The following is a 71,798-nucleotide window of genomic DNA, read 5'->3' on the forward strand; positions in this document are numbered from 1 at the left end:
GAGTCTTGGAGAAATACACAAATCCAATCCCAGAAGAGGAGTCCGGGGCGAGTGTGTAAGGTCTTCCCTTGAACATCTCCAGCACCCCAGCTACGGCCCAGGAATTCCGTGTGAAAATGCTGTATCTGTCCACCTCTCTGCATTTATACAGATATCTCTACCTTTCTATATATCTACATCAATATAGATACTAATCTAGATAGATAGGCAGGCAGGTAGACATGCAGAATTCTTTTAAATCTTGTGCCCCATGTCCTCTAATTATATAATTTCTCATGAGGAAAAAGGAGCTAATATCTAATTGTAGTCACTAGTTTTGATACTCTGTATACATCTTTAGAAATATCACATACAAGATACCCAATATCACTGACATCTACTACACACAATTTTCATCATGGTTGTTTCCTTATATTTTGGAGCCAAGTGAAGTTTCAAATGCTTAATTTCATGGGGGGGTTTCAATGCCTAACATGATTGTCCACTCAACATGTCTTTTTTGAATGGATACAGATCCCAGAAAATGCCACATCTGTTTTTTGTATTCACTCCTCAGAATTCGAGAACACCCCAGAGGATTCTCCTGAGCCCGAGGCACGTGTGGTGGTCCCGGGCCGCAGTGAGACCCCAGGACAGCTTCCTGCTGCTGCTGAGGATGGTGAGGGAGCTCAGGTCACAGAGGCTGGGCAGGATGAACAGCGGAGCTGCTCAGCCCAATCCCTACTTATCTCACTTTCCCTTCAAAAACAGGAAAGGGCTTCCGGGCAGGGGAACTAAGACTGAAGCCTCTGCAGAGGGAACAACTGGGGGTGTGCTTTCAAGGATAGGACAGTTCCCCACATGAACACGGGGACAGCTGGGAGATAGTGGGCTGTGCTGATAACAGTGTGGGAACTCAAGTACAACCTCTTCCCTCAGATCAGCACACACTCACACACACCCTATATTCCTTCATATACACGTGCCTTCATTCCAGATGCGCCCTTCCCATTCTCTACGAGCGTCACACGGATACACACTTCCCCCTTCCCTCCTCAGGCAATCACTCTCAGACTCAGCTGTCTACACACTAATCCACGAATAATGTACACCCTTTCACACAGGTAGCTTGTTTTACCTCCCCCGTCAGAGCCAGCCTAAGCACTCAAAAACGCATGTGCCCTGAAATGAATGCACTTTCATGTACAGTCTTTCTATTCCACATTCCACGTCACCCGCAAAACCTTCAGCCGAAAGCCTTCAGCACTTCAGGGAGCTGCGCTTCTGGGAGACTCAAGCACACTTCCTCCACCATGCTCCCTCCGTCTTTAACTGTTTCACAGTAAGAGCATGTACCACCGTTGCTCACGTGTACTGTCACACCACACATACATGTACACTGTCATTCACCATCCCCTTACCAATGTCAGGAACTCTCAACGGGTATGTCCCAGAACATACACAGACCTCCACACCCTCAATCCCACAGCATCACACCACACACATACCTCAGATAAAATGCTCTTCTCACGGCATTCTGTGATTTCACATACGTATGTACTTCCAGGCCATCTGCCCACATAGGAATAGTCATATGACCATATCAACTCCTACAGACTTCACACACTTATTCTACTTTGCTCATGTCTGAAATTTCCGTTCCCAGGAATCCCTTAGTTGCCTCCAGATACTGTTAGCAGTGGGCCTCGTGAGATACTCCACCCCAGGTCTTGGGGGAATGGGAAGCTTCCTCCCTCTCTGCCCAAGACTCCTTTCCACCACACCTGGGAACGGCACGCGTCGGCAATCGTGTCCAGGTGAAAAGAGGTGTGGCTGTCTCGTGGGATAGGGCCGATGTCTTGGAGCCCGCCTCCAAGAAGACCAGAGCGGAGGACGTTGCTTTGCCTGAAGGGGCCCCAAGAACATCCAGCCCCTTGTGCGCACAGGAACACCTGCCTGACATCGAGTCCAGCCGGGAGAGCAAACCCCGCAGGAGATGGAGGCGTATGTGCAGGAGGAGCCTTATGCAGAGGAGGAGGAGGCACCGTCGGAGGAGGAGGATGTGGAGGCCCATGTGCAGGAGGTGGGGCCATATGTGCAGGAGGAGGAGTCGTCCTCGAAAGACTCGGATGTGGAGGAGGAGCGGTATGCGCAGATGTATGTGCAGGAGGAGGACCCGCATGTGGAGGAGGAGGAGGTGCACATGGAGGAGGTGGGGCCGTATGTGGAGGAGGATCTGGAGGAGTAGGAGTCAGGCGATGAGGGAGAGGAGGCCGAGAATGGGGCAGAGGTAGAGGAGGATCAAGAAGACACCCTCCTGCGAGCACGCAGACTTTTTCAGGCCCTCTGGAGGACAGTTCAACCGGGCAGAACATAAGAAAGGAGACAGAGCACTAAGCAACACATTAGAACAGATGGACCTAACAGACATTTTACAGAACTTTACACCCAAAAGCAGCAGAATACACATTCTTCTCAAGTGCACATGGAACATTTTCAAGAACAGATCATATACTAGCCACAAAAAGAGCCTCGATAATTCAAAATAGATTGAAATTGTACCAACCAGTTTCTCAGATCACAAAGGTATGAAACTAGAAATAAATTACGCAAAGAAAATGAAAAATCCAACGAACACATGGAGGCTTCACAACACGCTCCTTAAAAACCAATAGACCAATGACCAAATAAAAACAGAGATCAAGCAATATATGGAGAAAAATGACAACAATAATTCAACACTGCAACATCTGTGGGACGCAGCCAAGGCCGTGCTAAGAGGAAAGTACACTGCAACACAGGCGTACCTCAGGAAAGAACAACAATCCCACATGAGCAGTCTAAACTCACAATTATGAAACTAGAAAAAGAAGAACAAATGCGGCCCAAAGTCAGGAGAAGGAGGGACATAATAAAGATTAGAGCAGAAATAAATGAAATCGAGAAGAATAAAACAATAGAAAGTGTCAATGAAAGCAGGAGTTGGTTCTTCGAGAAAATAAACAAAATAGATAAACCCCTAGCCAGACTTATCAAGAAAAAAAGAGAGTTTACTCACATAAACAGAAACAGAAATGAGGAAAGAAAAATCACTACGGACACCACAGAAATACAAAGAAGTATTAAGAGGATATGCTAACAAGCTGCATAACCTAGAAGAAATGGACAACTTTCTAGAAAAATACAACCTTCCAAGGCAGACGCAGAAAGAAACAGAAAATCTGAACAGACCAATTACCAGCAACAAAATTGAACTGGTAATCAAAAACCTACCCAAGAACAAAACCCCTGCACCAGATGGCTTCACTGCTGAATTTTATCAAACATTTAGTGAAGACCTAATACCCATCCTCCTAAAAGTTTTCCAAACAGTAGAAGAAGACAGAATACTTCCAAACTCATTCTATGAGGTCAGCGTCACTCTAATACCAAAACCAGGCAAAGACATCACAAAAAAAGAAACTTACAGACCGATATCCCTGATGAACATAGATGCAAAAATACTCAACAAAATATTAGAAAACTAAATTCAAAAATACATCAAAAAGATCATCCATCATGATCAAGTAGGATTTATTCCAGGGATGGAAGGATGGTACAATATTTGAAAATCCACCATCGTCATCCACCACATCAACAAAAGAAGGACAAAAACCACGTGATCATCTCCATAGATGCTGAAAAAGCATTTGACACAATTCAACATCCATTCATGATAAACACTCTCAACAAAATGGGTACAGAGTGCAAGTAGTTCAACATAATAAAGGCCATATATGATAAACCCACAGCCAACATCATACTTAACAGCGAGAAGCTGAAAGCCTTTCCTTTAAGATCAGGAACAAGACAAGGATGCCCACTCTCCCCACTTCTGTCCAACACGGTACTGGAGGTCCTCGCCACAGCCATCAGACAGAACCACAAAATAAAAGGCATCCAGACTTGCAAGGAAGAAGTTAAACTGTCCCTGTTTGCAGATGACATGATATTGTACATAAAAAAACCCCAAAGAATCCACTCCAAAACTACTAGATTGAATATCTGAATTCAGCCAAGTTGCAGGATATAAAATTAATATGTAGAAATCTACAGCATGCCTGTACACTAACAAAGAACTAGTAGAGAGAGAAATCGGGAAAACAATTCCATTCACAGTTGCATCAAAAAGGATAAAATACCTAGGAATAAACCTAACCAAGGAACTGAAAGACCTACACTCTGAAAACTACAAGACACTCATGAGAGAAACTAAAGAAAACACCAATAAATGGAAACACATCCGTGCTCACGGATAGGAAGAATTAATATTGTTCAAGTGACCATCCTGCCTAAAGCAATCTACAGATTCAATGCAATCCTATCAAACTAGCAACAGCAGTCTTCAACGAACTAGAGAAAATTGTTCTAAAATACATATGGAACCACAAAAGACCCTGAATAGCCAAAGCAATCTGGAGAAGGAAGAATAAAGCTGGGGAGATTATGCTCCCCAACTTCAAGCTCTACTGAAAAGCCACAGTAATCCAGACACTTTGGTACTGGCACGAGAACAGACCCACAGACCAGTGGAGAAGGCAAATAGCGAATCTGTGGCATCTCACTACACTGCTGGACAGTGGCCGCACTGGGGTACGGGGGGGACTTGACAATATGGGTAAAGTAGTAAGCACATTGTTTTTACCTTAATAAAAAATTTAAAAAACAGCAACATAGTGGTAAATGAGCCAAGGAAAAAAATGAAAGCAAACAGTCTTCCTCGTATTCTTTTTATTCTGGTTTCTACATTCGAACTTAGTGCAATTTTCAAATAATATTACAAAAAGTGTTGAGGTCACAGCAACCCATCTAAACCACCCCAACCACCACCGCGAATTCACAGAATATACACACTACTAGTTTCATGAAATCCAGGAACCTACAGGCCATGCATTCCAGCTTTCTATGCGGCAACAACACAAAACCTCCCCATAAAGGCCTTAGAACCCTACGGACTCTATGGCCGAGCCTGACTTCTTACTGCTGATGACATTCAAGGAAAAGAAAAAACAACTTCCGCACACAGATCAAATAGGGTTTCCTTCTTTAATTAAATTAAAGCAACTACTGAGAGTTACAGAAGGAAAGAATTCTGAAGACTAATCAGTCTTCTGCTCCCAAACTCCTCACACACTGCACACAGCCTTATTATACATAATGCATCCTTCCATGATAAAATAAAATCAGCAACTGCATAGTAGTGCAAAGCCTCTGGATAACTTAGGACTATGATGATAAACTACCCAGAAGAATTAGATGGAAAAATCTAGGTAAAGGAATGTAATTTAGTGAGGCCTCGGCTAAGAGAAAGTGTAAGAGGGAAAAGGATGAATCGTGATTCCCGTCTCAGTGTCGTCTTCACAACAAAGGTCTGTGAAGACTTTATTTCGATAGGAATTTCATAGGGAAAAAGACAGTATACGAAAAAGCCTAAATAATGTGTAACCAAATTGACGCAAATGATAATTAGAACTCAAATATAGGGTATTGTTACTGAGTAACTGGATAAGAAGGGGGTTGGAGCTTTGAGAATGATGCATCAAATGGATCCCATGAACTGAGCAGTACTGTGAAAATAAAACAAATGAAAATACCTCACAAAAAACATACCTCACACCAAAGAAAAACCATGTCCTATAACTTCCACTCAGATTAACTGTGGTAATTTTGTCCTATAAAACAATCACCTCTTCAAAAGGAAAACATGGTGAGAAGTTTGATAATCTAACTCAATTAAAATATTATTGGAGAATTATCTTGCTTTCTTATATTTCTCAAAACTTAGAATACCAAAATGTAACAGTCAAATATACATGCAAAATGACCCTACAATTAAGATAACTGTTGGTACCAAATGTTGTTTTTAAGTTCTGCAATAAAACAGTCTCCCAGACATTTAATAGTATGTCACTTGGTAAGTGAAAGTGTCCACAAAGTAACAGCAGTGAGAAGACCTAAAAATTATGCTAGTGAAGAGTCTGGCTGAAAGAAACAAAAATATGGATCATTTTGATCCAACACTAATTTTATTACAAGTTCCTACAGAGCTGAATAAAATGATGACACCACCACACAAAAATTCATTGAGTTGGCAATAGGCAAAGCACGATGTCAGCCTCCAATACCACCATCCACATTACCACACAGCATGAACGTTCAATGCTTGAACTTCTTAGACTTTATGGCTAACATTATAGTAAAAACAAAAACCTTAGGCATGAGGCATCATTAGACATAGATGAGTTTAGTTTGGCATGGTTTGGCTCACATTATTTAGTCTAGTACTTTTACAAATTCCAGAAAAAAACATGAAAAAATGCAAGCTTAAACATTACAATTTCCTAAATGTGCTACATTCTGCACCAAACAGACCCATATAAATAAGTCTTAGTCAACTCCAACTAATATTCAAGTAAGTAACACCACTTACCCCTACACCCTGCACACCCACAAAGTGCGGGCTGACAGGAGACACGGACACACACACACGCACACACCCATGTGGTAAGTCCTTACCTTCATGGCATACGGGCTGACGGGAGACATGGACACACACACACACACACACCCATGTGGTAAGTCCTTACCTTCATGGCATACGGGCTGACGGGAGACATGGACACACACACACGCACACACCCATGTGGTAAGTCCTTACCTTCATGGCATACGGGCTGACAGGAGACACGGACACACACACACACGCACACACCCATGTGGTAAGTCCTTACCTTCATGGCAGGGGTTTCTTCAAGCAATCGTCGAGCTCGTCTCTGGCTTTTTAACAGCGCGTCTCCGGTGCCCCTGCAGAGAATACAGTGTGTAGCCAAGAAAAGCATTTCTCTTAGACTCAGATGAAACGAAAAATTTCTTCATTTCTTTGAAAAAGGTACAATAAACCTCTAAATAACACTCTGTCATCCTGTACTGTCCTCAACAAACTCAATTCCATCAACAAACTCAAGTTTTTGGCAAAAAGAAGCATTCTCCCAGCATTATATTAATGACTATTAACATTAACAATTTGCCTTCTATTCCGTAATAGGATGGCCAAATGACATTTTTTAATTAACAGATTAATAACACTTTGTTTTAACACTGTACAAATTTCATAAGCTATAATTAAAGGTGGAATTAAATTTTATTAAATGAAAACTTGTTCTCTGGAATTACTGGAATTTCTAAGTTAAAAATCTGATTATACTGGAGAGGAAGGCTGTCTCCTGAAATATTTATTAAGAAGGAACAAGAAGTTAATCAGGAATAAAACACATCTTAAAGCATAAAAACTATAAATAGCATATTTTTCCTCTAATACCAGTGAAACTAAAATTACAAAGTACATTTTCAAAAAAATTAGGTTGAACACGTTTCATAAGCACTTCCACAAGACACTGAGAATTTTAAATTAGTCACCAGTTCAAGGAATAAAGTGATATAAAATCTTTGTAACTGATCCAAAGTATTAGTACATTTGTTAAACTATAGCAACATCTTAAAGTAACTTCCAATAACATAAAACACATAAACAACCCCAAAGGGCTTTCATTCCAAAATGGCAGAAAGGAGAGTTTGGGAAAAAATCAGAAGAATTCATCACATATTTTAAAGTAAATAAGGTCCAAACCATAGAATGGCATGCTGACACAGCACATTTTATCTCACTCACATCCTTTCCACATATAAAACAAAGTGCTGCCTGAGTTAAGATATTTAATTTTTCCTCTAGGTCCCACCCTTCACTTTTGTAAATACTGAATCAAAACAACTTCCCACATTTTATTACTCCCAGGACCATTAGTTTAAGTGACTTACTTTTTGGACTCCTGTCTGCTCACACTCCTGACAAATTTTCAGATAAAAACTCGAATTCTCTTCACTTCTTTTCTCATCTTCACGACCTGTGAGGAATAAAGCCAAAATTAGGGAGGCTCTTAATTCAAGAGGAAACATACTTTGTTTTGAGTCTTATTATAGATCACCAATTGAACCAAATTTTTGTTTAACTACATTCAGTTTGATGAAATCAAACCTCTTCCATAATCAGCAAAGGAATAAATCAACATTCTAAAAACATGTCTGAGGATTTAAGAGAAATAAGTTGTGATTTTTAAAAAGGTCATAGCATTCCCTGTGGTTAGTATATGACATCACCAGCACATCCTATTCCCGGATCATCATAAACGATGAGTTCCCTGAGGTCAGAGACCATCATGTTCATCTTCGTGTCCTTGTGCTTTAAAACAGAACTTCACCCATAATGGGGGACATTTAATTTCCTGAAGGAGTGTTTGTAACAACAATAACAAATATGTCAAAGATTGCATTGTATTTATTTATAGAGCACCTCCGCATTTATTTTTGGTAATATATTATCTCAAGCATAACTTTAAAAGAAACACCAAAAACACAAGGACACACACACACCAGATACATGCTTTCAATCATCCCATTAGAGAACAATGTTGAACTCTCGAACAAAAAACAGAACTATTGCCAAAGAGATGGAGACATTATAATGATAAAGAACTCCGTATTACGGCAGTGCTTACTACGAGAAGGGATGCTATCACTTTGAGTTTATGTTCCTCTGTCATTGTTAGGAGCCATACATCTTATAATTCTTCCTGTGATGTCCTTCTCCTTCTCCACTTGAGGAACTACATAAACTTCAGTTCAGATATAATCTCTCCTGTGAAACCTTCAATGATTTCTTCAGCTAAAACATAACCTGTTCTTCCTTGAGGTTCCCACCATACTTCAAAGGTAGGATCTCACTGGACTGTCACTAACTGCACATGTAAGGCCGCTTCTTCTATAGTCTGACCTCAGAGGACAGGGCCTTGCAGTATTTATACAGTGTTTTCTGTGCCTTGCAAGAGAGCCTGGCACACACAAGCCCTCCAATTCTTCTCACCAAAATAGTATTATCAACCTCATCCTGTTTCTTCAAGGCTCTTGGATTTAGCCTTAACAGCTCCTCTTACCTCCCATTAGTATCATTCATCCCTTATCCACTGAAGACATTGGCAACCAATTTACAATTTCTCTCCCTCCTACGTTTTGCCATCACTGTGGGTGAGGTGGATGTCCACTTGAATAACCCATCTGATATTACATCCTCACTTCTTTCTTCCTCTTTTCTAATGACCTAATCTTTTCCATCTTAGCCACCCACAAGTCCAAGGTCACACTGTAGCCCTTGTCATCACTAATAATGACTCAATTTCTAAAATCATGAATTCAAATACTCCACAATGAGATGACAACTTCCATCAGCTTGCTTATTCAACTTCATCCACCACAACCGTCTGTCACTTCACTGAAACCGCCAGTTCACTGACCCCTTTCACCTTCTTGCAAATAGTTAGGCCTTTTCATTTTCCTTTTATCCAGTTTGTGTACATGATCAACACTTGCCAATACCTTAAACTCCCTCTGGTTAATCCTGGATGAAAGCAACATTCTGAGTCTTTTCTCACAGCACTCCAGTAGGCAGGAAATACTTGACATTCTACAATAAATCCCCCAGGGCTAACCTTGACTGGCCTCTCTACACTTCCTAGCAACTCTACTATACTTTCTTGGTCAATACACTCTACAACGACTATTTTAAACCTTCGTGTGCTTTCCTAAAACGTCTGAACTTCGTCCTCTTTTTTTCAATTTCATGGAGAAAATAAATATCAGATAGGAACCATCATTTTTTATTACCACAAATACAAATTTGCTTGCATCCTCATCCTCTATTAATAAATAAAGTTATAAGAAATACCCCTACACATATGTCAGGTTAGTCTCCTAATTGTGTTTTGGGAGCCCATCCTTTTCTGCCTGCCTAGAACCCTTTCTATAGATTACTCCTTTCCTCTAGCATTGTCAATCTCCTTAAATGGTTGTTTCACGGTGATTTTTAATCATGCCAGGATCATTTTCACTAAAGATACAACAAAACATCCATACTACAAAGTTGACTGGGTGCACCCTCTCTCTTCAACTGCCTCAGAGCTAAGCTTTTCAAGAGTTCAAACTATTTCATGCATTCCACATAATTCCAGTTTCCCTTCCCAATGGTCCACTTAAAGCTATCACAAAATTCGACGGGAATTTTTCAGACTTCATTTACTTGACATGTGGGCAGCACTGGACACTGCTGCCTGCCTCCTCCTCCTTGAAACGCTCGGTCCTCGGTTTCCAGGACAGATCACTCCCCTTGTTTTCCTCCTTCCTCTCTACATGCTCTGTCTTGGTTTTCTAAGGCTCACAGACCTCTAATCAGTCGTGAGTTCAAGGCCAACTCTTCTTTTCACAATATACTTTTGAACCCTAAAGATGTACATGTATATATTGTTTTAATTTGCCACCTAACCAAAGATGACTCAAAAATTTCTACCTTTGTCTGAGATCTTTCTTTTAGTCCAGATGTAACTATACAACTGCCTACCTGGTATTTCCTCCTGAGTGTGTTTAAAATTATTTCCAACTCACACTTGTCCCTCCCCAGTTATCCACAATTCGGTCATAATACATTATTTAACATGCAGATTCGATGTCACACTTTTACTTAACTCTCCCCAGTGGTTTCCACTTGCCCTTAGGATGGTCACACGGGCCTTTTTTATTCCTTCATACTCGCCAGGATCACATCTACCTCCAAGTCTTTACACTTGCAATATTCTCTGGTATGAATGCTCTTTCTCACTAAGTTAGCTTGTAAACATCTTATCCCTCTGATGTTGGCTCAACTGTCATTTCTCAGGGAAATATTGTCTGGCCTCCTGGAGAAGGTAAAACATTCCATTTATGAACACTTACAGTGCTGCTAGAACTTATCATGACTGTTAGTTTTAGTTTAATTTAGTTTAATTTTACTTTTAATCTAATTGTTTAATGTGTCTTCCTTCCAGTAGGTTATAAATTCCATGAAGGTCAAGTATCCATCTGGTTTTACTCAACACTGAATCTTACCACCTAACACAGTGGATGACATAGCAACTGTTCAATAAATATTTGTTAAATCAACAACCAGAAAGTTTGCAGTACTCACGTGTTCACTCACTGTTTCAAGTGCAGAGTATATACTAACAGAATGCGGAGTAATCAGGTTTCTATCCAACTAGGTATGTTAACCTCTTTAGAATTTGTTTCAAAGTTAGATCCACTTAGAAAAAATCACACTCTAAAGAGTCTCTTCAGTAAATGTTGTTGGGAAAATTGGATAGCTACATGCAAAAGAATGAAACCGGACCACTGTCTTACACCACATCCAAAAATAAACTCAAAATGGATTAAACACCTAAATATAAAACCTGAAGCTATAAAACATAGCTTTTATAGAACCAGAAGAAAACATAGGCAGAAAGCTCTTGAACATTCACATTAGTAATTTTTGGGGGGATGTGTCTCCCAGGCAAGGGAACCAAAAGCAAAAATAAACAAGTGGGACTATTTCAAACTAAAAAGCTTCTGCACAGCAAAGGAAACCACCAACAAAATGCAAAGGCAGCCTACTGTATGGGAGAATATATCTGCAAATTATATATCCAATACGGGGCTAATAAACAAAATATATAAAAAAAACTCATACAACTCAACTCCAGAAAAATAATAAGTAATCCAATTAAAAAGTGTGCACTGTACCCAGACATTTTTCCTAAGAAGGCATATAGATGGCCAACAGACTTGAAAAGACACTCAACATCACTAAACGTCAAGAAAATGCATATCAAAATCACAATGAGATACTTCACACCAGTCTATCACTGTTAGAAACGTGAAAAAGTATGATTTTGACGGGGGGGAAGGAAGGAAAGAGAAATAAAGTGAGCGGGAGAAAACTGTGGTATAATAATGGAAATCCGATGTGCTGACAGAGAAGAAATAAAATGAAAGAGAAACGACAGGAAAAAATATGAAGACAGAACTGAAGGACAAATTTGTAGGTCATCACTAAGACCGACAAGCCCAAGCTGAGCCCTCCAACCAGCAAAAGAACGCACTTAATATAACCTATGAGGGCAGCAGGAGGAGTGAGGACTTGCGCACAGGAGCGCCCAGCACAGCTGCCCGAAGGGAGGCGTCACCGAGACCCCAGTCGTGCGGATGCCCGCAGGTAGCCTGGGAATGTCACCTGCATCACCTCTTCGGTGGACAATGACACAAAAAGGGAACCACAAAGAGCAAAAGCTGGCAGTGTCCAACTCAAGGAGATTCCACGAAGAGTTCCCCTGCTCAGACTTCAGAAATCCAATTTGTAGGAATAACTCAATAATGGGGACAGATGTGTCATAACTAAACACTGAATCATGCAACTAAAACAAAACCCTTTCTGTGGTTCTACCTGCCACAGCAGCTAATGTAGGTCAAAGGAAAGGAAAATAATGTGTTTTACAAGGTGAACGCTCCTATCTACAGTACATATATTTCTTAATAAACCAGCTTTCTCATGTACGTAGACTTCTATAAGCTTATGGTCAATGTGAATTTGCTTCTGAGAGAATGACCTATACTTGTGAGGTGACACTCATAACACGCGTCCGATCTACAAAGCTGAGAGCAAACGTAAAGGTACACTCTGCTGTGAACCGACCCTCAGTCCGCTGTCTGCCAGCCAGCCATCTAGCCGGCCTCCTCTGGTGATGCACTGACTCTGCCCTGCATTTTCATTACCCTGCAACAAAGCCCCAGGGTTCTTAGGAAACAATGACTCCAAGAGCTACTACTCTCCTAGGGAAGCCTGCAGTACGAAGAAAACTGAGCTATTAAGGATCATCAAAATAATGCCTCGAGTTTTCATTCAACAGATAAGCACTGAGGATATGATCAGTAAGCAAAAATTTACTGACAGTCGGAGGGCATAAGAAATCTCTCTCACGTGCACACACACAGAGCAATGACCAGAAGTGCTAAATAAATGGTGCAACAAGAGCTAATAAAAGGGGTAAATGAAAGTCAAGAAAGGTTTCCCTGAAAAAGTGAAAAGTAAAGTACAAGTATGAAATGAAATGCAATGATGAGCGGAAAAAGAGCTTCGGGTCAAAGGAACACCATGTGTGAAGGATCTACAGGGCGCTGTACTGGACAGCGGAGGGCCAGCGCAGCTGAAGCACAGAGACTGCGGAGGACGTGGTATACGTGACACAAGGGGAGAGACTGGCCTTATTTACACTGCTCCTCACCAAAACCAACGGAGCCACCACCTAAGTTTCAAGAAAGCGGTGCGCGGAGGTCACATGATCAGATTTATGTTTTGAAGACAGCTCGCCAGCTGCACTGGACAGATCAGATCAGAGGTAGTGAAGGGTCAGGGAAAACAGCTGGGAGCTGGTGGGAGACACAACCTAGACTAGGCTGAGGGTGCTGAGTAAACAGTAAAGCAGAGATCTGAAAGATAATAGTGGATCTGAACTCTTTTTCAGATACATTTTTTTCCCTTGCAGTTAATTCTTTTGCCAATTTTCTATGACACATTCTCTTTAATTTTCATGAGCTATTTTATACTAATGACATTAGCTGTTTATGTCATATTGCTGTATTTCTTTTTTCTAATTGGTTGTCCTATTTTTTTCCTTTGGCATGTTCTTCAGTTTTTCTATAGATGTATCCATATTTTCTTCCCTTTGTAGTTTTTCTTTCATTTATTTTCAGTTTCAACACCTTCCCTCCTCTCCACTTTATTCTGTCTTTTTTCCCCCCACCTTCATACTAGAACATAAAAAATCTGCTTCGGTGTAGGATGTGTATAGTTCATTCAGACACCCAGCAAACACGCACAGAGCACCTACGGGGTAGCGGAGAGACATCCACACAAAAGAGAAACAGGCACAAGTGTTCCCGAAGCAGAAAGCGCTCTGGCTGCGCACAGAACTGACACCTCGCCCAGACTGAGGAGAATGAGTCAAGACCCCCTGAAGGTCAGATGTTAACTGTTCTGAAGGGGCCTGGAAACTAAGAGCAAGGAGAAAGAGCCGTAAATGAAGAGTGGTGAATGACCACCGCTCCGACTCTCGGAGTAATTTCAGAATCGAAGAGGAAGCTCACTGGTGTTTCCCAGGAATTCCCAGGACATCACGCCAGGCGAGGTCTCAGACTGCCTCCGAGGTAATCAGTAACGGGGAAAGCCCACCAGATGTTCTCCCGAACTAGCACAAGCTTAATGTATGCTTATGAATATGTACTAAATGCCCTCACAGTTTCCCTTTTCAATATATTTAATATGAAATCTAGGCTTAAAACCTAGCAGCAAAGCAATAACGTATTTCAGTTTTATTTCCTACTTCACCCCACAAGTTCCCATCACTGGAGAGTTATCTATCCCCACACCTGCCAAGGGGCTTCCCACTCCCACCTCTTCTCTGCTTATTCCAGTCCCTCTGCCTGGAACGCCCTCTTCCCTTCCCCAATCACCAACTGCGGTTCCCGTGTAAGATCCTTAAAAAACAGGAACAAACATCACTCACCTCATTTTGCTCTGGGCATTGCTCTGCATCACAGGTGGGTGCGTCCTGCCCTTTCCTATGGCGGGCGGCTCGCCTGACCACTGGAGTGCGTCCCACACAACCACATAAGGTGCGAGCAGTGACTTACTCACGGGCAGACACCTTCAAACCCGCTGAATAAAGACAACAAAAAACTTCCCTCGCTGCAGCTGTGACACCCTCGTGTGACCCTTGCTCCCCCAGATGGCTTTAGGTCTTCAGACGACCTCGGACTCCCTTGAAGAGAAGCGGAAAGTGGAAGGACGACGGGCGCAGAAAGGGCGGCCTGCTGATATGGACACGATACGGTGGAGGTGAGGAGAGCAAATGCCCGATTTGGGGCTGGATTTACTGAAGAGCAAGAGAAGTGGACACAGCACGCACCAACAGCTTTCTCTTAAGATTTCGGGGAGAATGGAGGGAAGACATGCGGCAGCGAACACACAGTCATAAGCGACACGGTCTCCTGCAGGAGCAGCCGCGGGTCCCGAACTCCCCACGGGTCTCCATCCCGCCCCCCCTTCCGGCGGCCAGGAAACGCGGGCGACGCGGGGAGGCAGCGCGCCTCACGGACTCCGGTCAGCACGGCTCTCACGGCCTTGGGGGGCAAGCGCCACGGGCTTCGTGCACAGACAAGGGCACCGGGTGCAGGGCCTGAATCATCTCCCCAGAGCCCCCCACACAGACACCCACGGGCCGCGCGGCCAGACACACGCCCCTCGTGCTGCCGCCTGAGCCGAGGGGGGCGTTCCCACCGCCGCCCTGCGCGCCCCGGGACGCCCGGCCCCAGCCGCGCTCCCCGCCCTCCGCGCCAGACCGCGCGCCCGCCGGAGGGACGCAGGGGTGCCGTTCCGAGGCCCGAAAAGGTCCCCGGACCGCGGCACTTACCTCGCTGCTGAGGCTCGGAGTCGCCGGCCGGGCCACGACCGGGTCAGGACGGGCCGCCGCCGCCGCCGGCACGTGATCCGCGGCGGTCGGACGGCGGCTGCGTGGCCACGCCCCCGTACGGCAAGCCCTTCCGTCCAAAACACTCAAAAATAGCTGTTTTTGTCGTGAATATGCAAAAATAAACCCTCTGGTTTAAATATAGAACTTCATCTTTTATCCTTAAGTATTTAAGAAAAAGTTACAAATTCTGTCTCTGCAGTGGGATCTGTGTATCTGAAGGCTGAGGTCTAGGTTTAGTCTAAATTGTATTGCTAATAATTTGAATGTAATTAATTATTATTAAGTTCAGAGGTATTTTACAGCATTAAATTCTTTCCTTCCTATGAACATATATTAATTTCAAAATACTTACTTACTTCCTCTTATATGAGGCGTTTTGCTCAGAGCTCATTTAATTAAACTCTATTTAATCTTCCATTAAATCATATTATAAGGAAACATGCTGGGGTACTGGGACTAGACCAACCCTGGAGCAAAGTTTATCTAGAGTCTATTGATTGAATTTGGGATTGAGTTGCCAGCTGAATCTTCATCTTCTCTGAGCCAAACATATGAGGGGATTCCGCATTTGATCTCTGAGTTTTATTCTTTACTAGTTAGATGTAGGATTGAATGCCCTTCATAATGCACCTTTTTAAGGACCTACGTTTCCTTCAGCTATAGGCTCTGCATCTTGTCTTCCTCGCTTTTCTAGACCATAGCTCTCCATCACACTTGGGGTGCTATTATGTTTCCTTTTCCTTAGATGTAACTACTTATCCTATCCGATCCTACAGCCTCTGCCCTTTATCTGGACCATGTGTCCTGTTCCATGGTCTGCTTTTCCGCTACATTTGTTGTGTCGGATCCATACCGTCCAAATATAAGTTGCTATCTGAATTCCCTACTGCTAAATAGAGCTCCCTTGGATGTAAAAGAACTTGCATTTGTCACTGGCCTCCAGCTCTCGCTCCACCTCTCTGAAGTCATTTTCATTAAACTATTCTTTTTACCGGCCCTGCTCCTGTCATCATGTTGGGTCTTGTTCGCTTTCTTGAGCCCCATGCTGCTAACCAATATAATGTCCTGGTGAAATCCTTCTAACCGTCTGGGTTTTACACTATGCCAGACTGTAACTACAATGGGAAAATATGTTCCCAACCTGGGCAAATAACCTTTAAAGCCAAAATCAGCCAAAGGGAGAAATAAAGTGGGAGGAACCCATTTCTTGCTTACAAGTAGTTATCTACTTCTGCTTGCCCATGTCTCTGTCTTGCAACCCGGTGCAAGAGGGGCCCCACCAAACCTCTCGGGTCCAGATCCGCCTTTGCTCCCCCTTGTAATCAGTTACTGATGTGGAGATGGACTACTTCTCTCCACCCCTTGGAAACACCTACTGTTTTGGAGATGTACTAAGGCCAGGCGAGAGAATGTGGAAATAGTGCACATGGAGATTCTGGAAATATTGCAATTTTACCCACACAGACTTAAAATACAACTCAGATAAATACATTAAATTTCCACATTTCAGTATCTTGTACGTCAGTTGTTTTTAAATCTATCTGTGCCCATATAGGGTTATGTATCCCTTTAAGAATCTAATGAGAATTTGGACACTCTTAAGAAAAAAGTACATGGAGAATTTATTTTGCATTTCATTCCATGTGCTGGGAAGGAAAGGACTCGGCCCGGTGTTGCACGAAAGTCAGATACAGAGAGACGAGAGACCAAAGTCAAGAAAGCAGAGTCAGTTTTAATGCAGAGCAGGCCTGCCTAAGACAGGCAGGTGTGGATGCTCATTCTGAGGCTTCTTTTAGGCAGTTTTGGCAGGGCAGAGAGGTCCTTGATTGACAGCTGTCAGCTCTCTAGGCTTGTTCTGATTGGTGAAATGGGGACAGGGGCTGTGCTGTGCCTGTGCCTCTCAGGTTTCTTATCTGGGGGGACTCTGGATGTTTCCTGAGTCACCCCTGGACCCTGTGGCTTCATCCGATTAACTCTGAGTCATTTCTGGCTTTCTGGTTCTATTTGATCAACTCCCTGAGTCATCTCTGGGGGGCCCTTTCTCCTTTTCATCCCTGTCTTTCTGCCTAACACATGGATCCTCTGAAGCCCATCAATACATCCTTAAAAAATCATAAATCAGTTTCGTGTCAAATGTCCAGAGACCACCTTCATTAGAAACACCTGAAATGTGGTTTAAAACTGCAGTTTCTTTAACTCTGTCAGAGACCTACCATTTCAATATTTCTAAAGTGGGAAATCTTTATGTTTGACCAGCAATCCTGACACTTTTACATCTATTAGGCTTAACAAGTTGCTGTTGTAGGTCCTGAAGTAGGAACCATTTTGGCATGTTGGGCACGGGTGGATCTAAGACACAAGGTTTGGAAAAATGTAGTTAATAAATCTCCCAGAAATCAGAAGTAAGTCTAGAACTGACTTTATTAGCAGTGGAACAAACTTGAAAATAATGCAGGATCCATCATATCTACAGAACTCATGCTGACCTCGGTGAAACTCCCAGGGAAATCCATTGTGAAAAAGACTTGAACGTAGATTTTGAGGTTCCAAGTAATTTGGCTCCTCTAAATACTTAGCATTTCCCTTTATGGTTCAGATTCAGTTTTCCATTACTCAACCTGAAAAGAAGATAATGAGAAAAGTCAAGGGTCAAGTAATTGTATCACCACCATAGAGAGACAATGTGATTATTTAGCAATTACAGGAGAAAAGGCAGGTCTCTGCTCTGGCTCGCCCGGGGCCACCCTGACTACTCCCAGAACTCGCGCACTTTATACGGACCTTTCTTGCCCTTGCATCTTATCTATAAAATGAGAGAATGGGTGTCCAGTGTCCCTTCCAAGTCTAACTTTTAGACTATAGGGGACACTTAGCTTAACATTTATTTCTGCAATAATGATTCACCAAGCACTCAATAAATTTTGGAACTATTAAAAACGAGAAAGGTTTAATTTTCACTTTATTCCTACCTTTGTAGATAGACATTTATTAATTTTGAAAGCTGAGATATCTCTTTTTTTGCCATGTGATCTAATTTTAAAAAGCCTTCTAATCATCTTATTATTTATATATAGAGTTGTTTGAATGGCTCATCAGATCGAACCGTTAATATTGTTATTCAAGTTTAGAATATATTTTAGTGGTCAACACTAAGTAATCCGTGGGATTCATAATGCTCTTCATTCTCTGATGTATTTTGATTGTTTGCTGTCTTCTGCAAAATGACAGCTCCATGGAAGCAGGAGGCAGGAGATTCCATATGCTCTGCTCACCACCGTACCTCTAGTGCTTAGAGGGATTCCCGGCACACAGTGGGTGTTTAATACATACTGGCAGATGAATGACTCAGTAATACATTTATTCCTACTTAAAGCTGAATGTATCACATTTTCTCAGAAAATGAGTTTACTATTCAAGTGCTAAATATCCTGCGATGTTTCCTTTGGACAAACACCAAAGGCACATTTGAGGGAAAACTAGAAACACAGAGAAATATGCTCTATTACTCCCTATGGATAAGAATAGCACTTCCTGATACAATGAAACATAATATCCTCTTAACTCTTTGCTTCATTAAAGAGGCAGTGGCCACCATAGGCCTTCCCATCAGAGCCACAGACTGGCTGGTAGGCAGATGGACAGTTTGTATGTCCAGTTGGGTTCTCGTTACTGGTACTGCCAGTCTACAGTAATGTTTAAGACCATTAGCTGAGTATGGGAAACTTAATCTAATACTGATATTGTAATAAAATTAATTATTGATTAAGCATGGTGTTAAATCAATCATTCTGCTGGTCCTTTGTATTTTTATTTAATCCATGCAACCATGTTGAAAGGAAAGGGTATTGTGCCCTATTGTATAGTCTCAGGCACACAGGGCATTTAAGTGACAAGCCCACAATGTGAGGATTCAATACCCAGGCTAGGATCCAGACCCTGAGTTACCTGACGCTGGGGCCCCTGCTCTGACTACACGCCAGGCTGCGGCCACTTTAACTCTGTAGACAAGCCTTTCCCCACCTGAGGAAGCAATAATTCAGGAAAAGTCACATACACGTACAAATACAAAACACAAATGGCCATAATTTTTTGAGCCTTTCTTATCTCAAATCCCATGAAAGAAAATGAATCAGGAGGTAGAATTTTGCAGAGTTCAGCTGAGCAGTACTTGAAGCATTTTCTCAGAATCAAGTTATAGAATGACAAACCTGTGAGCATTAAGAAGCTTTGACTAGCAGATGAGGACAGAGACACTACACGGGAGGGTGAGGACCTTCGACAGAGGGCTCAGCGCTCGTAGGACGGAGGAAGATGAACAGGTCTCTTGGTCTTTTCCACTGGTTCTAGGTAACTGTGCTTTTCACACCAATCCATTACTTTCACTCACACATACTCTGTAAAATGGACAGAGTTGGCATCCCTGTTTCAGAAAAGAATATACAACTGAGAAATTTTAAGTGACAATCTAAACACTCAGAAACCTGCTGGTGGTGACATTAAGGTGTGGATGGTATGAGTGTCCCTGGGAGATTACTGCTTCCTGCCAGCCTAGACAGAGACCAGGAGGGACACGCATACTTCATCTGAAAGCGTGTTGAGGAATGGGAAGGTATGAGTTTAAAGACTCAGTTTCTGTTAAGATAATGTGCTGTAGGAAGTGTTCTTGAAAACTGTGTTGGATGTAATAAGTGTAGTGTCTAGGGTCATTGTTAAATGGATTTAGGAGTCTGGTGGTTGGGAGAAAGACTGGCGAGGGAGGCCGTGCCCAGCAGGACTGAGAAGGGAAGAGATGAGCCACGCATGTGCACATGTTTGCAGTGATGACTTCCGAATATCACTTGTTTGCTCATCTGACAAATAGCTCACGAGAATCTATTATATACCTGCCTTGTTCTAAGATCTGGGGATATCATTTGAAAAGAAATGCCACTTTCTTTAAGGAGTTCATGATACAATGGAATAAACAAATCAATTACAGAGTGATATGACACAGTCTACATTAAAGGATATCTGTAGATTTTCCGATCTGAAAAGATACATCCACCCCTATGTTTATTGCTGCACTATTTACAGTGGCCAAGATATGGAAGGAACTGAAGTGTCCTTAATAGATGAACGGATAAAGAGGTGGTACATACACACAATGGACTATTACTCAGACACAGAAAATAAAGAAATCCTGCCATTTGCAGCAACATGGATGGACCTAGAGAGTATTATGCTAAGTAAAAGAAGCCAGCAAAAAAAAACAAATAGCATATGATTTCACATATATATGTGGAATCTAAAAACAGAACAAAATGAACAAAACAGCAATAAACTCACAGACAGAGAAGTGACTGGTGGTCACCATGGGGGAGGCGTTTGGGTGGATGGGTGAAATAGGTGAAAGGGATAGAGGCACAAAGTCCCAATCATAATATAAATTAGTCACAAGGATGAAAGTACAGCATAGGAAATACAGTCAATAGTTCTGTAACCTCTTTTTATGTTGACATAGTAAGTACACTGGTTGGGGTGAGCATTTAATAATGTATATAACTGTTGAATCACTATGCTGTACAACTGAAACCAATATTATATATCAACTAGAGTTCAAAAAATAAAAATATAAAAAGAGTTAAAAAACATGTGAGAACTAAATGCAAAGTGTGATCCTAGATTAGGGAAAATGCTTTACAGAGACGTTATTGGGACAGCTGGAAAATTCTTACTATGGATATGTTATGCAATAACAATATATAAAAATGATAAATTCCTCTAATTCACAATAATATTGTGGTTTTGAAGAAAATGTCCATGTGCTTAAGTCATCCCTCAAGGGTTTGGAAATGAAAGGCTATGGGCTCTCTAACTTACCCTCAGTTGATTCACAAAAAAAGCTGATAAACAGGTAGACGGATAGATGATAGATAAAACAAATGTAGCCAGTTGTTAACAATTGATGAATCTAGATGAAGATACATGTGGGTATTTATTATATATATTTTTCAACTTTTCTGTAGGTTAGAAACTTTCCAAAATAGAGTTTAAAAATCATAGAAAACAAGATAAATTTTCAAAAATCCAAAAAAAAAAAGACTCAATAGAAAAGTGAACAAAAGTTATTGGAAAAATGACTGATAAATATTTAAAAGTGAGATTCCATGTCATTAGTCAAGAGAGACAAAAATAACAGTAGAATACACTGAGTTGATGTAGAATACTATACAGCAATGAAAAGAACCAAATAGTTGCTAATCTTTGTAATGCAGCTGAAGCTCAAAATCCTAACAGTGAGTGGGAAAAAAAACAGACTAAAAAAGTATATAGTGTGTGATTTCATTTTCATAAAGTGAAAAGATAAAAGCTCATTTATGGAGTCAGAAATCAGAGAGCATAGTACATAATCCAGCAATTCCACTTCTGGGCATATATCTGACGAAAACAAAAACACTAATTCAAAAAGACATATGTACTGTCATTATTCACAATATCCAAAATATGGAAATGACCTAAGTGTCCCCCAGTGGATGAATGGATTAAAAAATGTGGTATATATATATATATACAGTAGAATATTTTTCCTTTAAAAAGGAAAGAAATTCTGTCATTTCTGATGATGTAGATGAACCTGGACGACCTCATGCTTAGGGAAATAATCCAGGCACAGAAAGACAAGCACTGCATAATTTCACTTACAATGTGGAAGCTTAAAACATCTAACTCATAGTAGCAGAGATTAGAATGGTAGTTGCCAGGGGCTGCATGGGTGGAAATGGGGACATGTTGGTCAAAGGGTACAAAGTTTCAGCTATGCAGGATAAATAAGTTCTGAAGGTCTAATGCACAGCATCGGGACATAACTCAGTTAATGGTACTAGATTGCGTATTTGTAGGATGCTAAGAGAGTTGATTTTAAATGTTCTCACACAAAGAAGAAATGACTTTCTGATATGAAAGATATATTTATTAGTTTGATTGTGGTAATCATTTCACAGTGGACACAGTATAAAAATATCGGATTCAACACCATAAATATGTACAGTTCTTATTTGTCAGTTCTATCACACAATAAAGCTGGAAAAAAAGAAATCAGGGGCACAGGGGGACTTTCAGGGTGCTGGTAGTGTTCAGATTGCTGCTCTGGGTACCAGATACACCAGTGAGTTCACATTGCTAAAGTCCATAAAGATTTGCACTTATTATCTGTTTTTTTCTGTATGTTATAATTCATTTAAAAAATACAAATACAATAGTCCTATACTAGAAGGAAAAACTCATATGAAAAAGCTTTTGTTTCAAACTCAAAAGAAGAAAAGTCAGCCGCTTGCCAGCTGACTTCACTCTCACTCTTTCCTGAAGTACCAACTGGATAATCCCTGTTATTAGCTCTGGGATTGTGAAAAGTGAGTCATGCTGATTCATGAAGCATAGTTTTGAGAGGAGCTTTGAGTAATTCCCACATGAATAGGAGCCTGGAGTTAATCACTGACTATTAAAGCACTGCAAGTGTTTGAATTAGTAGCCAACAAAATAAAACAAAACTTACTAAGACATGTTTTTGAACAGAAAATGGATGCCTTGGACGTGCGTTCCAGACAAAACAAGTGTGTCATCCTGCTGCATCGGGCAAGAGTTCCACCGAGCACGTGAGAGTGGCCAGTGCAGCTGTACAGACAGCACCAGGCCACCACACACTGGAATCTAGAACTTCAGTCTTGAGATTCATAATTGCCATACAATGGATTACTTTTTCGAAAACTCTATTATGAGTATCCTATAGTTTGATTTTGCCCCTCAGCTTTGGTAGCTACTGACAGCAGAATGGAAATATTCGTTTGTCACCAAAGCAGTGCTATTAACCCAAAAAGAAGACAAAGTAGAATTTAAGAACGCATTCTGCAAAAATAAAGCTGCCAACCCAGTCTTGCCATTGTATTCTGCAGTTGGAGAAATGAAGGCTTAGAAACACTGTCCAGGAAGATCTCCTGAAAGTCTTACTGAGCACTTGGGTGGGTTCCCATGGTTTGGGGTCCCTCCATGTCGGAATCTCGGTTGGCCAGTACACCCAGAGCTACTCAGCTCCATCCTAACCAAATGCAGCAAAACCTGGCGTGTGATACCTTTATGGTCATCCTGGCAGCAAGTGTATACGTGATGGCAAAATGTAAGCAGAAAGTGACTTTGTGAGCCTGGAACCAGTCAAAAAGGAACTCCCTGGGCGTTCTGAATGACTGGAAATAAAAGGAAGAAAACATCTAGCAGAGAACAGAGCTCAGATGTGTGGGGGCACCATTCAGGGGGGATGGGTTTGGACCTTGGTTCTGCCTCATTCTGATCGCTTGACCTTCAGTGAATCACTTGATCTCCTTGAACCTCAGGTTCCTGATCTGTAAGACGTGGAGGTCGGGACCTGCTTTGGGATGACGGGGAAGATTAAGGAAGTGGTACATGTGACAACACTGTACACACATAAAATACGATCATTTCTCTCTGATCTACCCCGGCCACTTCTCAGGTCCTGAAGGTCTCACTGGGAGGCTGAGTCCTGCAAAGATCCCGACCCGTCCTTAGCTGGGCATATACCTCTTCCGGAGGGTGGTATGAATTGAGCCAGTGTTGTTCCTATGAACAGGATTCCCTCCAGGGCATCACAGCCCCTGAGGGTCTGGCATTTCTCCAGTATTTCCTGTTGCTATTGCAGTTGACGTAACAGGCCTTCTGCACGGGTCCTGGATTTATTTCCCAGTGTCCTTGTCCAGTTGGTTTAGCTGATTCCCATTCCTCTGGCAGGTGCTGATGTTGTACAGCTCACCACTTCCTTCTCCCTAGGGTTCTGCTAGGCTGTGGGCTTCTGCCCAAGGCTGAACCTCTAGAAACAGACACAGTAATTCCTGCAGTGTGGCTTGAAGTGCCCTAAAGGTCAACATCATCTCTACTCAAGTCCAGACTCGCTAAGTACCAGGTAAGTGTGGCCTTAGTTCTGAATAATCATCAGTGACAGCGCGCAACAGCAGGTGTTTACTCAGCGCCTGAGTCTGTGGGCCGGCGGAGGGATAGCGAGAGGGGCAGGCAGCCCAGGCCTAGCTTGGCTGGAGGTGGCTCTGCCCCACTTGTCCCTCCTCCTCCTCCTAGGAGCAGCAGGCCACCTTGATCATATATCCCCATGGGCCACGGCAAAAGTACTAGAGGCACAAGCAGACCTACACATGCGCATTTCACGCCCGCTGCATCCAGTCAGCTGACATCCCGTTGGCCAAAGCAGATCACACAGTTGAGCCCCTCATGAAGCTGTGGGGAAGTCGCCCTGCGCATAGTGGGGGGCACTGAAAAGTCACATGGCAAAGAGCGTGGATCCTGGGAACAGAGTACTCTGGCTTATTCTTATCTTCCCCAGAGGCTGGTTGAGATGTTCTCCTGCTGGCTTTGTCTAGTACCACATTTAGTCAATTTAATTTAATCCCAGTTTGATTAAATCTCATCATTTAATCCCTGCTGCCCTTGACAAAGATTCTTTGCTTGACCAAACTTCCATCAGGAAATTCGGTCAACCTATTTGTTCACTTGCCTGTAAAATCTGGTTTTAGCAAGAACCCTGGTAAGGCAGTTTGACCAGAAGCCCCCTCCTCTGGAGATCTGATCGCCCTCAATCTCTGATCAGGATCCTCATCTGCCACCTGCCAGCTGACGTCTGATCACTCTAGCCTGTCTTCCATGAACTGTTAGTTTGGTTTAGGCAGGTCCCCCTTTACTCTTGGTGCTTCCGCTCAATCATTCTCCATCCGCTGATCCCCACCCTGGCCCTGCCTGTACCGTCCCACTTGCCCCTGCTGGACTCCGGGAGGAGCCCAGTCTCTTTCCCCCACTGCAAAATCCCACTGTAGCAGCCTCCATACTTATCACAAAGTCCCTGGAGAGTCTGCCCACCATCTTTAACAAGTATCACAAATTATTTTCTTTGTCAACCCTACTCTTCCCCTGTTGTTCTATATTGCCACTGGTCACTTCTACATATGCTCACGTCTCTTCTCAGAGACTTCCACGCTCCCCCAACTAGGTGAGGTTCCCCTATTTCCCTCTCTCACAGTGCTCTGAAGTTTTCCTTCTAAATACTTATTTTTGAGAGTGATAGGAAGTAAATTCTGGCATCATAAATACTTAGAGCCTGCAAGGACCTGAGTATTCTTTGGTCCAAGTTTCTTGCTTTAACCTGAGGTGTATAATCTGAGGCTCTGAGTGGAACCCATGCTTACTGGCTGGTTAGCAGTGGTCTAGAAAACATCTCTGCGGACAGAGGCCATAGTTGTCCTAAACTGGCCAAATCATGCAATGAAAAACATGGGCAGATAACGACCACATGAGGAAAATAATATTCTACTTGCACTAGTAGAAATGCAAAGTAAAAAGGAATGTAAAAGAAAAATGAGAAGTAAAATGTGCATATGTAATTTTACGAATATATATATATGAGTATATGTATATATATATATATATATATATTTAAATTCTATTGGCAATGATTGTCTTAAACACTTACTAAAACAACAGCACATTTGGAGCTTAATAGAAAGCATTAACTAATACTATGAATCAGTAGTGAAGCCAGTATAGTTCTTTGGTTAGTTGTTTTTTATTTCTATTTTGTAATGGGAAGATTAGTGTCAGTTCATGAGCAATACCTCTTCCCAATGACTATTTTGAAAAAACTGAACCGAGCATAGCATTCAGAGAATCAACTGACAGGAAACAGGAAACAATCCACTGTTGCTAAGAAACGCCATCCTTAAAAGAGCAGCAACTTTCTCACGCACATCAGAAAGAGAGTCCAGATATTCCAACGTCTGAACCAGCAAGCCAGCTCCCGGTGAGGAATGCAGTCAGCAGTGGAAGTGGGGACGTGCATCGAGAGAGAGGCAGGGAGTAAAGGAATCAGGAGAGGAACAAGATCCTAAAAGCTGACTTGGGAAACCTGTTGAATAAAATGGGTACAAATTCACAGACTATCTAAAGATGAAGCTACTGGTCCTCTTGGAGCCACAGCGCCTGGAAACACTGGCTTTCGAATGTCACGGGGCAGACTCGACTACGGAGTAAGGGACAGCAATTCCTGTTGCTCTTGAAGGACAGGACTGGCTGCACAGATGCTCAGGGGTGTTTGCTGCGACCTTTGTGCCCACTCTCACTTTCACAGAGGCCCAGCAGGAGGGGAAGTGTCCCTTCCAGGGAAAGGGTACCCTTCTGCACAGGGAAATGAGAGCTGGGAGAGGCAGAAAGAAACCTATCTGCCTTGTGGTTAAGTCCACCAAGACTCCTGGAATTGGCAGGTCTTTCATATATACCAATAACGAGTCAGATCTCAAAGCCTGAGGTTTGGACAGATGCATAAGAAAGAGCCAAGCTTAGCAGAGAGATCAGACAGCTTAGCAAAAAGAAGTCAGACATCATGGCGCTGACGGTGAGCCAGGGCAGGCTGGGCTCCCCAGGAGAGAATTCTGGAGCCTAGAGGAGAGGCGAGCAGGTCCTCCTGGCTGGCTGTGAACCTCCTCGGCCCCGCAGCTCCACCGCACCACAGGACGGAGGGCTGGAAGGACACCCTCGGGCCACCGTCCCAGTGCATCCCTGTCTGTGCGCACGCGTGGTGAATTCTAGGTGGGTGTCACATCAGCTTGGGCTCTGTTATTCTTAAGCCAGTCTTTTTGTATCTTCCTGAAGATATCTAGAGTTCAGAAAAGGACTCCTTCGGTGCTGTTATGTATAAATAGATGGATTCGGTGGACCGTACTTCCTAGTTATCAGCACCATTTACTTCCTGGCCTCAAGTGCGCAAAGCCTGTAACCAGCCTCCAGGTGCTGCCTCAGCTTGCTGGGAGGGAGGGAGGGACGGAGGAAGGTGAGAAGGAGGGAGGGAAGGAGGGAAGGAAGGAAGGAGGGAAGAGGGGAAGGGGGGAAGGGGAGGAGGGGGGAAGGAAGGAGGGAGGGAGGGAAGGAGGGAAGGAGGGAGGGAGGGAAGGTGGGAAGGTGGGAAGGAGGCAGGGAGGGAGGGAAGGTGGGAAGGAGGGAGGGAGGGAGGGAAGGGGGAGGGGGGAAGGAGGAAGGGAGGGGGGAGGGAGGGAGGGGGAGGGGAGAGAAAGAAATAAATAGCAAGACCGAACTGCTTACTAACTTTTGAGAGCTGTGTGTGTGTGTGTCGGGCTGTCATTCTTACAATTACCAATACAGCGTCCCTGGGGTCCTTCCCCACCACCCAGCACACCCACCCTAGGAGACGCCTCCAGGCAGAGTCCTGCAGAGCTGGTTTTGACAACTACAAAAGAGCTCTAAGCTCATTTCCCCTTTATCTGTGGAATGCATCTGCAGCCGTAAATTCCCTTCAACAAAGATACTTTCAAAGTATTTTTGAAATGCTTTTAACTGCTCATGATGTTGAAATACGTAAATCCTTAACAATCAGCATCAAAATACTAACTCTGTAGATTTACAAAATAAATTCTCTGAGGTGTTGTGACAGAAGTAATGCGTGTGTGCGGGTCACGTCTCAGAGCCCCGAACGGTGAGTACACTTCACTCCTCTCAGTTTGGGACGGAGCACCGCCTTCTGCCGGGTCCCTGTCTCCTACCCCCACCCCACCCACCTGTCTCCTGAGGGCTGCCCGTGTTCAGTTCTCCAAGCACCCACCGCGCTCCTGTAATTCTGCACACTGGGCACATCCATAATGATGGCAAAACACAGTGGCCCTCAAATCTGTGTATTTAACCTCCTACTTTCCTTCCTTGTCCTTGGATTGTAGGCAGCTGCCCACCTGAGCATCCCCTACGTGCCCTGCACATCAAAAAATATGCGTCAGGCTTCAGATTGCAAGTCGCTGCCCGGGCCACGCTTTTCAAAACCGCTTCCACCTCCGTTTCCCGCCCTGGTCAATAGCGCCTAGGAACCGGGGAGTCGTACCTGGACCGCCTGTCTCCGCCCCGCTCCCCGCAGCTCATCAGCGCCCCCTCCTGATGTTCACCCATCCCTTCTTCTCCACTCCCGAGGCCACCACCTGAGACCAGGCCAACACCCTCCCTTGTCGGGACTGATTTAAAGGCGCTGTTAGGTCTGAGGTCTTCAACCTCATCCCTTCCCTTTCGATCTCTCCTCCCAGCTCCTCCCAGCCCCTCCCAGGTACATTTTCAAAACGTCGTGTGCTTCGCTTCAATCCCTCGCTTACAGCCCCCCCGGCCGCCACCCGCGCGGAGGCTCTGCTCCCCTCCGTCCTCTCGTCTGCGACGGTCCTTCCAGGCTCATCTCCTGCTGCTCCCGGACCTGCAGACTCTCCAGCCAACCTGAAATGCACGGGGCTCCTGAACAACGGACGTTCTTTCCTGTCTCTGTTCCTTCGCATATGCTGGTCCTGCTCCCCCGTTCCCTTCCCGTCCTCGCTAAGCCTCCCCTCAGGGCAGCCTTTTCCGATCTCTGAAGGCTCCCTTCTCGGTGCCCCCCACTATTAGCAATTATTTCAACTTACTGTGATTATTTTGCTTATGTGTTTGTTTCCCTCGCAGAGTGTGAGCCCCGGTGTCGGCATTAGCACAGTGCCTAGTATGTGGCATATGCCTAATGAATGTTTATGACATGAGCGCATGCCCGTCTAGCGGTTTCATATTAATTGCCATATTACCCACTTCATGGGGAAAGCAACAGAGAGACCTAAGAATTAGGTGCATGCCTAATAATTCAGAGAAGACCAAATGTCAGTCTAATAAATAAATAAAATTAAGCCAACCAAGCATCCTTGTACCAGGCTGAATAGCGTCCCCCGAAAATTCATACCTACTCAGAAGCTCAGAACATGACCTCATTTCGAAATAGGGTTGTTGTGGATATACTTAAAATGAGGTCATACTGGATCAGTGTGGGCCCTTAATCCAATATCTGGCATCCTTATAGGAAGAGGAGAGACACAGACACATGCGTAGAATGCAGTGTGACGACAGAGGAAGAGACTGGGGTGGTTCACCTACACGCCAAGGAATGCCTAGGCTTGTGGGCAACCCTGGGAGCTGGGGGAGGCCCAGGGCAGAGTCTGCCCTAGAGCCTTCAGCACGAGTGTGGCCTTGCTGAGACCTGGACTCCACGCATCTGACCTCCAGAACTGTAAGAGATCCAGTTCCACTGTTTGAGCCAGACAGTTTGTGGTGCTTGGTTTCAGCAGCCCTGGAAATGAATGAACCATCCTGGCCTGAGATCAAGCAACCCCGTAACGCTGAGAGGAGTGAGGTAACGGATGCCCATGAGTTAGCGCATTGCTTTGCGGTGGGAAGCAAAGCCCGTCACCTACCAGCTGATCAGCATGAAACGTGATGTGCTAACTTGGCTTCCCCTTCCTTCCACAGGCGCCCCCAGAGTAAGCATGGTGACGGACAGCACATAACAGAAATCACCGGTGACTGATAAAGGTGGTGGCAAAGATCGTGGGCCAAGGCCAGAGCTACTTCCCATTTTGTCCTCTTCTGATTCGTCTCTCAAACAATTTGGTCCTATAACCACCCTTGAGGTTCTAAGTGATCCATGGGCCACACAGTTCTACATCCGGGCATTCTCAGACACAGGATGGGTCAGAGTCATGGAAAATGGCAAGGCTAAAAGAGAGGTGGGGAGGAAAGGGCAGCAGGTCAAAGCAGTGAGAGGTGCCCAGGACTGGGGAAGGAAAGGGGGTGCATCCCGGAGCCCCGGGGGGCAGGCTTTCAGGGACCTCACTAATGAGGAGGCACCCTGGAGGATGACTCAGCAGCTCACTGCCTAGCCCTCTATTGTTTTCCAGAAGCTGGAAAACTGACTGTTCTTGAACAAATGCCACATGGGTTTTCAAAAATGATTATGTTTACTTTGTAATATGTACTGATGTGGACAGGGCAAGATCTTCCTTTACCTTCTGTTTCCAAAGGGGACAGTGGTGAGCGGAAAGCTTCGAAGAAACTAAACGGCCTTGTAAGGTTTGTCTTTGAATCTGAAAGCTCTGGCGGTGACTTGGCCATTTTTGGGTTCTTTTATTCTCCCACCTCTATTTTCAGTGAAGTCTTACATGGTGGGGAAAATCCACCTGCAGTTTGGGTTGGTGATGCATTGAATCAGTAGATTCATTTGGAGAGACATGATCTTCACAACATTAAGTTACCTGCATGAGAACATGGAATTTGTTTCCTTTCCCCCAGATTATTTTCTATGTCCTTTATTCAAGTTTGGTTCTTAGAAATAGTCTAGGGTATTCTTGGTTAATTCCTCAATACTCAAATGTTTTGCTGCTTTTGCAAATGTTTTCTTATTTCTTATTTTACATTCTAGTTTTTTGCTGTTATTGATGACCTACACTGATTTTTTTAACTAAACTCTAATTGGCAAATCTATAGAACTATTAATTCTAATAGTTAATCTGTTAATTGCACTGTTTTCATTTTCTAAGTAGACAATGACATCATCCTCAAAGAATGATAGCTTTATGTTGTTTCACCTACCAATCTGTTATTCCTCTTTCTTCAGTTTGTGCCAGGAATTCCAGTTTTATGGTACATATTTTGCATTGACAGCACACATCCTTCTGTTGTTCACAAACTTAAAGAGAATGCAGCGGAAGGGTTGTTATTAAGTATATTTGTATATAGTGTATGACCTTTATCCAGTGAGGACATTCCTTTCTCTTGAAGGTCTGCAAGGGTCTAATCTTATCAAATCCTTTTTCATCACATTGGAGATAATCGTGTGATCGTCCTCTCTGAGTGGATGAATGTGGCGAATTACCCTGATTCTTGTCCTGATTTGAAACGTCCTTGTACCCAGAGCAACCCTCCTCCATTGTGATGCGTTAGTTTTTGATGCACTCTTGGATGTGGGTGGCGAGCATATTCACTGAGGGTTTTGTTTCTATATTCATAGTGCGATGAGCCCGTGGTTTTCCCTTCCGGGGTCGTCCTATCTCGTTTGAGGATCGATTACAGAGGACTTAGAAAAGCAGTGGTAGGCTGTTTCTTCTGCTTTCTGGAACAACTTCCAGAATATAGATATTAAGGATTCCTTGACATTTTGGTAGAACTCATTCATGAAGCCATCTGGAGTTGAGTTTAGGGGAGAAGTAAGGTCTTTAATGTCAATTTCAGCATCTCTGATATTAACGGTCTATTCAAGTTCTATTTCTTCTTGCCCCTGTTTGACTTTTTCTTTATCCTGGGGAAGCATCTAACGTAAGTTCTCATGTTTTTAAATGTATACATGTTCATATTTTTTTATTGTTTTAAAAACTGTTAGACTGTAGTTACTTGTTTTTCACTCTTTATTTTGGTTATTTGGGTCTTTTCTTTTTATCCCCCCTGTATCAGCCTTGAGGGAGATTTGTTTATTGTAATAATCTTTTCAAAGAATCGGCTTTGGTTCTGTGAATCACCTCTGTGGTTCTGTTACTGTGTTATTCTCCGTTTGACCGGCTTCTGCCCTTATCTGTATTACCCCCCTCTGTTATGTGTTTTGGGGGTCCTTCTGTTAGTCTTTTTTCAACTTCTTGAGTTGAAAACTTCATCAATTTATTTTTCACTTGCGGTTTCCTGACATGCATTTAAAGTGACGAATGTCTCTTTAGATAATGTCCAAAGGTGGCCTCCGGATATTTTTCCCTTGGTTATTCATTTCTTCACTGCAGGCTGAGACACTTTAGCTCAAAAGCTCTCTCCTGCCAGACTCAAAGTGTATATTCCCAGTAATTTTAAAAACTAGCTCAAAGAAGCAAATTTTTTTTTCGTTTGATTTTTATACTTGATTTATATGTGGATCCCACATTTCTGCCTTTATTATTATTATTATTTTTATTCTTAATAAAATGCTGAAGTGGTAGGTAGATGCAAGATAAAGGTAGAAAACATAGTTTAGTGTTGTAAGAGAGCAATTGTAGATGATCAGGTGTGTGCCTGTAGACTATGTGTTAATCCAAGCTAGACAAGGGCATTAAAACATCCACGGATGCAGAAGATTTCTCTCAAAACAGGGGGGGTGAGGTTCTAAGCCTCACCACTGTTGATCCCCAATTTCTCACCTGATGGCCCCTCTGCGACTGTGCCTGTCTTAGGTTGTTCCTCCCTTGAGGAATCTTACCCGTCTCTGGCTAACCAGTCATCTTCCGGGGCCATACAGGGAAATGTAAAGTTCGTAAGTGAGAGAGAAGCCATATTGTTTGAAAAGGTTAGCTTTTTACTTCTTTGCAGATTTATGCCCTGTGGCTTCTATGCCCAGCATTTGTCTTGAGGTATCTTTACCACTTGGAGGAATTATCATACTCGGTAAATTCGATATGAGGCACGAATTCTATTTAAAGGTTGTAATTAGGAAGGAAGAATAAAAGCTATAGAGGTAGCAGACGGAAGAAAACATGGGAGGATTGATTATTTTTTTGACATATCTTCTTGTAGAGTAATTTAAGCATGTATAGGTTTTAAACTACTAATTAAATTGCACAGACACTTTAACATAATAGGAATACAATTACATAACCAAAGCATATCTATAATTACCAGCCATCTCCAGTGAAGCCAGTTAGGCACCCTAGGCATTTGTGAGAATTTGTCTATGATATGATGGATATTGTCCAACTGTACTTGAACAGTCTGAGAGAAATCAGACAAATTAAAACAACCCATTCCTGGGAACTGTTCACATCCCATATGTTCTTTTAACAGTAGATAGTCTGTAGTCTTAAGATTTTGGAGCGCTACAACTTGCACTTCTCCTAATTCTTGGTTGAGTTCCAACAGTATAGATCCAGTCAAATTTGTTGTTTTACTGAAAGCACAGGCCAGCTTAGATATCTCCTTCTTCATTCCAATGGTAAGTCCAGGAACCAGTGGGATGGATGCACCTACAACTGCAGCATCGCCTGGATCTTTGTTGAGGTTTTTTGATGATCATCTTCTGGTATGACTCTTCCAGAGAGTGCTGATGTTGGAAGTTCTTCATATCGTATCTTAGTTCATTTTCTGGGTAGCCAAATTAGGCTTTGATCCTCTGTATAAACAAAAACAGACCCTTTGCCCTCATGTTGATATGCCCTTTATACCATTGTGTAGAACTCATTGGAGGTCACCACACAGGAACTGCTTTTTTTTTTTAAGAGAAAAGAATATTATCAGAAAAGTGTACCTCCATAGCCAATCATCTGACACCCTGTTAGTCCATTTTTGGGTTCTATGATTCCGCTGCTGTTTTGTTACTTCAGTTTTTCCTTTGTTCTTATACTCCACAGATGAGTGAAGTCATTTGGTATTTCTCTTTCTCCGCTTGGCTTATTTCACTGAGCATAATACCCTCGAGGTCCATCGATGTTGCTGCAAATGGTAGGATTTGCCCTCTTCTTATGGCTGAGTAGTATTCCATTGGGCATGTGTACCACACCTTCTTTATCCATTCATCTACCGATGGACATTTAGGTTGCTTCCAATTCTTGGCTATTGTAAATAGTGCTGCGATAAACATAGGAGTGCATCTGTCTTTCTCAAACTTGATTGCTGCGTTCTTAGGGTAAATTCCTAGGAGTGGAATTCCTGGGTCAAATGGTAGGTCTGTTTTGAGCATTTTGATGAACCTTCACACTGCTTTCCACAATGGTTGAACTAATTTACATTCCCACCAGCAGTGTAGGAGGGTTCCCTTTTCTGCACAGCCTCACAGTTGTTGTTTGTCTTTTGGATGACAGCCATCCTTACTGGTGTGAGGTGATATCTCATTGTAGTTTTAATTTGCATTTCTCTGATAATTAGCGATGTGGAGCATCTTTTCATGTGTCTGTTGGCCATCTGTATTTCTTTTTTGGAGAACTGTCTGTTCAGTTCCTCTGCCCATTTTTTAATTGGATTATTTGTTTTTTGTTTGTTGAGGCATGCGAGCTCTTTATATATTTTGGACGTCAAGCTTTTATCGGATCTGTCATTTACAAATATATTCTCCCATGCTGTAGGGTTCCTTTTTGTTCTATTGATGGTCTTTTGCTGTACAGAAGCTTTTCAGCTTAATATAGTCCCACTTGTTCATTTTTGCTGTTGTTTTCCTTGCCCAGGGAGATATGTTCAAGAAGAGGTCACTCATGTTTACGTCTAAAAGGTTTTTGCCTATGTTTTTTTCTAAGAGTTTTATGGTTTCATGACTTACATTCAGGTCTTTGATCCATTTTGAATTTACTTTTGTGTATGGGGTTAGACAATGGTCCAGTTTCATTCTCCTACATGTAGCTGTCCAGTTTTGCCAGCACCATCAGTTGAAGAGACTGTCATTTCACCATCGTATGTCCATGGCTCCTTTATCAAATACTAATTGACTATATATGTTTGGGTTCATGTCTGGAGTCTCTAATCTGTTCCACTGGTCTGTGGCTCTGTTCTTGTGCCAGTACCAGATTGTCTTGATTACTATGGCTTTGTAGTAGAGCTTGAAGTTGGGGAGTGAGATCCCCCTACTTTATTATTCTTTCTCAGGATTGCCTTGGCTATTCGGGGTCTTTGGTGTTTCCATATGAATTTTTGAATCAAAAAAACAAATTTGTAACCACTTAGAACGTGCCCCCTTTTGCACATCCTGTGAAACTTGACCCCTGGGCTGTTACCTATGGAAAAGACAGAGCCTTGTCCTTTTTATAAGGCCCTAAGCCCCTGCTGACTGTCAGAGCTCTCGGCCCCTGAGACTGTCTGCCATCACCTAGGCGAGGACGGTCTCTCTCAGATGCTCCTCCCCAGAATTACCCTGCTGCCCTTCTGAGGACGAGCCCATCAAATATGCAAACCTGTCAAAGCATCGCAAGGTAAAACCTGTGTGTGCTACTGCCACCTTGTGGCCATATCTTTTTCCCAGCTCGGCCCCCAAATCCCTTGAACCCTCCGCACTGGCAGACACTGGAACCAACGGTCCAGGTAGCAGATTTCCGTTTCTGCAGTGAAGTGGTGGGGAGTGACTGTCAGGCCAATGTCTTAAGCAGAACTTAAGAAACTGTCCTCTACCCGGTCCTCCTGTTGGCTGCCTCGGACCACCTTCCACTCCAGGCTGAGGCTTCCCCGGGCCCCAGGCACAGGTGAGGCAGCAGCATCTCCCAGGGCCTTCTCTGCTTTCCTCGATGATGGTGGAAACATGGCGTAATTCTTGGCTCACTTGCTTTTGCCAGTTAACTAAGTTTCTTTTCTCTATTATCAAAGTACTATCGGGTTTGTTTGTTTGTTTAGGTTGGAAACTAAAAAAAAAGTAAAAGAAAGAAAAAATTGCAAATATGTTCATTACCAAAGATAAGCATGGTCAGCAGTTGGATGCATTTCCTTCCCATCTTTTCTTTCTATTCATTTTTTGTCTTCTCATTATTAAGATCATGTGGCACATTTGAAATTGTGCATCATGACATTTAAGTCTAATTATTCCTGTTTATAAAGGAATTGCATGCTCATCACAGAAAAAGCTGCTTCTCGGTGGTTTATTGACTGTTCTCATCTTAAAAATATCCAAAGATTTGGGCCCATGATTATGAGTTTTGAGGATGCAGAAAAAATTACCACTCCAGTTTTTGGCACTGAAAATGGTCATTTTGTTGTTCTAGGCAACCATGCTCTTGTGGCAGGAGAAGGAAAGGCTTTTTGTTTAGCTGTTCTCCCATCACAACCACATAAAACTCGGCCGTGCCAAGAAGGGCCAGAAGAGAACAGCAAGACTCCAGCTGAGCTAAGGGGCGAGTAGGAGCGGTGAGTCCCCACTGTTTCTCTGACCCAGGACCGGAGGCATCCCCTCCACTTGCGATATCTTGGTGCCGTGTGGCTAACATCTTTGGCAGGACCCTGAGAAGGGCGGGGGAAGCCACAGGAAGGACCAAACGTACCGTTCCCCTCAGACCAGGAGAAAGAGGTCAGAAAGTGGGTCACATTACAGAACACACGCTCTGTGCCTGGAGGGAGAGCCTGCCCCAGGAATATCATCAGCCACCTGGAATTCTGTGAGTCCCTGGATGCCTGCACCCCCCAGTGACTTACTGGAGGCGGCCTGGACAGGTTTACAAGACCTGACTGCGCAAACCTTCTCAATTCCATGTAATTTGGAATTGGCTATAATGGTAGTATTTACATCACAGAAATTGGCAAATGCTATGAATCAGGGTTTTTTCCCCTCACTCCAAAAAGCCAATTGTTACTCATTTATGAGAAAGCCACTGCCTTTGATGCTCTGAAACAACAAAGTATAGGAAAAATAATAAATCCCATTGCGGTTGACAGGCCTGCCTTTTATATGCACGGACTACAACACCCAGGCTGCAGCACTCCGCCGAGAGCCCACCCCGCTTCCTGGTCTGTGTGGGTCTGGGGTGGGAAGAAAGGGGGGCATGGGGCCCTGGGGAGGAGCACACGGACTCTCAACAGCAGCTGCCATACAGTAAGGGTTGCCAAATTACCTGCTTGGTGAGAACGTGTCATTTGCTTTCTTCTTTGCTGTCTCTCTCCCATGTCTTTATCAGTTCATGGATTAATATTTTGGTACGTGCCCTGTACCAGTCACTGTTCTCTGTACCTGGAATGCAGTGATGGGCCACACAGACAAGGTCCCTGCCTCCACACAGCTTTTGTCCCAAAGGGGGGAACTGTCAGTAAACACCCAAATAAATGAACAGGAGAACAAAAGGCTAAAAATAAAGCTCAGTGAGATAGCAGAGAGGGGAAGGCAGCTTGTCCAGGAGGGCAGCTGGGGAGGTTGAGATATGGCAACAGGTTCAGTGTGATGATCAGTGACACCTGTCAGTACCCTAATCAGAAAAACAGCAATGGTAAAAGGAACTTCCATGAACTTCTGAGAAATCATGAGACTTTCTGAATCTACTGGAAACATCACCAGGAGCACAAAGGGAAATGAGGTGTTTTAAGAAAGGCCACATTGGGAGCTTATTGTCCAGACCATTAGTATGTGCGGCTAGAAAGATTCAACCACGGCCCTGCCAGGGGCCAGGAATTCATCTCCCAAGCATTTCAGAAAACATTTTCCACCTCATTTTTGTTTTTATTTAATGCATTTTTCTGGAGCAAAAAGACTCACAGAAATAAAGAGCATAGGATCAAAATTTCCTTCCAGCTCCACGCTTCCCAGCTCTAAAACGACCACCGAATATGTGACTAGGACCGATCTCTGGGTGGCCCGGGACCTGAGGGAAATGCCCTCACCGCGTCGGGAGGTTCAGAGGCAGCCTCCATTCCAGGCTCTACCCCGAGCTTCTGGCGGCTGCTGGAGCCCTCCGTGTGCCCAGGCTGCGGCTTCGTCACCCCCTTTCTGCCTCCACTTGTCCCAGGGTGTCTCCCTGCGGGTCTGGCTCCAAATTTCCTTCTTTCAAGGCCATCAGTCACTGGATTAGGACCCACCCCAGTCTGGCACAACTTCATTTTAAGCTGATTATATCTCCCGATAAGGTTTCCAAATAAGGTCACTTTCACGGTTTCTGGGTAGACTTCCCTTTGGAGGTTGTGGCGGGGGGCACTGTGCAACCCAGCCCACAGCCCACCGCAGGAGGCCTGGGGAGGGGCCGGCCCTGGCCGCGGGAGAGCCACGTGGTCTGGGGGAGCCATTCCCAGCCCCCGGCGTCCCATCCTCCCTCCACGGTGATTGGTACAAGAATCAGCAAGACACGGTCCCCTGCTGCTTCCAAGGTGAATGAATGACCCCAGCTGGTCCCAGGGAAGGGAAGGAAGCCAGGACTTGTAGTCCCCAGCTGTTGTGTGTTTAATTTCTTACTTTTTTCAGTAATGCTTTTAATTTTTAAAAATACACGTTTATAGTAGGAAATACAGAAAAGTGCCAAGATTAGAAGATTACTTCTAATTTTGCCAACTAGAAGTAGTCAACATAATAAGGTACCTCCTTCCTCCAATCTCACGTAATACATACACGCTGGGTTTTGGGGGCTTCACTGAGATAGAGCTGACAAAGAACATTATGTAAGTTTAAGGTGTACCGCATATAAGTCAATTTTTTTCCAATATTGACATAGATACAAATATATGTAAGCAGATGCAGAGTAAATGTTCTGTAATAGCACATTTATTAATCTTTGGAGAAAGGAGTTGAACTGGGAGTCATGGTGAAAAGGGCTTTCAGATTGACTATTTGCCTTTAGGATAATGTAATAATGTACTATATGGTGAACTTTTAAAATAACTTCAGAAAAGCAAGAAAGATATGAGCAAAACTGAATAGGTAAATCGTGAGACATATGCAGTGTGTGGAGCACACTCACACAGTCGTTGCTCAAGGTCTGTTTCAAACGTCCCGTCTCTACAACCTCTTTTTTGACCCATTCGACCAAACCTATTCTTCTTTTCCTCAGACCCCACAGCGTCCCACCTTCCCCCGGACCCTGGTCATACCATTTCGACGCTCTGCAGGCCGCCCGTTTCCTGAGGGTCAGACTGTTTCTTCGCTGCTGTAGTTACCGCACGCTCCCCTCGTGCCCGAGCACAGCACCTCACACGTAAAAGTTATTACTTAATTATCTATTGACCTGGACTTTGAAATGCCCCCGGATGGAATCCAGTAATCATTACTGGTTCTCGCCTTTTAATAAATATTCTTTTCTTTCCAAGAATACAATCAATACCACTTTCCAGGGCAAATTTTTATGTCTCCTGCTGCTGAGCTCACCTGGTTGGGGCTCTGTGCTCACAAGCCCGTGATCGTGGATTAGCCCTAGTTCCTCCGTCCCGTGGCCACACACTGCACCCGTGGTTCCAGCCGGCCGTGACCGAAATGCCAGCTGTGCCCAGTAATGACTATCACATGGGAAAGCTGGAGAGATCGGTCTAGAACTGCCCTCAGTCCTCTGGGTAAAGAGGTCTATTTACCTACCGGTGCTCCATCAGCGCTGTTCCTGCTCCTGCCTGCCTTTCTCATTTGCTTGTAAACCTCATTCGTCTCTGTATCTGCTTCAGTGCCTGGCATTATATAGTGTATGTGGTCAGTGATTACTGCATTGAATTTTGCTAAGAGCGAGTGTTTTGCTAGTTGTGTATTACCGTAATACCTGACACTCAGGTGGAAAAGCAGTCAGGGAACTAATGCTTCCATGAGCTGTCCCTGTCACAGTGGCTGTGGCAGGCTCCCACAGAAAAATGAGACAAACCGAGTATAAGGTCAAGGACACCTGGATAATAAAAGATTCAAGTAATGTTTAAACTAATTTAGAACTAAGCCTATAAAACTTATTGTTGTGATATAAAACCACCTAGTTTTCCAAATCCAGCTAATCTTAGCTTATAACAGTGTATCTCTACCGTCAATGACCCAAAGACCATCACAGGGTCAATACGGTGGTTGCAAGTCTTAGGAGCACAGGTCATCGCATTTGAATTGTGCTATAATTCCCTCTGGGTTTGCTTAACCGTTGCCTGAAATTACAAGACTATAAAGTTGAGAAGCTCTGTGTCACTGAGATGCGAGAGGCAGATTCAAGGAGGAACAGGGACAGTTTTAATGCCACCTTAATGAATGCTATGGAAATACAGGCGACTTCGTTCATAGGACTTGGCAAAACCAAATATGGGAAGACAAGTTGTGTTCTGATTTTTCGTTGGTTCCAGCATAGGAACGTGATCCCATCCACATAGAGGGAAGATCTCAAACATTAAATTAACCCCCAGATCCCAATGCCCAACGACCCATTCCATATTCCTTCCAAGTCCCACAAGCATCCTAAATCTAAAATCAAATTTACCATCTTTCCTGAAAAATCTGTCATGGTAGGCAGAATAATGGCTTCCCCCAAAATGTTCACATCCTAATCCCCCCAGAACCGTTTGCCTTACATGGCAAGAGGGACTCTGCAGATGTGACTCAGCTGAGGATCTGGAGATGGAGAGATTATCCTGGGGTATCGGGGTGGTCCAGACATAATCACAAGGTCCTTGTAAGATGGGGCTGGAGGGTGAGACGCAGATGCAGATTAGAGAGATGGAGAGCCGTGAGCCCAGGAGGGTGGCAGCCTCTAGAAGCTGGAAACAGCCAAGAAATGGATTCTCTAGAGCCTCCAGAAGGAATTGCAGCCCTGCCATCCTATTTTATTAGACTTCTGACCTCCAGAACTGTAAGAGAATAAATTTGTGTTGCTTTAAGCCACTAAATTGGTGGCAATTTGTTACAGTAGCCATAGAAAACATACATCTGTCAGACTCCTTATAGGTCAGAAAACCTGCAAGTAACAGATGACTCATTCAGAAAAGGTAGCTGCAGTTTAATAAAGGAGCTGTTTTCAAGATGTGGCACGGTTGAAAAATACAACAAGGAGAGGTGACGCATCTCTGCATGGGCGACATCAGGCAGCCGTTACTCTGAAGACTGGCTTAAGGGGCAAGGGAGAATTCCGGGCACCCAGAGAGGGCTGCAGGACCTGCACCCAGGCATAGAACTGCCCTGGGAATAAATGCCCTCGTGGCTCCTTCCTCCCGCCCTCTGAATGCGGCTGTGCTTCCAGATGGCTAAGCCTGACCAGAAGCCACAGGACAGGAAGCCCAATAGAACCATCCGTAGATATCAGCCCTGCGGGGCACAGGAGGAAGGGGAAAAGTGGAAGGACACCTGGCTTTCTTCTACATTCTGGATCTGGGAGAACGGTGCCGCCATCACCTAACCATTCCCTCTGGTGACCTGGAGTGACCTTGGTCTCCTCCTTTCATCCCCCACTCCCAACCCAGATTCTGCTCTTTCATGCAGAGTCGGGGTTCTGGGATTCTCGGGATCCCTCACACGTCAGAGTGCCCCTGCCCAGTTGCATCCTGCACGCTGCCCGTCAGTAACCTCTGGCATGGATGGAGAGGGCTCTTCTCACTCATTTCTTCATAGCATTCCTACACTGTCCCTAAACAATGTAGATCACTCTTTTGCATGCTTTAATCTTTATTTAAAATATGATAAAATAATATCTTACTGAATATAGCAGAGTAATTTGCTTGTTGTTGCATAATTTTTATTTTTTTATAATTGCATAAGTTTCATTTATGAAGTCCATCATAAACACATGAAAATCTATGCATGTATTTGTAGGAATATATTCACAAGGGGCAGATCTACTTACTTTATTTTCATGGCTGTGCAGAACCTCATTGTGAATTATAAGGAGTGATATTTATCATGATGCCCTTAGAAGAGAATGAATTTGCTTCTCAAAGCGTTTACAAAAACAAGAACAAAAACCCCAGAAAATTTCCAAAATCATTGTCATCAGAAACAAAAGGAAGAGCACCGTTAAGCAGCAGGAGAGTGAGGTTATCGCCACAGATCTCCACTTTACCAAACTTTGCATAACTCAGTTGCATTCCTAAGATTTTACTTTTTCGCTAAAGACGCACTATAATTCTTCACTTGAGAAAACTCACATTTATCCCCACTGCTTGGAAAGTTTATGGGGTGATGAATTTGAGATATGGGAGCACTACATAGCAGAATATTAACTGGCTATGTTGCCAGAATTCAGAGAAATTTGAACAATATAGCTAAGGCAAGGAAAATAATTCTATGAAGAAAATAAGCTGAATTTATAGGCCTCTCTCCTTATTTCATTCAAGAACATGGCAGTTTAAAATGACCCATGGTTTTCCTGGTTATAAAATAGTATAATGCATTGTACAAATTTTAGAAAATACATAAAAGTATTAAAGTAAAAAATATACTCCCCAAACAGGTATTATATAATTCCTTCAAAAACTTTTCTATGAATACATTTGCTTGAGATAGGGGGCTCATTCTATCTGTTAAATTTTGTTTCATTTGGCTATTTTTATATGACATTGTAATAAGTATGTTCCCATGTCAACAAAAAATATGCATAATTTTAAGTCAGTGGGGATATGAGAAATGGCTTAATAAATGAAGTTGGTACAATTTATTGACCAGTTGGAAAAGAAAAGAAAATGCAATCACTAGAATTCTCTCCTTAGTCCAAAATAAAGGCTAGATTATAAAAAAGTTAAGTATTAAAAAGAAAAACATAAAAGCACTAGAATATAGTTTTAGACAAATATTTATAATTGGAAAGTGGGGAAGCAATTTCTGAGCAAGTCACAATACCAAAACCTTTAAATAAAGAATAAAATATGACTATATATACACATTAACTTCTTTGTGAAAAGAAATCATAAGCAAAGTTGAAAGAGAACATGACAGAGAGGGATAAAATATTTGTAGCCTATCTGGCAGATAAGGGTAATATGCAAGGAATACTTAAAACAAAAATAGTTAAATGACATAAGGAGTCAGTTCACAATAGGATAACTGCTCAGAATGAAGTGGTTTGACTTCACTAATAATCAAAGGAAGACAACTAAAGAAATGCAAACACTTGCTACCAGATTGTCAGTGGTTGATAACATTGATTAAAACCAGTGTTGATAATCGCATTGTAAAATGCTCAAGCTAATCACCGCTCACATTTCATTGGCCGAAGTGAGTCACATGACCACATCTAACTTGAAATGGGCAGGAAAAGTCCAATCTTACTATGTCCAGAATGAGAGAAGGTCAGCAAATTTATCAGTAGCCCCAATGACATCATTCTAAGCATGGGAATAATTGCAAGATCTTTATTTTCATGTCTCTATGTTTTAATACCGTTATTCTTACAATTAGCATATATTTTTAAAAAGCTAATAAAATAGCTTTATAAGCATCATTTAAGATATTTTTCTAATCATCCAATATGTGGCTTCATCATAATTAGTAACTCATTACCTGATCTTGGACCTTTGTGTTTTTATGAAGCTTTGGCTGTTCTACACAACACTACCATAAATATTTTATCACAAATAGCTTAACTTGCATTTCATTAGGATAGATTTCCATCAGCAGAATTTGTGGATCAAATGGCAAGAACATTTTCTGACTCTCCTTTTTCTCTGACCTTTCATATGACAAAATATAAACTTCATGAAATAAAATAGAAGAAAACAAAGACAGCAAGAAAACTGATATCTGGAAAACTTTCCCATACTGGCACTTTGTTGGTTGATATTCGTATTTTGCAGAGCAGTGTAATTTTATGAATTTTATGGCAATTTTATGAGACTCCATGAGAGGGGAAGTAAGACTTAGTTAACTAGCTTCTACCTTAACTAAGAGATCAGGGCGTTTACACAGGAATCAGCCAGCCCACCACACGTTAAACACATACATAACTTTGGGCACTTATTTAACCTCCCCTTAAGTAATTAAGTTATTTATTAACTACAAAACAAGAGATAAAAAAACTACTCCCAGGAGACAGTTTTGGTAGCCCCAAATGCAGGGGGCGGAGTGTGGTACCTATACTGACATCTAGTGGGCAGAGGCCAGAGATACAGCCAAACCTAAACGCACAGGCAGCCCCCACCACCACACAGTGATGTAAAATAAATATTTTGGAGTGGGGTGTTAACATGTATTAAGGACCATCTGACAGGATTGTTCCAGTGCTTTTGTTGGTAAATTAATAATGTTGGCTTAGAAAATTGTTACCTAGGATAGAGAGGAAAATGGAGCTCTGCTGGACAGAGAAAGAGAATCAATAAATTGATTAAGGCACATTGTGTGCTGTTCAGAGCAACCTCCTTCTTCCTCCCCACTCCTCTCCACAGCCCAGGGGAGGGAACCTGCTCCCAATAAAAGCTCTGGACAGGGAAAAAGACGGTGGGTGTGAGGTCTGCAGGTTTCCAGACTCATCCTTGAACAAAGGTAGAAGTCAGTGGCTTTGAGCTGGGGTGGGTTTACTCCCAGGAGACATGGCAGTCCCAAATGCAGGGGGCGGGGTGTGATACCTATACTGACATCTAGTGGGCGGAGGCCAGAGACACAGCCGAACCTCCTAAACGCACAGGCAGCCCCCACCACAAAGAATTATCTGGTCCAAATTTTTAATAGTGTCAAGGCTGAGAAAATTTGCTCTAAATTGATGTGCTCTATCATTTAATTCTATTTTTCTCTATTTAGTCATGTCTCTTTTACCTTTAGACACCCATCCAAATAAGTTTACAATTTTTATTAGATGTCAAGGTTGACTATGTTTTCTAATTGGTGATAGCACTGAAGGTCTTTACTGGTACTGAAATTTTTGAAAAATTTTAGAAGTTAAATAAAAACCAAGTAAAAATTTTTAAAGGATGTCTTGGTTAATAAAAGGAATCAATTTGTGGTTACAATCTATTCAGAAAATAACATCCATGGAAATACTGTGTATCAAAAACCATAGAATTTGGAGAAAGCTATCCCAGGGTATACAGTTTATGTTGTAAAAGCTTTTATCACTTGGAAAAGAAGAAAGAGAGAAATGTCAACAAACTTAGGATTTATCTTAGAAACCTAGATAAGGGAAGGGGAAGCAAACCCCAAGAGAAAGAAAATAATGAAGACAGAACTAGAAATTCATAAATTACAAAAATAATAAAAGTGTTAACTAAATCCAAAATTCATTTGAAACAGCCATGGCAATATACCAGTTTACCAAACTTAGATACCCTAAGATAACCTCGATAAAGTTAAATGTCCAGGTCCCCCTACCTCCCACATTCAAAGCCCAGATAATCGGGAATACGCGCTGAAATCTGCGTTCTTAGCAAGCATTCTAGGTGCCTCTTATAATTGGGCAACTTCAGGAGACATTGAAAGTAGCCAATCTTTAACAAGGCTAATCAAGAAAAAGGAGAGGAAATCCAAATATGGAATATTAAGAATGTAAGAGGAATCAGCACCACATTTGTGGAAAAAACTTTAAAAGTATGAAAGAATGAATTGTCACCTATTACAGGAAAATCCTTCTATTACGATTCTGACCTTTGCTGCTATTGCCATTCTAATGATAGTTCAAATCTGAATTTGTCTTCGTGTCACTTATTTATCCCTACATGTCTCTCATTTATTTACCTAGTTAACTTCCCTTTTCTCATTAATCTTTGCAGACTTCCCCTCCGAGAATTTTGGAGCATCTAATCTCAACCTCCCTGCTTCCACTGACTCTTTTTTCCTTTTCATTCAGTGGCTGCCTTTTTCATCAGAAAGCGTTCTTTCCTGTTCTTCTATCACTCTCTGTTTGCAGCTGCAATACCCACTAAGGACCCAGGTGCCGGGGTCTCCCAGCTCTCCCTCCAGCTCACTAAGCCTCCTGCGCGGGCAGGAACTGGGGTCAGAGTGAGGACGGCGTTTGCTCTGAGTCCTGAGATAGATCTCCCTTTGGAACCATCATCTCTCTTCAAAAGCGCAGTTGTTTTTCTTAGCCTGCTTATATCATGCACAGGGGTTCCGACTTCATCTGGGGGCCCTGGCTGTGCAGCTGGCTTCTGGAAGAGATGGGAAGAGCTGTGCAGGACCCGCTGAAAGCGTCCAAGCCCAGGTCAGGGAGAAAGGAAGACCGAGCCTCTCTGTGCTCAATCATTTCCCTTCACATCCAGAATGAGCTTCCTCACCGGAAGACCTTAAAGATCACTGGCATCTCAGAGTCTCAAAATGATCGACTTACTCACGTGAGGATCAGAAAAGATTATTCGTGGACCACTGTTCTGGGTGGACTGGTGTCTTGCAAAAATCCATGTCTATCTTGAATCGGTGAATGTGACCTTATTTGGAAACCACGTCTTTGCAGAGGTAGTCAAGTAAAGATGAGGTCATACTGGGCCAGGGTGGGCCCTAACCCAGTGGCTGGTGTGCTATAAGAAGAGAGAAATCTGGACACAAACTCACCGCGGGAAGGAGACCACGTGACAACAGCCAGAGACTAAAATGCAGCCACACGTCTTCATTACACAGAGCCGAGCCAGGGAATTGCTGACAGCCATCAGGAACGGTTGACCCACTAGGAAGAGAAAAAATGATTGACCAAGTTCGGAAGAGGCTAAGGAGGGGCCTTCCCTAGATCCTCTGGAGGGAGTGTGGCCCTGCCAGCACCTTGAGCTCACACGTCTGGACTTCAGAGCTCTAACAGTAAACTTCTGTGGTTTAAGCAGTCCACTTTTGGGTATTTTGTTATGGCAGCCCTAGCAAACTAATAGAGATGCCCTTAGCCTAGTACCTGGCAAATGTTTAGCACAAAATCAATATGTACATGTTTTTGTTAGCCTAGCAAACTGTGGGAAATACAGTAGGCACTCAATAAATGTTAAAACATCATTGAAATGTATTTTAAGAATATATTTCTAAATAAAGACTTTATACAGAAAAGCATTTATACTAATATGGTATTTAATGTAAAAAAATTTTTAAACAATGTAAAGTCCAAGATTAGCATTAATAATAATTAAGTAGATTATGATATGCTCATATGGCCGAACTACGCAAAGTAATTTAAAACACTTGTAAAGACTTTAGTAACATTTCTGAATATAACTATAACATGGAATAAGTTATTCTGATCTCAAAATGTTTTATTATCAAACAAAATAAGTTATGGAGGAATTAAATGAAATAATATAACTATATTAAGTTAATTCATATTCAAATATGTACAAAAGGTTGGAATAGTTATGGGTCATTGAGAATGCCTGTTTTTGTTTTTTGCATCTTCTTTTCATTTACATTTGCCATAGTGATTTGTACTATATTTATAATAAACAGAAACTTTAACTTTAAAAAACAATTCAGGTAGCAAAATAAAAACATCTAAGTTATAGCATTTAACTCCTCACTGTTCCTTATACTGTACACAGCTTTTGCAGACTAGAGCAACATGCTTCTGTCTGGTAGCAGCGTTGACAAAATGAATTGCTTGGGGCCAGGCTGATATCTGCAGCATGAAGAAAAATCATTAGCTGGCTTGAGAAGTCATTGCACCTGGAAGGGAGCTGTGTCCCTGTGCAATGACTGACCAAGGTCGGCCTGAGCTGGAAAACACAGGAAGTGCGAAGTCGATCAGGAAGTCCCATTGGAATGCTCATGGTGGGCATTCAACACTTTCTTTCTGAAAAGAAATTGAGCCAGGGAATTCTAGAGTTCAATCGTGGTCCTCCAATCCAACGTCCTACCCAGAGAATGAATCTTCTCCTGACAAAGCTGGTTGGGCATTGCGAGAACATAACTGGTGGACTCCCAATAAGCGCAACGTATTCACGTCCTTATGTAGCTCCTTCCCTTGAATTTGCTCTGGCCCAGTGACCCCTTTCCACCAGAAGAAGGTGTGGATGTGACTCTGCCAGTTCCAGGCCTAAACTTAACATGTCCTAGCAACTTCTCTTCTGTCTATTGAAGCCAGCTACCATGTGAGAAGCCTGACCTCCCAGTGGCCACCATTCTGGGAAGAGCTGGCCTAGCCTGTGCAGAGGCCATGTGGAGGAGGACAGGGGCCTCCAGCCAACAGCTACAGCTGAACTTCTAGATGACAGCCAGTCCCAGCCTGCCAGCCCTGAGTGAGACCATCTACAAAAGTGATCCTCTGAACCACCTAGATGGTGCCCCACGAACTGTCCTTAGTGAGCTCTGCAGGACTGCAGAATCCTGAGCACACCAGTCAAATGGTGGTTGTTTCAGCCACTAAATTCTGGGACAGTTAGTTGTACAGAATAGATACCCAAAGCTGGCATCTACTGTCACTCCCACACTTCTAGGAACAGAATTGTGCTTCATAAAGAAATCCATTCCACTTTCTAATAGCAACAATTAGTAGAGCATTGTTTTCTATATTTACCCAAATTCTGCCTTCCTGCCACTCACATCTCCTCTGCAGAGTGTGTCCGTGGCAGCTCTTCCAGCTTCTTCAGACAATCGCGGTGTTCATTCCCTCCGCCACTAGCAGGAGCACAGCCCACACCCAAGCTGCACGCACACGTCTCCTTGTCTTAGAGGTAAGCATTTCCAGCTCCTTCAAGTCCTGATTCTCTCCTTAAAAGGCTCAAACTCTTACTGGTAAACCAGATGTCCCATGGAAGCACAGGCAGAGCCCAGATTACTTGTGTAATAAAGCAATACAGTCTGAGTGTCCCTGGGCTATGGCAAACATGCTTTTCCTACACATCCAGTTTGTCCCATGGTTGGCAGGTATGTGTTCACATATGTAGGATTATTTATGCCCTGGCCCTAAAATATTTCTGAGAGCATGGAGACAGAATCACTCTGACAGCACCGTGATTTGAGTAAGCCGAATAAACAACGGGCCTTGCACGCATCTGGGAGACAGTGGGTGGGATGGACAGCGGTGTCTCCCACAGCTACGGAATGTAAGCAGCTATGTCTTCTCTTTATCTTTAACAGAACACCTGTGTTTCAACTCACGGTTGCTCAGAAATATTTTTCACAGCAATTTACTGGTTAGAAAAAAATACATGAATTAATATCTACATCTTTGAGCACGTGTGACCAGTAAAGAAGATGGGTGACATTGTCAGCTATTTATGGCAGAGGACTGTCTTCGGGTCATTCGTGCTGTTCTTCAAAGGCCTGGCCTCCAAGACCAGGCTGTCCTTATGCAGACAAGAATTTCACTAATCTGCACAGTCTGTTTCCGAGTTACTGCTGAACCAGACCATGGTGCTGGGAATTCAGGGCTCGATACAACGTCACGATCTGTGCCGGCGCGACCTGACGGCCATGCGGAGCTCTGCGTGTGCCGTGAGCTGACGGAGCGGTCGGGTGGATGCAGCCCGGCGGAGGGTGTTTCTTTGGTCCCTGTCAGGGTAAGACTGTGCCAACTGAAGCAGGACTGCACGTCAGCTGTTCAGTGCACACCACTGCCCCAGAGAGATTTTCCCCCAAACTTTGCAGAATTGTTGTATTCTGCAGAAGGGTCAGTGTGGGAAAGATACACGGGTCGGAAGGCTGGGTCTGTCCCTACAACTCTGTCACTCCCCTGTATTTATTTCAACTGAGTTACTAAATCTCTCCATGAATTAATCTCATCATGTATGAAACTAAAATAAACACTGTACGGAATTGGGGGGAGCACTGGCAAGCTCTCTGCTCCACATGCTTCAAATAATGAAGTGTCGTATAAACGTAAGGGTCGCTGAGTGTCTGTGTAGACACTTTTTAATGTACTAGACCTCTCCGAGTTCCAGGGACTTCACCTTTGCTCCACCTTGTCACTGGTATGAACAGCCCCAGCAGAGAGCTCTAACCCTCTGTCGGGGTTTCCTGGAGGGGCTCCCCGGTGGGTGAGTAGTTATCGGTTGCCTCTGAGTATTAGCTTCTCCATCGTGCAGCACACACACCGCCAGCAATGGCTTTTACTCTTCATACCCTGTTGAGTTCCACCGTGTTTGACCTCCATCCTGGCTGAGAACCCACCCTGACACATGGGACTGGCCAGCCTCGTCTCCAAGGGGATGGCGCACAGGCACCTCAAGCTCAGCATATCCTTGACCTCAGACTTCTGGTCTTCCCCCAGTTCAGGGGCTCCTCCAGTTAGGGTTGCCAGAAAAAAATGCAGGACCTTCAGTTACATTTGACTTACATTTGAGTTTTATATAAACCACACTGAATAACCTTTTAGCATAAATGAGTACCATGTGATATTTGGGACATATACAGTACTTAAAAGTTATTTGGTTTATATCCATGTGATCAGATACACAACAAATAACTTTTTACTTAAGTGTGTCCCATAATATCATACGGGATGTACTTATAAAAATTATTTACTGTTTATGTAAACTTCAGATGTAACTGGGTGTGCTGTATTTTACTTGCCCAGTAACAAGCCCATCTCCACTGTTCTCAGGCGTGTGAGGGCCACGAGGGCTGCATTATCTACTCTAAATATTCCCTTAGCTCCCATCATCTCTGGGACAAGCCTCAGACCGGGCTGAAGTCCCCCAGGATCTGCTGCCTTCTCCTCTCTCAGCGCCTCTTCATGCCCAACCTGTGCACCAACCAGGCCCACTGGACTCTGTGCCTCCCGGGTGCTGGCTTACTTACCTCTGGAAGGTGAACACGCTCATCTCCAGATCTGCATCTGACAGCACTTACCCATTCCTGAGCTATGCTGACCTACCCTCCATAAACTGCTCGGAGCCCCCAGGGGAGGGACCCCAGCTTGGGCTGCATTCCTGCTGCACCTGCCAGTTTTGCCTGTGACTCTAAGTGTGCACATCTTCATTCGCATTGTGGCCACCTGGGGAAACGTGAAGGTGCATCCAGTCTTAGGCTGCCACTGGCCTGGGACAGTTCCTTCCTGGCCCTTGGATTGCGGCTGTGTGGACTGCCATTAGGACTGGATGAACGTCAAGTGGTGAGGCTCAAGAAGAGGCAGAGGGTGTGATGGCCAAGCCCATGGAGTCTCAGGTCCTCAGTACATCACATACTCCCTGCATAACGGTGGGCAAGTCCCTTAGGAGCATCTCTGGCCTCAGCGTTCTCATCCGTAATTGGAAATGTTAGGGTCCCCTATCTCTTAAAGTTGTAGTGATGATTAAATGAGCTTGTGTGTGTAAAACAACCACCATACTGCCTGGCAAGCCATAAATGGTGACTTTCAGGTTTATATCACTTCCCATTTTTCTCACTCTGATCACACCGTATTTTATTTGACTGTTAACTTTCCGTCCCTCACTTAGTTGCAAAGATCTTGCCAGATAGAGATGTCCACTCACCTTTGTCCCTGGGGCCTGGGGGACAGAACACGTAGAAAGTGCTCAGTAAATATCCTAGCCGCTGGGGTGGCTGCTGAAGTGTGCTTTTGGGAAGTTAACTCTGCCCTGCAGATTACAGAACAGCTTTTCAGAGAAAGTGGCATTTAAGCGGCATCTTGAGGGATGGAAGGAGCTTTCCAGGCAGAAATGGGTGATCAGAAGACCAGGAGGAGGACATTTGGGTTGTGAGCAAAGCTCCCTGGGCACGGCCACCCATGTGGGGTCTTGGGAGGTGGGTAGGAAGACCCGGGAGTGGCCGTTGGAGACCTCGGGTGTCCACGTGCAGAAGTGGCCATGGATGTCCTGCAGGCATGAGCCAGGCCCTGAGGGATCCAGGGCGTGTCGGGGAAGTCAGCCGGGCCAGATGAGGAGGTGGGGTGGAGGGAGGCCAGCATGGAAATGGGGAGAGCTACAGGGCTGCAGCCCAAGAGGAGAATCCGACTCGCCAGGCCAGGGAAAGGCGCCCGTGCTGGACTGTAGGATGCACCCCTGGGATGGAGCCTGCCCCACAGAACGGCGCCCCCTGCAGGGAAGTGGACGGTCGGACAGCAAGAGCAGTGTGGGCATGGATTTTAAAAGGGACTGAGGGAGGGACGCTGAGCCTGGGCCCTGGCCTGTGACCTCCGTGGGTCTCTGGGTCACCAACTTTGTCCACCAGTGCAGTTTGCAGTAAGATTCATAAGGCCTCACTCCCAGACCTTTCTTAGCTCCTGACCTATTGGTTGTGGTTCGGGGGCTGCAAGGAGAGTCACAAGAGCAAGAGGGGTGATGCTTGGGGAAAGCAGAGAGATGAGATAGGCTTCAGAGGAGACTTAACGTCTCTGCCTCCTCCTACATCCACAGTGTGCCCAGCATGCGTCACCTGAGAAGGGGCCCAGGCCTCGGGTGGAGGAGGGGTCCCCGGCTGCTGCATGTGGACCCTGTGTCCCCCTCGTTCTGGGTCCTGTTACAGCTCCGGATCTCCTTTCCCCCAGCAGCAGCCTCTGAGCCGATTGCTCTCAGCGCATCTCAGAGATGAGAAGGCAAGGGCTCTGAAAGGCCGTGGGACTCCTAAGGGGCAGAGACAGGATTCAAGCTCAGGCCAATTGCTGCACTAACCCTGTAGGCAAGGGCTGCTTTGATGCCTCTCTATCCAGGCTCTCAGAAGCTAGAGGTTTCGCTCAAAGCCGCCCCTGGACACTCTTCACCTCAGGTAATCAGAGACCCAACAGGCCTTCAAGGCCCTAGGCTCCTTCGCCATTTATAGTCCCCTCTACAGAGAAATCCACAGGGACATGGCCAAGGTCATAGGACGGTTGCCATGGAGTCTGAGCGCATTCCCGACTGGTGAACAAGATCTGGCCCATAGCCGATCCCACTCCTGGGTGCAGGTGGGTGCTCGGAAAGGCAGGCTGCCTTTGGCTCCCTATAGCTTTTATTCTGGATGCTGGATTGCACTGTCCTGTCTCCACTGGTCGTCCCCCCTTTTGTCCTGACATTCAGGCTTCCAGGGTGGACTTCCAGGACAGGAGACCAACTGTGCTCAGAAGCTGGAGGTTTTAAATAAGACGGGAGAAGAAATGGGCTCCATAAGGCAGCTGTTAGCCACTGTCACAGCATTATTCATGCAAAAGCGATGAACGTTTTCTTCTCTAATCCTAATGAAACCCAGTCTCAGTAAGAACCTTGGGATCCATAAATGTGGCTGCAGAGCAGATCCATAATAACGCCGAAGGACGTGCAAAGACAGGCGCTCCTTCTGTGCGTGTGGTTGTCATTCCAGAGAAAAAGGGCTTCCGATGTCAGGAGAAAAGGAGAAACTGTTTAGAGATGAGCAGATGCAAACGTAAATAGTAACTCAGAGATAAATGGAAATGGCCGACCCATGCAGCATAGAAGGTTTCAGGGGGAAATCACAGCTCAAGTCCAGGAAGATCAGGTAAGAATATGATATTGCATGTAATTGTATTTCATGCTGGTCCTCACTGAGAAAGCTTGACTTTATGTCTCCTTCCCTAATCTTTGGTTTCCTCTGGCCAGCCTTAATTTCAGGTTATTTCTATGAGGACCTTGAAATAAGTCCCCTTTTCAGTCATCCCATGAGCCTGACTGTAGTGGCCCTTACCTGGACAGGGGTCCAGGTCTCTGGAGCTCCGCTGTTTACCTCCCTCTGCTCCCCAAGCCCCTCCAGGACCCCCTGGCTGGACACACATCACATCCTGCCTCTCGAGACTGCCTGCCTTCCTGACCTGGAGCCCAGTTTGCCAATCTGCTCCTACTCCCACTCCACACAAGCAGACAGGCGTGCATGTATGTGCACACACCCACAATGTACCCAGAACACATACACAACACACATACACACACAGCACCCACATCACACACACACACGCGCGTGCACACATCCTTCTTTGTACCCCTAAGATGGTAACATGTCCTAATGTCTCATTTCTCCCTTTGCCTAGTTCTGCCCCTGAGACCTGGTATGACTCACCCTGGCTTGCAGATCAGCAGAAATTCTTCAGACCCACTGGGCTGACTCGTCATGCAACTGTGAACTGGGTCCTGTGTCCAGCTGGGGATGTGGGAAGCTGGCAGTCAGGCTCATTGCTCTGAGCAGTGGAGACATTAATCTAGAGTGATTTGAACAGTCTGAACAGAGACCCCCCCCTACTCAAATACAACTCACCTAATGCTTGTTGTCAGGTCTGAAATTGTACCGTTAATGAATCACTGCATTGGGATTTTAAATAAAGAGCAATGCTTTGTGTGCAGAAGATACAAATTTTAATGTTTATTTGTAGGGATTCCAACAACACGCTCTGGATTGCCCTGTCAGATCCAGCGGCTCCATCACTTGGCGGGCTCCGTTTGCTGTTGGGGGTGCCGTCTGCACATCCGTGGAAAGATAGGGCAGGACTGGGGGCCACTTCCTCACCAACATGCATCCATTGCTCCTGAACACAGAGGGCAGATATTTTCCTGGCCGCTGAGGGCTTCCACAGCCTAGAACCCAGGTGAGTGGGATTCAGTTCCCCCAAGGAAACAGCTGACAACATCTGAAACATGCAGGAGCTCCTTTGGACTCTGCTTACTCAAATCACTTGTCAAAGACATTTGCGGGACCCCGGAGAGCACAGGGTGGTCCTCAGACATGTCACAGTCACCAGGGTTGAGGGAAAGGTGTGGGGTGTCTATCCCGTCAGAACAGGAGAGGCACAGAACCCAGCATTTGGGGTCAGAAAGAACAGGGGTGGATTCACTCAGCCTCTCAGTGCTGTGTGATCTTAAATAAGTAACTTCATCTCTCCACAGATTCAGTTGTCTGGTCTGTTAAAAGAGGATAAAAACACACATCAGAGTCCCTCTGCTAATTAACCAAGTCTGTGGGATGCAGGCCTCACTGGCATTCAGTAAATGGGGCCACATTCCTCTTAACTCGCAGAGGTGGTCAGTCATCATTCCTACTTCAGTAAGTTTTCTGAATCATTTTAATTAAAAACTCTCCAAACGGGTCGTCTTAGGGAACAGATGGTTTTCAGTGGGCAGGTGGGCTGAGCTGCAGGGTCCAGAAGGCCTCACTCGTCCAGCATGGCGGCGCCCTGGAGACCGGCACAGCTGGGCCTCTCTTCTGTGTGGCCTCAGTGTCTCTCCACGTGGTCAGGATGCGTGGAGCTGGTGACCTGGACTCCAAGAACCCTTGGTCCCAGGGCAGGAGATCGAAGCCGCCCTTTCCTGAAGGCCTTAACTGGACACCAGGGCCAGGTCACCTTCTCCATGTTCCGGGGTCGAAGCATCACAGAGTCACGAGTCACTGAGTGTAACTGGATCCAAGCGGAGGGACCACAGGCCACCCCTCAAAGGGAAGCCTGTCGAGGGGCTGGGGGCCTTCTTTAATCTGTCCCCATCCTTTGCCTTCTTCAGGCCTTTGGCTAAATGTCACTTCTTCACCGAGGCCTGCCACCCTGTTTTGAATTGTTGTCTCCCTCCATGCCCCGCACTCCTTAACCCCTCCGTGATTTACTCTCTCCAGAAAGTGGTGACCAGCTAATATGGTACATCCCACCTATTTGTGTGTTTATTTGCCCATCTCACCTTGCAGAATATAGGCTGCATAAGGGCATGTATTCTTGTCCATGGTGTCCCGTGCTGCAGCCCCTTACCTACAGTGGTGCTGGGCACATAGCCAGCCCATGAATAGTTGTGGAAAAGATGGCTATGGTGCCATGGTAACCAGCTGCTGCCAATGCATGACCAAATGTGCTTTATCTCTGATGGAGAGGGCTCAGGCCTAGGGAAGTCTGTGGAAGTGGCCACAGGTGCTTTGGGCCTGCTCCATCAAGAGACAGTTGTATGGCCCATGGATCTGGGTGAGCTCATAGCAACAGAGTGTGGTGGGAAGGGCACCGTGTCACATCTGAGGCTCAGTTAGAAAGGCCAGCCAGGCCCCACCTGTCTCTAGAGACACTTGCTCTTCTGCAGCTCCACCATGGAACCCAGCCGCGGTGCTCAGAAGCCCAAGCCACATGCAGGAGCTCTGGTCAATAGACCCAACCTTCCAATGGTCTCAGCCCAGGCCCAAGCATGTAAGTGATGAAGCCTCTGAAGATTTCAGCCCTCTGCCCTTCACATCCTCCCAGCAGAGACCCCAAGACCCCATGGAGCAGAAATGAGCCATTTCTGCTCAAATTCCTGACCTGCAGGACCTGGGAGTAGAATGGAAGGGTTGTTGTGTTCTGCTGCTAAGTTTGAGGGGGTCTGTTAGGCAGCAATGAGTAATTGGAAGGCACATTTTTGTTTTCTTAAATCAAATATATTTGGCCAGACCCCCACCTACGAAGGTTGTCAGGATAGTCTATTTGTCATGCTTTGGGAAATCCTTTCTTCAGGCTCATCTTGGGCTGTAGAACAGGAATCTACAAGAATTTTCTATCCTGATGCTTTGTGAATCATCTCCCGCCAGCAGGAAGCCCATCTTTTCAGGCAAGACAAGGGGTGCCTCATGCACAAGTTTTGATCCAGGCTCAGGACACAGCAGGGAATAAACCACAGCAAGCCCCTGCCTGCCAGGAGCTTACCTTACAGTGGGGCAGGCCAATACCAAATAGATAGACACTGACGACTAAGGTTTAAACTTTCCCACTCAGTGGGATGGCTTTGTTGATGCAATCTATTACTTTACTACATCCCCTCAATTGTGTGATCCCTTGACATGATATATGCCACCATCTCATAGAGGTAAGACCTCACAGGCAAATGTGTGGAATCATCACATTCTCATAAACTGAGACATGTGTGCGCCTTGACTTACATTTTCTGCTGAGCGAAGCTTCACGCTTACTTTGGGACTGGTCTTTTTCCCCTGATACTTGTATTACAAGTTTGTCTGACCTTTCACCTCCCTGTCAATTGGTTAATGTTCTGAAAGCAATCAGGACTGGAAATGCAGGGAGGCCTGGTATAATTTAAAGACCTATCACTAATGTGTTTTCTTTTTCATTTCAGTCTTTAATTGCCCTTATAATTATCATTTTTTAATGTACTGGCAATAAGAGACCCAGACAATAGAATTTAAGTCAACCCTAGATTAAATTGTGGGAGAAATGAAATTTCCTAAATTTGGTGCCTTCTTTCTCCCCTCTCATCTCCAACCCAAATATCTGAGTTTCCTCACTGCACGCTACAGGAGCCCACTGTTTCCGAGCTGTTCGTCCTCCCCATAGTCCTGGGCCCCCTACTTCCATCCTGACCATCCAAGCATCTCTTAGGAGAGTTTACATTTTAACAAGGAGAATAGCCCATAGAATGTGAGGCATGGAGGAGATCAGTAACAAGTTGGCCCGGCCTCCTCATTTGGAAGCTGAAGAGTCTGCAAACTACGTGGCAGGTCACTTGCCCAAGGGCAGCTGGAATCTGAAATCTCCGGGGAGGGTACAGAGGTGGTGGAGCAGGATTCATGCACCTCTGAAAACCCAACAAAAATTATGTTCCGGCAAAGGGGTCTCAAATCAAACTCTGTAGACAGTTCTAATTAAAATGCAAACTCTAAATATAATTCATTGACTTGTGTTTTAGAAATCCTTTTTGCTTAGATATGTTTTCAATTATTAAGCATCTTTTGTTTGGGTTTATATTCTCCTTAAATCGAGAATGGCTATTGCTCAGATAATTGTTCTCTGCATTTTTTAATTCTTTGGGCCCTCTTTGAAATCTTTGCAATAAGTACACATAATTTTTACAAAAACAAAGTAATATCTTTTTTTAAAAAAAAAGAATAGGTTTATCTTAATTACATAGGTAATTATAGTTTTGTGGACCTGACCTTATGGAATTAGGCCTAAAGCTAAATATGCAAGATGATAAAGAGTAATTTTTTAAAATTCTTCATATAGTTCACGATTAATGTGACTACCCCTTGGACCAGTTGTAAATGTCCACAGGTACATTTTCACCTCAGCACACCCCCTAAAGTGTTCAGTACTTGAATCTTTCCAAAATGGAAAGAGCTCTTTCAGAGAGCAGCAGCACAGACCTGCTGTGGATTGATATATCCACTGCTGAAATGTGGGGATTTACTAGAATTTTCCTGAGTAATTTATGGTAAGCACTCAATACATGCCTCATGTATAGCCAGCACTCCACAGATATTGGCAATCATTGTTACTATGAGCTGCTTCTAGGGACTACAACTCCCAAAATGCTCCTCTTCCATCCAGCCTCCCTGCCTAATCTGATCATCCTTCTGGGAAGAGTAGGGGTGAGAGCTGATGCGGAGAGGAGAATGCAGCCCCAAGGAGAAGTAGCTGACCACAGAATTCCCTTGATGGTGCAGGCTCCAGATTCCTAACTTAGGAGATAGAGTGATTTATTTTTTTAAAAATCTGTCCTGATTCTGTTCAAGCAAAGGCTAGGAGAACCATAGTTGTATCCCCAGAACTGTTTATATTTATTTGTTTGCCTATTTGATTTTACCCAGCTCTGTTTTGTGTTATAATTGAGGTCAATTCCTCCTAGATAATGACATTAAGATGTCTGCCATTTATCAATGTTTGTGTCACAGTGAGATTTAGTGTTTTGCTGTTTTCATGGCTGTGTTAGTGAGAAGTTAGAGGTGGGATGGCATGATTTTAGACTGGAATTCTGGTAAATTTCTGAGTGACCTTTGAGCTGTGTTAGATTTTAGAATGAGAAAGGCATAAAGTATTGCATCAAAAGATATTACAGTTTATTAAAATACATACGGTGTACTCTCTCTCATACCTTAAAATTATACAAAGCATAGATAATTCAGGAAAAGAATAAAATGAGTCTGACTCAGAGAGATCAAGCCCAAAAATTTCAGGTAAGCATATCTTATCTTCAGAACAATTCTGAGAGCTGACAAGAATAATATGTTACAACTTAATGAGATGGAAATTTTTGCCTTTGTAAATCAAGTTGAACCATATGAAACTGTCATTTTTGTAGGTCAAAAAAATGTTGCATCCTGGCAATTTCATGATTCCTCCTGGAAGTTGGATTTTTCACCAACATTTATTGAGTATCTACTCTGTGCAGAGCTCATAAGATTGACTAAGCCCTTGCTCCCTGGAGGTGTGGGCACTGTCTGTGAGGAAGCTCTGGCACAAGGAGGCTGCTCCAAGAAGCAACTCCTCAGAGATCCCTCCAGGCTGCTCTTAGACAGAGGCGAGGCTGGCAGACCAACAATACATGCAGCAGTACCAAAAAGCTCTGCGTTCTTTTTACTGTAGATATGCACATGCAGTATTGAAGCTCAAGGACACCCCTGCACCCACCAAAATGTGCTGAGAGCACATCACAGGGAACAGGCATGTTTGCTGTGGAGAGACGTTACTGGCAACTGTTCACTCCTGTATGGCTAAGTCGCTGGATATGAGCTGCTGGTCACGCAGCTGACAGCGTGGCTTCTGGGAGGATTCAGCCTCAAATGCAGTTTGGCTCTAAAATCCACACCATGGGCTGGCTCTGCTAAGAGGTGGCAACATCAAAGGGTACTGGGGAAAGCAACCATCAATAGCCATGGCCAAAGAAAGTCGGGAGAAAAGAGAGAGAATCCCGCTGTGGAGAAAGGGCCTCCCACCATCCCACTGAAATGCACCATGGCATTTCAGTTCTCTGAAACATGTTCTTTCTCTGGAATTCTCTGGGGCGGGAGGGTGGGGAAAGATGAAGTTTGCCAAGGAAATCTATTGAGTTTGAAGACCCAAATTTCAGAGTAAAGGCTCAGATCACTTACCAAGGTTTGAATCTTAGCCAACCTTAGGATTCCCGGGGAAGACTGGCCAGAGCACAGTCTAGAAAAGGTAAATGGTTGGTCATTTATTGGAAGCTTGCATCTAATATTAATCCACTCAGAAAACATGGACCTTAGGAATTGATAGCACTTTTCTCTGTGAGGCTATGCATTTTAATTTACCCTTAATTGTGTTATGTGTGGCACAGGGAAGGCTTCAAGGAGGGTCAGCAAACATCAAAAACTTTGAAAGTTGTTTAAATATCAAAATGAGGATGAGTAACCTATTGTGGTACAATTAGGCATAAAGCAGATTGACTAAATAAAATTAAAGAAAATATATGCTAATTTAAGCTAAAAGGGAAGAGGATATTCTCTTTATTCAACCATAAAATTATCAATGAAGAAAGTTTCATGAGCACCATCTGTTGAGATATTTAATATTAAACTGTATAAATAAATAAAAAATATTATGTCTTGTAGTTAAAGGATGATCCCAAACTGAGTCACAGAAAATCCTGAGGTAATACAATCATTACTTTTTCACTAGGGAACATGACATCTTCCAATACTTGGAACTGTCATCAGTTCATAGGTAGCTGTCGTCAGGTCCCTTCATACTTTGGAGGTAAGATAAGAGAAGTGTTTTCCTAGGAATACGAGTGTATCTCTCAAATATCATCAAGTGTGCTTCCAAAATCTCAACCACAAGAAAAGAAACCCCACTGAAACTCACCATGAAACCAGTCATTGATGACTGTAGATAGATAGCTATAGATACAGAATAAATATATACACCCACATTCATATACACACAATCTGATGTCTGTTGATCTATATAGCCATTCATGTATATGACACAAAGATAAAGTAATAACTGAATCTATCACAAAATGTTTGCCATGAAGTGATGCACTTCCGAAGGGAGCACGGAAATGAATGGTTACAGGTAACCCTGTTTCGGATGGCCACAAATAATCCCATCTTTAAGCCAAATTGTCAGAAGAACAAAGAAGGCTCAGCAGACTCATAATGGCAGCCGACGTTACGTGTCCTGTGCGTAGAGCAGGCACGCTAATGTCAACTAGTATTACGGAAACACTTGCATGTCCAACTCCTGTTGTGCAATTTGTGCTCACTGACCTCTGCCTGGCACCCTCAGTTTGCAGGTGCTTTACTATCTGGAGGAAACACAGATGGGGGATTCTAGCCAATAGAAAGGTGGGTCCCTCTGTGGGCATCCATGCCTCTCCAGTGGCCTTGGGGAGCTGGTCTTCCCTGCTTCTTGCAGATTAGCTGTGGCTGCCTGACTTGCTTTGGCTGACCTGTGAGTGGAGATGCATGTGTTACTCTGGGGGGAGTGTTTAAGTGGCAACTGGGAGACCCTCCAGCGTGTTCCCTTTCCCTTCCTCATCTAAAGTGGCAATACGGCCTCTGTGCAAGTGTAACCAAGCCACCCTACAGAGCTGCCCTGGAGAGTCTCTGGGACCTCTTTGGGCAGCTTTGCTGTTTAAAGCCCCTGAGATCTCAGCTATCATGGCAGCACAGCCAAGCCTGTTCTACTGGTATAAGCCCCAACAGTGAATTTACCAAATTACAGAGAGATTTGTAAATCAGTCTGTTCTAAGTGTAGTTAGTATAATCAGTTTCCCAAGGCTTCATCAATCTTGGCATAATTGAAAACATGAAATGTCTAAATCTTTCAAGTTAAAGAACAGGTCTTGAAACTGCTGAGACCTCACTGGGGTGCAAATATGGGAACAATCAGCCTTGTGTCAACATTCTTCAAAAAGAGGAGCAGGATGGGGCCGTGGACCTCAGCTTAGAGAGGGCTCCTCACCACAAAGGAAGGAGAAGGCACCCTCCAGCCACACACAGTGCAGGACAGGCACCCTTCCACCCAGCAGAGGTGCTGGGCAGTTTGACCCCCAGTCGGAAAATGGGTGGGTCACCCTTGACAGCTCTTAAAGAGCCCACCAGGTACAGCAGAGTCAGAGTTCTGTCTATAACCCTGGGTACAAATTGTTACAGACAGGAAGTGCGGAAATCTGAACGGGACCTTAGGAAGGAGATGGGGGACTGTCATGGGCCAAGGTCTAGCTGTTAAATCATTGTGCTCTTAAGAGATGACCAGACCCCTAGAAGAGGAATGCGGATGGGGGATGGGGGGACATGAATTCCTGCTAGTCACTGTGTCTGTTGTTGTGAGGACTAGGAAAGGCAATACCCAACACATCAACCCAAGGCCTGACAATGCTGTGACAAAGATGAATGTGAAATCATCATGCTAATGAAGGAAGCTGGACATAGAAGGCTGCCTATTGTCTGATTCCATTTATATGAACATGTCCAGAATACATAGGTCCCTAAAGAAAGTAGAAAAGTGTTGTAGGGTGACAACCAGTGCTTGCTGGATTTGGACTACAGCCTGACCCACGTACTAGGCTTCCCATTCCCTTAGTCAGGAGTTCCTCTCCCGGTCCCAGGGTTCCCCACTCGCTCCTGGGCCTCTGGTCACTGTTCCCACAAACTCTGCAGATGGAGCGTCACCTTATGGGAGCACGAGTGGTGAGTCCCAGCATAAGTGGCGGGCACAGGCACAATTGCGGAGCAGCCGTGGAGTCATTTGCCCCTCTCCCTGCCCTGGGGGGTTCTACTCCTTGGCCCCGAATTGGAGGAGGAAGGCTTGGCCTTACTCTTAGCCTCAATTGTCTCCCTTTGTGGAGTTGGCTCTGCCAGCCCCATTCATCTGTTCCTGAACCACAGGTCGGCCCACGGACGACGCTCATCAATCCCCCAGGACACACGGTCCCTTCCTTTACTAGAACTGATACACCAACTGCAAAGGAGCTCAGCCTGGGAGCTCTTCCCGCAGCCCCGAGGCTCTGCCTGCATCCCGACCGAGGAGAACCTCGGCCTGACCGCAGACCTCTGCCCGGCCTGGGCACGGCTGGGTCTGGCCCTGCTTCCCTGGAGCGGCGACACTCACCTTCTCCTCTCTTTCTCCTCATGACCCTGCCCATGTGGGCAGTCAGATGTGGAACAGCATCCCTCGGAGTAGTAGCCGAGACCCTCCCGAGGAGGCCACCCTGAAACCAAGACAGAGAGGGCTTAGAGAGGGCTCCACGGGACCGAGGTCCAGCCATGGGACCACGGACGCCAGCATCAAATAACTCAGGGAAGCTGGCCTACGTTTAGTATCGGGGAAGCCATGGGCTACCCGCTATTTCCAGCTCATCCACCCAAACTCAGACCACAGTGTTGAATTAATCTGAAAACCGCTTAGTTTAAAGATTAACCGGGCAGCAGAGCTGTACTTCAGCTCCCAGAGGGAGAATGACCAGCTGCACTCTGGACGAAGCAGTACTGCCCGCGGCCCCCGGGCTGGGTTACGGGGGCTCCACTCCCACGCCAGGCGCTCTGTCATTAAACTTTCTCTACTTATCAGGGAAGAAACACCATGAAAAGCACTTCCGAAGAATAAGACTCTATTCCAACTTGACTTGTTTGAAAAGCAATCCAGGAGTTATGACTTCCTGTCCCTTCGATCTCATTATCTGAGTCTATGATCGGAAGGTGCCACCTCACATTCCCTGTGGGTGGTTAGACGCCCTGGAAATGCTTCACGGGGCATCTCTGCGAACCCACGTTAATTATTCACTGGTTTTAATAGGTTCCCCTTCAACCGTTCACCTGCTCAGGGTCATTACCAACTGAGAGCCCTGGGCCTGTGTTAAGCCACTTTCTCCCACTGAATTAATTGGGAGGAAGGAATTGCAAATGCTTTCCAACCACCCGCTAAGGTCTCTGGCTTCATTTGGTTTGTCTGATCACTGAACCGGCGGCCCCAGCCCCCAATGAAAGCTGACCCCCACCTGCTCAGGGTGCCGCTCGGCGAGCCTGTCCTGGTGGACACCGCGGTGTCCAGAGGGACTCAACCATGTGAGGCGGCGGCCAGCTGGACTGAGTAGCAGCCCTGGTGGGAAATAAAAGAAAGCGTGCTAGGACAAGATGACACTCATCACAGAGCACACGGACACCGCCTACTTGGGGGAGCGCCCTCTCTCCAGGCTCCTCCTCCCTCGCCGCATTTCTCCGAATCAGAGCCCGCCTCGGGGGCTGCGTGGGGAAACCTACGGCGCATGCCCGGAAAGGTGGCCCCGCCTACGTCAGCACGTTTGGGATCTTCACCCTCCAGGTGGCACGGCTGCTGCTTCCTTTAACATTGCCTTTCTGGGTGACCTTTGCGACCCTGGGGACTGCACGCACCCCTCGGAGTTAGAGAGCCCCCACCCCGCACCCCTGGCTGTGTGGGCGTGACTGGTGTCTGCAGAGCTCTTTGAGCACCCACAGCCTCCTGCTGACGAGAAGCAGAAGTAGGAGACGGACGTGGTCCTCCCCACCCTGAATCAGTTAGGTTCTGGGCCTGGAGCCCCAGCTGAGTCACCCGCCCGCTTCCCGCTGCTTCCCTGCCAGCCTCACCACGGGGAAAACACATTGACAGCTTCTTCTCAGAAGTTCAGCTAAGGGTCTAGCACAGCTCTGTGCAGGGAAGTCACCGCTGGCTGAACAGATTTTGTGTATAAAAATTCTCCTTTTATAGACAGCCTAGCAAATAGTAGGATCTCTTACGGACAAAGTTAAATCAGAATTGTAACATGCGTTGCTGGTTCTGTGTTTTTTGGTTTTTTTTTTTTGAGCTTCAGCCAGCAGAGTGGCTAACGGGACAAGCCGGAGATGCTGCTAGTAAATGCATTCGAACCCTTGCTGTAATCAGCTTAGTCATCCTGGAAATGCAGCGAACTGACTGCCTAGGCACCTTCCGTATTCCATTCTCCTCACAGAAAAAATTAACCTGCTACCATGAGGGTCACTCTGTGGCTTTTACCGGCTCTCTGCTTTTGCTGGTCCCTCCCCTCTTGGTAGATTTTCGTGGGCCCTGTTCTGAGCTTGGCTGCATACTCTCAATCCTGCAAATTCCTGTGTTGAAGTCTAACCCCCAGGACCTCAGAATGTGATTGTATTTGGAGATAAAGCCTTCAAAGAAGTAATTAAGTTAAAAGGAGGCCATTAGGATGGGCCCTAATCCAAACGACTGGTGTTCTTATAAGGACAGACGGGAACACACAGAGAGCACCAGGGATGGACATGCTCACAGCGCTAGGCCCGCGTGACCAGGCAGCAAGCAGGCGGCCATCTGCCCGCCGGGGAGAGAGGCCTCAGAGGAGGCAGCCCTGCAGCACCTTGGTCTTGGATTCCAGCCCCAAGAATGGGAGAAAATAAAGGCCTGTCGTTGAAGCCCCCTGTCTGTGCTATTCTCTTATGCCATCCCTAGTAAACCATTATTGGCCCTTAAAATTTCACTTACCTCTGATGTAAGAAAGTTTACTTTCTTCTTCTGATTTGAAATGAAACATTTTTATGGGTCCCTCAAGTTTGGTGGCCTCTGAGCCCCGTGCCCCTTGTGCTGGGTGGAGAAGTCGGCCCCAAGCGTCGCTGAGAGCTACTGGCTTCTTCTGCGCCCAAGCTGGTTTTCCGTCCCTGCATTCCTCCTGGGTATCCTTGTGCAGTGGCTCATGGTTTATTACGGCCTAAAGCCAGACAGCTGGGATAAAAGAGCTTCACCATATTGTAGCCCAGCCCCCCCACAAGAACCTATGAGAGATGAGGAGATTTAGAAATGCTTTGATAAATGCCAGTCTAATAGTCGGCAATGTGGGCCTCAGATAACTCTTCATGGTCAGTAAAATGTTGCCTCCCGGTGTGTGCCCCAGCAGCGGGCAATCTCTCTAGGCCCTTTATTAAACTCGTTTATGCATTTGAAACCAAACTAGGGTATGAGAAGAAGAAATGACTAGTAAGAGGTCACAGGTAGTGTTTTATTTAGCATGAAACAATTGTACACATTTTAGGCACGATTTTGATGAGATAGGGGGATTATAAATTAGATCAAGAAGCCACCTGATTTCACCATGCTGTTGGCTCCGCATTCGGCAGAGCTGGCGTCCAAGGCCAGAGGATCCTGCAGAGAAACGTGAGTCCCTCAGCATAGAAGCGGGCATGGTGGCAGCGGTAAGGGGGTCTACAAGGACACAGGCATGGAACAGGCTGGCTTCTCAATGAGGGTGCTAGTCTGGGCCAGGGCTAGTCCGGGGTGCAGGGGTGCAAGGGCCAGGGTGGGGAGAGGACCCAAAGGTAGAGGGAGGGAGTCAGTCATGGTGGGTGCGTATGCTCCCCCTGGGGCTGTGTTTCCCAGAACATGAGATGTGGACTGTGTGTAGTGAGCTGAATGATGCCCCCCAACAAGATGTCCACATCCTGATCCCCCAAATCTGTGAATATGTTACTTTAAATGGCAAAAGGGGACTTTGCAGACATGATTAGGCCAAGGATGCTGAGCCAGAGGGACCCACCTGCATTTCTAGTGTACAATAGATGTATTCCTAAAAGTCCTTACAGGGGGAGGCAGGCGTCCCAGAGTCAGAGAAGGTGTGGAAACAGAGGTAAATGGGAGAGAGAGAAAGACACGGGAATATGAAACATCTGTGCTGCTGGCCTTGAAGATGGAGAAAGGGGTCATGAGCCAAGGAACCCAGTGGCCTCTAGAACAGAAAGGCAAGGAAGCAGATTCCCCGCTAGATCCTCCAGAAGGAACACAGCTCTGCCAGCCCTTTTTACATTTCTGCCTTCAAAACCGTACGTAGTATAATAAATTTGTGTTGTTTTAAGCCACTCTGTGGGAATCTGTTCCAGCAGCCACAGGAAACTGATACACTGTGTAAGAAACGGCTTCTCATCCATCCCTGGGCACACACAGCTGTCCCCCATCGTGGTGACTGTTCTGCCCAGGGGTTCCCACAGTCAGCCAGTCCATACCCAAAGGAGTGTACTCACAGTTTCTTCACCGTCATTAGAAACTTTAGTTGTAAGTTGGGAGTGGCTGTCTTAGGGGCTGCTAGCCCCATGCAATTTTAAACCAGAAGTCTACTCCTGTAGTTTGATAGATTTTTAATGATATTCAAAACAAGGGTAGTTGCCATGGCAAAATACCATAAATACCACTTAAGCAACTCTCCAAGATGCTATCCCTTAAATAATTCACTGTAGTATTGCTGTTTTTTGCTGCCCTGTATGTAAACACTGGCTGGATGTGATCTTTGATGAGACACTTGCATCTACATAAATGGACCTTACTCATGTTTACTTCTGATCCTTTTAAATATAATATCTATCCAGAACTTCCAAGGCAATGCTTCCAACAGGAGTGAGTTCTGTATCCTTGACTTAATCAAATAAGTCACGTGTTCCCAGAGTCACGGGTGAGAAACCAAAAGATGAGTCTTCAGCTCTGTCCTTGGGAAGACTTTCTGTGAATTAGATCTGGGAAATGGGAACCACAGAGTGGACCACCATGTCAACTTAACAGGATGGTGTGACATACGAACGAGGTCCTTTCCTGTCCTCACAAGTTAAGAAGGCAGTATTTGCCATGACCTGCCTTGGGTACATCCAGTTCTCCAGGGCTGCCACAGAGAAGACCTGAAGCTTAGTCAGAGACTCCCCACCCTCCATGGAAAAGAGAAGCCAAACTGGTCAGAAGCTTCTGGAAGTGGTCCCGGAGGAGTCAAGGTTGGCTGCTTTTTGTGCAGGAAGCAGTTGAAGAGCCAAAAGCCATATGTTCCTCCCCATCTCTCCATGGGACCTCCGTACTAGAGTGGATAATTTTTTCCCCTTCTTTCATTAAAGGTCTCATTTATTTCTATTCTTTTTTTTTTTTTTCATAATTTAAGCACTTCATGTTTTGAGGTTCAATATTTCCTGACCGCTCTGGTTGTCAGAAAGGAGCATGGGGCTTAGTGTCTTTGGGGGGTGGGGGGACATGCGCAGATCCAACGGACAAGCACATGTCAAGATAGAAGGACAAACTGAGGTGTTACTGAAGGAAAGGAGCCAGTGCTGTAAGAGCATCGCAGGAAAACCTGACCAAACCATGGCAGGGCTTGAGCAGGGGTCGGGAGGGGCCTTGTCTCAGGAGGCTTCCCAAAGAAAGCGACATTTTAGCTGAAGTCTGAGGACAGATCTCTTGAATCACTGGTCTGCCTCATCCTGCCAAGAGTTTAAAATTTGATGCCTACAAAACTTAATTTGAAAAGGAAATGTTTTGAATCATAATACCAACAGCAAAGGAAACATGAGTCTGAATTCCACTTTCAAGCCCAAGTCCCCAGGTGGAGGCCACGCATAGGAGGGGTCTCCCTGCTGCCTTCTGCCCTGTGTGCTCTCCCCGGGGCAGAATTCCATGCGTGCCAGCCAGGCACCTTTCAGGACAAGGAACCAGACTGAGCCCAGAACATCCCAGTAGGTAGCCAAGGGCCTCTGGGTGGTGTGACTTTGTCATGAGCTGGCCCCTGGGGACTGTGGAAACTCACATTCAGCATGTCACCTGGTTTATTTTACCAAAGTTGAAGCACATTTTAATGCTTCACCTAATTGTACTGAGCTGTGAGATTCTTTTTGGTTCCCATTCAATATTCCGACCAAGACCCAGCTAGTGTCAAAACGTTGACATCATTAGAGAAAAAAGTCACTTCAATGAAGCGACTCACTAGCTGCGAATGCTACCTCGGGCATTGAGGGTTAGGTGGTTCTCATTTCTCAAAGAACAAAGGCATGGCAGTTTGACAGCTTCTGTTGAATGTCATGGAAACTCTCCATGAAAGGCAGTCAGCGGCTTCACGCCCAGGAGGTCCCAGGAAGTTTATCCCGGCCTAACAAGGCTATGGAACTGGGAGTCTCAGTGAACCGTGAGTCCTTCTCCACAGCAACTTTGTTTTCTGCCTCCACAGTCTCCCTAAAGAAAGAACAGGCTGATCTTAAGACCGCTCAGAAATGGCAGCCAGCACTCACTCCCCTCACAGAGCAGAGTCACACAGGGACCTTCTAGAAAGTACCTTGACAGACTCATGCCAGCCAGAGCCTGGGGAAGGAGCTGCATGTATCCCACTAGTGGAACATGCCAGGTGCCTCACCCACATGCCCTGCACCCCTCTCTCTTAGAGAGCACCGTTCTGAACTCCAGGACCTTGAAAAGAAGCTTCTGGTCCATAAATGAACTGAGTTGGATAAATCTGTCCACACTGTTCACTTCAAATGCAACACAACACAATATAAAATCATGACTTGGAGCCGGAGCCCCAGGTCTGAATCCCCGCTGTCACCTACTAGCTGTGTGACTCGCACAAGCAGCCTGAGGTTTCTGCCCCAGTTTCTGCATCTGCAAACGACAGTGATGTTAATACTGAGCCCACAGCATCAGCATGAGGACTAAATATGCTGATATGTGGAAAGTGCTCAAAACAGGCTTGGCTGATGTTCACCAGGAGCATAACAGGTGTTTTTCTGTTACATACAGCATCCTTAAACACAGACCAATCGGGTGCAGGCCAGGCCCCTGGAAAATGCCCTTCATCTGCCGGGCTGGCGAGACAGAGTCCAGCGGCCACAGGGACCTGCCTGTCCGTCCCCAGCTGCACACAGTGCCCCTGCCCACTCTGGCTCTGGCCTTGCTTGCTGGCTTGGGCCCTGCAGCTTCAGCTGTGGCCCGGGGAAAGCGCACGGAGCAGCTGCTGTCAGGGAACATGGACTGAGAACGCCGTGATCCTCAGGAGAAGTCCTTGGCCCCACCGAGCCTCTCTGGTCTCCTGCCCATGGTCAGATGACAGTGCCCCTCTGTGGGGTCACCATCCATGCGGGTGGGTCCCAGCCAAGCCCAAGTCTACATGTCCCAGGCCCCTGTGGTTCGGCCTTCTTGGTGCCGCGGCGCCATCTAGTGCCTAAGAAGAGTAATGGAGCCCCTCCCATCCCAAAGGGCTGGTCACGCCAGGAAGGCGGGGCTGGAAGATTGCACAGAAATGTTTAATATCAAGGGCCACCCGTTTTAGGACTCCCTTCTAAAGAATCCCAGGTCTGTCCTCTACTTACAGTTCCCCAATACAGGGACTCCTGGTGCATTTTTTAACAACTCTAAACACTAGACCCCCATTCCTCACTGGGAGTCCTGTTTCTTGCATTCTTAATCTGCTGCTTTACCCCAAAATTTTCAAAAAGGAACAGCAATAGAAAGTAGAAAGGTTAGGGATCGGATGGGCTTGACTCAGTGTATGTATTGTTGGTGTAGGATCAGTGCTTCCAAGCTTCCCTTTTATTTCCATTTCTTGCCCCTGGTCACCAAGCACCTCTGGTGTTCAGCGCACTAAGAACAGAATGGTAACAAACACATGCAGCCTCTGCCCTTGTACGGTCCAAGCAAGGCTCGCCAGGAGGGACCTGCAGTCAACTTACCAGGAAGCGAGGAGGGGTTAGGTCTGTGGTCCTCATCCCCACCACGAGGTGCCATCGCCCTGTCACAGACATCACGGATCCCATCCGACTCTGCGGGGCCAGGCATCGTGCATGGAAGATCCTCACTGCATTGGTCTCCTTGAGGAGGGCAGGATCAACATCCACCCCAGATTGGCTAGCATGTCGAGGCTGGACCCGAAGAGGATGGAACAGGTGCATTACTCTCAGACTGTGAGGTCAGGGCGGGGACAAGCCCAGGGACGTGGGCAAAGGGGGTGGTGGTGTGGCTTTGGTTTTTATTTGATGTGATATGGTTGGAGTTTCCTGCACCTGGGCCAGGATTTGTACTTCCCTCTGTGCCAGGGGAGGAGGCATCAGCTCTTGTCAGCTTGCCCAGATATGTGGCAGAAGGGGAGGGGCACAGGTGAGGCCTGGAGCTATCAGTGTTCCAACATCACAAATAGAGCGTTCCTCTTGATTACATTCCCCAAGCAGCCAAGGCTGAGAACCACTGGATGAGGCCACCAGTGTGTCCCCTAATCCCCCAAAGAGAAGATACCCAGGCCCCAGCCCAGTCCCACTGAGTGAGAATTTCCAGGCAAGAGACTGCTCATCTGTGCACCTGTCCAGGAATGCCTATCCTCTGGGTGGCGTGAGAAACCCCGGGCTGAATGCTGGTGGCAGGAATGGTGGTGGTCACTTCCTCTGGAAGCCCTTCTCAGTTTACAAAGTGTTTTCCCAAGCTGTATCACTCGACCTTCACAGAGCTGTGAGGTAGGGAGGGCATGCCATAGTCATTTTCAGAAGATGAGCCAGGAGCACAGAGGCATCATGGGACCCAGGAAGCCACATGCTCGTCAAAGGCCTGGAGTCTGGGCCCCCAAGTCGCACTCCCTCATGGACACCAGCAGCCCTATCCCAGGATGGGTCCCCGGAGAGTTCCATTAGCCTTCCGAGCTTGCAGCTCATCTGGGATGGCCATGTCCTCTGCATTTCAGATCTCACCATTTTCAAGCTGAGAGATGTACCTACCAAAGTTCGGTGGAGTCCCCTATCCCAGTGAGCGAAGGAGGGGATGCTCTTCCAATGCGCCTCCCAGCCGCACCATCAGTGGTGGTCACCAGCCAGGCCACAGGATGGGTCAACTGGATTCGGAGAATTTGTGCTTGTCATTCAGCCACTCTTCAGGCAGAGTGTGCCCGGCATCAAATCAGTTACGTCACACAGGTGCTCCTGCAGAGCAAAAAATCTCTGACAAGACCATACTTGCTCAGCCCCGAAGGCCAGCTACACATTCCTAAAGATTTCTTCAATCTGGTCAGGCGCTAGTCCATGAGTTCCTGCTGACCTACAGCACGGTCTTGGGTGCTGCGCCCAGGGTGGGGAGTCAGGGCAGTGGGGTGGCCGATGGTAAAATAAGGACCACAGCTCATTTTGTATTTGGAAGGGATTAAAAATCTAGCCACTTGTGAAAACACTTTGGCCGTTTCTTAAAAAGCTAAGCATATACTTATCATAGGGCCCACTGTTCTATCCCTTCACATCCACCCAAGAGAGACAAAAACGTGTCCACACAAAGACTTGAACGTGAATGTTGAGAACAGCATGATTCATAATAACGGAAAAGTAGAAACAACACCAAAGTCCATCAATGGGTGAAAGCACAGCAAAATGGGGCACATCACTGCACTGGGAAGTTATTGGACATGGGACACATACTAATACCTGTGACAGTGTGGGTGACCACCCCAAACACTGTGCTAAGGGAAAGTAGCTGGACACAAAGGACTGCATAGTACTGATTTCAATGTTATGACATGTCTAGAAAAGGCACCAGTATGGCAGCAGAAAGTAGACTGGTGGCTGCCCCGGGGGCAATGGGAGCAAGGATGGGCAGAGCTTGGGCCAGCTGATGGGCATGTCCTTCAATTAGATGATGATGATGGTTGCCCATTGTAAACATTTACAAAAGTCACTGAACCGCACACTTTACAAAGGCTAATTACACTTCGGTACAGCTCAGTCAAAAACCTAGTTGAGTAAAGGATAATACCCATATGAACACCTGGAGAGACGTTGAGGGCCTGGTGTTTTCCCGGAATTGCTTGGCTTTGTGTCCACCTCGCACTCCCCAAAGCAGATTCCACTGTGTCTGTGCCCAGAAGAACGCCACCACCAGTGTGCAGGATGATGAAGAAATGTGTTGAGGT

The 71,798-nt window shown here is 45.1% G+C and overlaps 1 long non-coding RNA gene across 2 annotated transcripts; it reads left to right on the forward strand.

The window, feature by feature from the left end:
- Positions 1–27,941: 27,941 nt before the first annotated feature.
- LOC140844910 (uncharacterized) lies at positions 27,942–39,080 on the forward strand. Of its 2 annotated transcripts, XR_012123444.1 has the most exons (4): positions 27,942–29,682; positions 29,799–29,861; positions 36,014–36,155; positions 38,774–39,080. It is a non-coding gene; the product is annotated as an uncharacterized lncRNA (long non-coding RNA). The 2 variants fall into 2 exon arrangements; XR_012123445.1 differs by lacking the exons at positions 27,942–29,682; positions 29,799–29,861 and adding an exon at positions 33,738–35,500.
- The last annotated feature ends 32,718 nt before the right edge of the window (positions 39,081–71,798 follow it).

This window comes from Manis javanica, chromosome 12, assembly GCF_040802235.1.
Source record: "Manis javanica isolate MJ-LG chromosome 12, MJ_LKY, whole genome shotgun sequence".
Classification (NCBI taxonomy): domain Eukaryota; kingdom Metazoa; phylum Chordata; class Mammalia; order Pholidota; family Manidae; genus Manis; species Manis javanica.